Genomic DNA, 67971 nt, shown 5'->3' with positions numbered 1-67971 from the left:
TGCTTATATCCCCAGTCGTCTGTTCTGTATATTCTATTTGTTGTGTTCTGTACCTTTAAAACTAGTTCTAAAAACAAAACAAACAAAAAAATCCACACACAATTTGTTTTAAAAAAACAGCATTCACTCCTACACATTTTTTGTCCAAACTCTATGTATTAAGCAAAAACACAACAATCAAACAGCTTTTTTTTTGCTTTTAGATAGTTTAGCTAACTGAAGCAAACAAGCTCCCTAAACTTTTTTCTTTTTTATCCTTAAAATTGTTTAAACCTGTCCCAAACTAAAAAACACCCAAAAAAACCCACCAAAATCTTGCACCTACAACCCACCAAAACCTAAACTTCCAAAAAAAAAAATCCTAAAACTAATAAAAACCAAGTAAATATAACTCTAACACTTCATGCAGGCAGGGGTGCAGGAAAGCTTGGAGCAGTGCACAAGAAGCAGTGGGGTGAGGCAGCAGGGGCCGGGCTCCCAGCAGGGCAGGGAGAGGCAAATTCAGGGTCAGGACACTCGAGGAGATGGTGATAGGTCTATCTTTTAGTGAGTAACACCACTCACTTTAAAATTTCAAAGGTTTATTAAACCTTAACATAACAAAGGACTGAATAAGGAGAAAGGGACAGCACTGAGAGTGTGGCCGACTGCCAGAGGCTCATCCGCAAAATGGCAGCTCCACTTTTTATATCCCTGGTGTAGCATAAGCCAAACCTGGCCCCTCCCAAAGTCTGCCACTCAACTCTTTGCCATCCAAAAGTGGAGTCCTTCTTGCAGCTTGGTTGGAGGTGAGGTGTTGTCATGCCAGGCCTCCCCAGCAGCAGACTTTCCCCATTCCCAACTGCCCCATGCGAGGGTCTGGAGACCCCTGCACAGCCAGGCCAGCAGTGCTGGGTGTTACCGTGCCTGGCACTGCCCAGCCACGGCCAGCAGCCTCTCCACACCTCTCTTTCACTTTGTGTCTTGCCTCCAATCTAATATATTCCAAATCCACCCAAGTGTCCAATGTCCTCAACCTCCAATGGACTCGGGTAAGGATCCTGTGCAGTGCTGACCAGAGCAGAGATTCCTGCACTCAGATTGCAAGCAGTCTGGCCATTCCAGTTACGAGGATGGTGCCTTTTCAAACCAATTATGAGAATAGTGCCTTTTCAAACCAATTATGAGAATAGTGCCTTTTCAAACCAGTTCTCCCAAGTCTGACTCACACAATAACCATACTCCCAGGCTGCGTCCCACTCACACCCCAAGCACACTCCCAGACTCCATCTGCTCCTTGCACAATACTCACAATCCTCCAGATCTTTCCGTCTGCAGTTTTTCAGAGGGCCTTTTCCCTTCTTCCCCCTCCTCTTTTTCTCATTTGCTCCTTTGTCATCCCTGGGGTGTTGACCTGCAAATCCTCCTTCCTGAGGAGAAGCCGATCCAGCCACCAACATCAGCGGGGTGCAACTCTCATCCAGAATCTCCTAGGGCCACAGAGATGAGGTTTTAATCCCAGATGAGTGCCGCTTCTGCAGCAGATGTGCCTGAGGCCTGCTGATGGCTGGCAGGCTCGGGTGCTGTGTGTGTGCAGGTAGAAGTAGTGAGGGAAGGAGGGAGGGAGTAGCTGTGCTGGGGGTGAAGTGTTTCTATTCTTGAGGGGTTTTATTTCTGGTTTTGGATTTAATTCCCACCCCCTGTCAGCTCTGGCTGGAGCTGTGTAAGTGTATGTGACACTTGCCTGTGGCCCGGTGGGTGTTGCCCAAGGGGATCTTCCTGGAGCTGTGTACAGAGGAAGGCCCGGCAGGCCGGGCCAGGGCTGCTCAATGGCCGCTCACTAGTGTTGAATAGAGGCAGTGCCGACGCTTGCTTCCCTTGCAGCGTCTCCAGGCAGGGCATGTGGGGGCTTCCAGCACCTGTGGTGTCACAGAGAGAGGAACCTTGGGGCTGCCCTGCTGCTGCTCCACCCGGCAGAGCTCTGTCAGCCCCTGGAGTGGACACACAGGCAGAGGCAGAGGTGAGAATGGCACAAGGGGCTGAGCTGACAGGGAGGCAGGGGGATGATGGGTTAGGGTTAGGAGTAGGGGTAGGGTTAGTGTAAGCGTTAGGGTTAGGGCAGTGGCAGCCTGGACATCCTTGGGCGGGATGTCCAAAGGCTCCTGGAGCTGCAGCAGCCTCGGGGCTGTGAGCATTCTCTGGGGAGCCTGGTCCATGGCCCAACCTTTCCTCTAGGAGAAGAAGCTTTTGCTGCTCTGCGGCCCGGAGCTGGCCTGGCCAAGCCCTGGCTATTGCCTGCGCTGCTTCCAAGAAAGAAAGAAGGAGAGAAAGAGAGAAAGAGGTTAAGAGATAAAGAGAGAAAGAGGGCAAAAAGGAAAGAAAAAGGAAGGAAGAAGGAAAGAAAGGAAGGAAGGTAAGCCCAAATTTCTTCTCCCAGGCAGCTTTAGAACACAGACTATAGAGAAGGCCAAGCTGACTTGTCAGCTTTGTGCAGTCCTCCGGAAGAATGCTGTGTGTGAAGCAGCCTAGGAACAGGCTTGACCTGCCCAGGGTGGGCCAGTGGAGAGGCCTTTTCTCCCCTGTGGCCTGAGGCCCTGGCCCTTGTCCTTTGCAAGGGCCCTGGAGCTGCCTGCCAAGGAGCCTGTTTCACTGGGATGAGAAAAGCGCTGCTGCAGGGCTGTCCTCAAGCCGCTTCTGCAGCAGATGTGCCTGAGGCCTGCTGATGGCTTGCAGGCTCGGGTGCTGTGTGTGTGCAGGTAGAAGTAGTGAGGGAAGGCGGGAGGGAGGCAGTAGCTGTGCTGGGGGTGAAGTGTTTCTATTCTTGGGGGGGTTTGTTTCTGGTTTTGAATTCAATTCCCACCCCCTGTCAGCTCTGGCTGGAGCTGTGTAAGTGAATGTGACACTTGCCTGTGGCCTGGTGGATGTTTTCACAGGGGATCCTCCTGCAGCTGTGTGCAGAGGAAGGCCCGGCAGGCCCGGCCAGGGCTGCTCAGTTGTGAGCAACGACTGCTCGCTTTAAATTTTCAAAGGTTTATTAAACCTCAACAAACACGACAAAGGAATGAATAAGGAGTAAGGACAACCCAGGCTGTCCAGTGGTAGCAATACAGAGGGGGGCTGTGGTGAGAACTGGGGGTGTCCAAACAATAAACTACAATAACACAACCATACATCAACAAAACTTTTCTTAGTGTACACACAATATTCATCCTGTAATTGTGAGAGCAAATCATCACACTACCCATCTATAACTGAGGTAGGTGATGATGAGGTCCCGGTTCAGTAGCTGCTCTCACTAGCAGAGGATCACCCCATGGCAGAAGCAGCAGCTCTGGGCTGGGCTCTGACAGCAGCTGTGAATTCCTGCCCCAAGCAGCAGCTCCGACCTTCCTCCTCTTGGGAAGAATGACAGACTTGTCCTAACAAACAAGCAGTGGATGTGCTGGTAGAGAAAACCAGCACTGAGAGATGAAAGAAACAATGGGAAGGATTCCACTGACTGATGAACGGAAAAGAAGATATTTGCCTTTACAAACAAACTGTAGCTTTGCTGATAAATGGAATTGGATATTGAAAGATGAAAGAAACAATGGGAAAACCCATAAATTCTGTAAGAATGAAGAATTAAAAATTAAAAGTGGGTGTCCTGGGTTGTAGGTTAGAATGTATTCTATCACCATCTTCAGTCAATGGCCCATCAATGCCTTGTGCATGACTCAGAGATAACTCCCTCCGGGAGTTATCTCTCTTTAATGGGCCATCAAGGACCTCCTGGATGACTCATCATCCCATTGGGAGATGCTCCACCCATGGGGAGGAGCCAAGCATTCTCGCCTGGATATAAGCTGGGATTTGGGACAGTAGAGGCCGCCCTCACCCACTGGATTCCCAAAGGACCAGAGCTACCAGACCTTTTCCACGAGATCACTGCTTCAGGAAGACCACCTCATCTGGACTGCTCCCATCACCCTGATCAGGTTGTATTCTGACTCTGTCAGTGGATTTTTTTCTTTTTGTATTGTTGCCTTTTTTTTTTTTTTTTTTTTTTTTTCTTATCATTAAATTGTATCTCTGACTTAGAGCCTCTCACTTGGTTTGTTTTCAAACCACAACAGTGGGTTATACATTAAAGGGGAATTTTAGGTACTCTGGGAAGTCTGTAACTCTCAAGTACCTCAGCCAGTGGGGAAAGAGAGAGGGAAATGTGGCCGGGGAATTGGGATAAAATAGGAGGCTGTGTCCTCCAAAATTTGAGAGATCCCAGAGGAAATGTCCCATGGCCTCTCCATTATACAAATAAAGAAAAGGACAATTCTGTCTCCTTTTTGGACATAAACCTCTGATGTTTGTGGATTAATTTTTCTAACACTCTGAAGCCAAGAGAGAGGCAGCAGCTTCCCCAGCCCCATCTTTTACCTGCCTGATTCTCTGTATCTCTGCCCCTCGGAAAGAAACTTCTGGGTAAAAGAAGTGCAACCAGATGCTCTCTTCCTCTGAGCTTGATAATTTCTTTTAGTGAACCAATTGTTAGTGTTTCCTAGCAACAAATGGGAAAAAAAAACCCATTAAGTAAAAAGGAACAAAAAGAAGAAAAACCAAACCTTTACACCCTAAAAAATCTGCTCTGTCCGATTGTTTCTTCTGGTGACATCAAGCAAAGCTAGATGATCCTTGGATGTCTTTTCCACCCTAAATAATTTCCATTTTTATCCCATCAAAACACCCAGAATTGGGGTAAAAATAAAGAAACAAAGAGATCTAAAGCTGCACCATTTTACTTGGATTTGGAGGTGAATTTGGGGTTCAGAGGAATCTTCAGGGGGATTTGGGTGTTGTAGGGCTACAAACCCAGGCAGATGGGGCCAGTCTCCTATTTGTGCTGGCAGAAGATGTTCACTTGAGCCTGTCTGTTCTCCAGGAATTCCAGCTGTCTGTCCCAGTCCCTGGCCTGAGTCTCGCCAACCAGGATGTCCGTCCCCCCCCCCCAAGTGTCCAAATCGCTGCTGAAGTGCCTGAGCTGCTCCTGGCTGTGGATGTTCCTGTTCACCAGCCTCTCCTCATCAGTGCCTTGAGGGGCTGGGAGGGGTATTAAGGACTCCTGAGAGCATTGGGAGGGGCTTTTGTGGTGCTGAGAGGAGGTTTGGGGGGCTTTTTGGGCAGTTTGTGTTAAGGTTTTGGTGGTCTTGACCAGGCTGTGTGGCTTGGAGAGAATTTGGGGGAGATGGAAAGGGGTTTTGGTGGCTCTTAGGACTACTTATATTGCAGGGAGTGGTTGGCAGGGGGGGTCCTGGCCAGTAGCTGTGGGGTGGTTTGAGGGGTTTGGGAGTGTCTGTGGGGCTGGGAGGGGGTTTTAGGGTAGATGGGACCCCCCCCAGCCCCTCAAAGCTGCCACCAGACCGAGGTGGCCTCTGTGGCCAGCAGCACTGCAGACTCAGAGCCCACAGCCACAGGCACATCCAGCTGCCCCTCGAGGTGCCAAGTGGGGCACACAGACACAGCCTGGCACAAGAAGAACCACATTCAGCTGCTCCTGAGCCACCACAGTGAGGCCACACCTGTGTTGCAGGCCTGCACAGCTCTTTCCTCTTTCCTGGCACAAAATCCCCTCAGGCAGGTTCCCTGGAGTGCCACTGTAGGGCACGAAAGAAAGATGAGAGACTCCAAATATCTCAGAAGGCAAAGAACATAGAAAAAAGGTTTTATAGTCTCATTCTTACTACCTTTTATAAGGTGTTCTGATACAGACTTAACATGATTGCTGAATAGGAACGACACAGAAACTCTAATGCCATTGGTTAAACGGGAGAAACAGCAGAACACCGCCTGGAAAAAGATTGTTTTGAGAAAGGAGAGTTGTTTGCCAAGATTGTTTTGAGAAGAAGCTTTCTTGAGAAATTTCTCCTTGGAAAAAAGTCCGCAGCTGCCAGCAGGCTAAGATCTCTCAGAGCCAGGAATATCAGGCCCACACCTGGAGCTCTCTGGGGCTGCTACCTGGCGTCTCAGCTCCTTAAAGCTCTGTGTGTCAAAGACTCCAAGAGATGCCTGGGATGAGTCTTAGGAAGGTCCTGGAAGATGCAGGTTCACTGCAAAAGCAGAATTAGATCAAGATCAGCTTCCCTGGAGCAATCTGGGGCTGCCAGACAGGATTTGCTGTCCTGAAACTGGAGGCCGAGACAGAGAGATGCCTGGGAACAAATGTCAGGTTGATTCACAGAAGATCCAGTTTCCAAAAATCATCTCAGGTACCTGCCTTGGAGCTGTTATAGATACATAAAATAAACTCGGCTTTCACAAATATTAAAATGAATGCTACATGTATAGCATGTGGGAAGGTTTTACTGTATTAATCTTGTTTCTTTCATTATTAACAGGGTTTAGAAATGGTGATGTGATGAATATGTATATTTTTGGGGGGGTTGTAGCATAGTGTTAAAAGTAAAAACTGTTTTTATAACATCTGAACTGGCTAAATCAGGAGGAAGAAGAGGGTCCTCCTGCATTCCTGAATTATCCAGATGAAGATAGTGATGAACCAAAGCTCCAAGAAGGAATTTATTAAGCCTGTTCTATCAGATGGAATGGAGCCACTCGCAGAAGGGTCTGCAAGCTAAAATGGTTGGGGGGGAGTTGAAACTGAACAGAGAAAATTCAAACTCAAGAGGAATGTTTGAATCATGCATTAGGGTCTGTTGAATGTGTAACATCCTGAGCCTTTCAAATCAGTGTTCTGAAGGGGTAGCAGTGCTCTTGGCTAAATGCCAAGTCACCCAGCTGTAATTGATCTTTCACTTTATTTCTATCTCCTAATTGTCTTTTTGTTAAACTTTTTAAATTTTACCAAGAAAATGAACCTCATTTTTCACACCCTCTTGTTGTGTTTCTGTTTTGCTTTCTCCTGTTGTGTTTCTTTTTCACTTTCTCCTGTTCCCCTCCTGTTGTGTCCCTGCCCTTGCAGCTCCCACAGCCTCCAGGGCCACATTTCCCCTTCAGGTGACTCAGGGAAAGCATATGGGAAATGGATTTGCAGAGAATTCTCAAAGCCTGACAGAAGGCTCACACAGTACCTATGTATCTGTTTGCAAACCTTGAGATAAGAAATGCTGGTTTAGAAATGCCATGGAATAGGGCAGACATTGAGAGAGAAATGGAACTAGAAACAAGTTTCAAAGGATGGCCTTGCAAATAAGGCTGGATACTTTGGAGAAATAAAACTATGAAAACTGCATTGTACTAGGACCCACAAGGGGTGGTTTTAGATGATTTGCTTTAAGGCATTAACGGCATGGTGTGGCAAAAGCTGATAGGACCAAAACCATTTACAATGTATTGTAATTAGGGAATAGTTTGGTTTCTGATTGTGATGGCATGAATTACAACATCTCTGCTGCCTTACCCTTCACGTGAGACTGAAAATGGAATAAAAGTTTTTGAAACACCTCTCAACTGCCCCATCTCTGGGTCAGAAAAGGGCATAATCCAACAAAATCCTCTGCCCAGCTTAGGATGGAAGGGTCCCAGTGTCCAGAGCTGCTCAGGCCAGCAGGAAATGACAGAGCTCAGACACAGGATTTGCCCAGAGCAGAAGGTTGGTGTTGCTGGCAATGTTAAATTAAATACAGCATAGTAAGATTTAACACAACAGAATAAAATTTAATTTGAAACTCGTGCAACTCACATTTTATACCATTAAGTATCATTTACTACAACTGACATTAAAACAAATGCAGCTTAAAAGTTTACAACATAAATTGCAATTTAAATTGAAATTCCTGCAACTTAAAATTAATACAAGTAAATCTAACTTAATGCAATGTAAGCCTTATTTCATATAACTTAAAGTTAATGCAAGTAAGTACTATTTAAATTTAAACTGATACAACTTAGTTTTATGCAATTAAACAAAATTTAATAGAATTTAAATTCATACAACCTAAAGTTAATGCAACTAAATACTGTTCAATACCATTTAAAGCAATACAACTTAAATTTACACAACTAAATAGTTTAATACAATATAAATTTAAATTCATACAATTTAAAATTACTACAATACAAATGAATGCAATCTGAATTTAAATTTATAACCTAAAGTTAATGCAACTAAATACTATGTAATACCACTTAAATGTAAAATACAGCTTATATTTATACAGTTAAATACAACTGACTACAATTTAAATCTGCATTAATACAACTTCAAGTTAATACAATGTAAAATAAGATTACTATCTATCAAATTGGTATCAATAGCAACCAAATACCTACAAAGTCAATGTTTTGCAAAAACTATGTGTCTTTTTTTTGGCCCTGTGGCCAAGCTTTGTGGGTTGGGAATGAACATGTTTGTATTTTCCAGTCTCAAATATTTCTGTCCCCTTGGAGTCCAGTTGATGTTTTCCATTCCAGGTATTTGCATGTGCAGGGTCCGTAAAAAATGCTCTTCTCCTTCCCTCAGGTACTCTTCGATTAGTGCCACCTGCAATTCCAAAGAAGTGGTGTCACAAGCAAGTCCATTGACTTCCATAAAAACTTTAAAAGCTGCTGCAATTACTTTATTTCAAAAGTGATAGCACTTAGAAACAAAAATACACAAAGGCTCCTCTTGGACAACAGGTTGCAGCAGTGATACAAGACTTTGTCATCATTTTTGTTTTCTCCATTTCTGTTTGGATTCAATTCCTCCATTGCTGTGGAACAGATTCCCTTCACACAGAGCTCTGCTCGAGATGCAGACCCTGCATCGTGGGACAACCTAAAGAATCAATCTGCCCATTGCATTTTAAGCTCAAATAATTAAAAATAAAAATAAAAGCCTCCTGCTCTGCCATGCTCTGGCCGTGCTTCGGGTCGGTCAGGGGGGTGTGTTTTTGACAGAGGCAAGCAGGAGAATTTACGCACTGTTCCCTCTGCTGCCCTGAGGCACCCAGGGCCTCAAAGAGTCTGGGAGAGAAGCTCTGCCACCTCCTCCTCCTCCTCCTGCTCATGGAACTGGCCAGGGGGACAGTTCAGGGGATGGGTTGCACATTGCACCATGCACGATGCCATGGGAAAGAGTTTCCTGCTGTGCTGAAACTCGAGGGGCACCTGTGCCTGGGCTTTGGCTCCTTTGCTGCCAAAAGATCCATTGCCACAGGAGAACGAGGAGCTTGGGGCTCTCCAAAGAGCCTTGTGGGTCGGCTCTGCTGTGATTTGCTCGGGACAGAAACGTGCAGAGGAGCAGAGAGAGGGTTTCTGATGCCAACCTTGTCTTGAAGAAGTTGAAATAAAAGCCTAGAAAGGCCTCAGCTGGCATATGGGGAGTCTGGGGAAGACTGATCCCATAGTGCAGGGGTCCAGGGCAGGGCTTGGCCCTATTAACCACAGCAACTGAGCCCGCAGGACTCTTCAGCCAGAGGCCAAATTAAAGTGTCTGCATGACTTTCCTCTTCTGTTAAAAGTGCCTGTTCTGTTTCGGGGGTAGCACCGGTCTCTGCGTGAGCACAAAGGACAGAAAGAGGAAGGAAAATGGGTCCCAGGTAATGGATGGGGTGTGGAGTGAGGGCAAAGGGGACACCAGAACAGCAGCAGGGTTTACAGCAGCTCCTTTAGGGCCACCCAGCAGTGTCTGTGCTGCCGGGTATGCCACCAGGAAGCAGCGGAGGAATGATGACCCTACCTGGAACTGCTCCTTTGGCACGGTCTGCCAGGGCATTTCATATCTATAGAACAGGTGTGGGCTCCAGCCCCCCAAATAAGAACTGATCTGGCACATCAGGTGCTGACATACTGCCCTGTTCCTGGTGCCACAGCAGCGATGGTGTTCGCACAGCAGAGATGCAGCAGGACCCTCGCTGGCTCCCAGGCAAATCAGACACGTCTCCCTGCGGCTGCTGCCTGAGCCCAGGCACGGGTCAGGCTTCACCTGATCTGGTTTCACCTGATCTGGTTTCACTCTGGCACCTCCTCTCTTTCCTGCCTTTTGAACAGGCCAGGCTTAGGGACATTCCCTGCCCTTTGCTGCAGGCTGTTACCTTCTGTATCTTAGCCCAGGCACGCTCTCCAGTTCCTCCTGCCAGGATGTCCATGGCGTCTGCCATCAGTGACTGCAGCTGTGGCACCAAGACACAAACAATCAGTGTGAAATTCACATTCACATGTGGAGTCATTTCTCTGAATACACAAATTAAACCCTCATTCAAATCCTTGGCACTCTGGTGATTTTGTGACTCATCTTTGACACGGTGAGCATGGCCAACTCATCTTTGCGTCAGCCCTTGCACTGCATTCTTGTAGATCTAAAATACCTTTATTGCCTCCCCACAGTCTCCTTCCAGGGTGGTCCTAGCATTGCCTCACCCTGCACCCTTCCCAACCCCTAGAATATGGTTCAAATACTCTTAATTCAGAGACAGAGAGACACAGGTTTGATCCAGGGTGTCCTGACCTTTAACATCAGTGTTTAGGAACAAGCAGGGGAAAACAGGTATTTGAGACCTGGGTTGTTGGTGCACTCTAAAAAATCATCTTCCACAATATTGGGTTAAGTTAAAGGGAATCCAAACAAAAGTTTCTGGAGTCTATTCACAACCATTTTACTTGTGACAAGGAATCAAGATCTACTAGCACTGTGTCTGTGGGTATCAGCATTCCTGGGTGTGCTCAAGGCAGAAGGCTTGAGGCATCCCTTCAGAGGAGGTGAAGAGACACCATCTGGCCAGTGATTCTCAGCAAGAGGGAGATGCTTCCCCCTCCTCTTTTGTCCCAACCTCCTTGGATACCATCTCCTTTGGCCTGGTTGGCTGCAGCACTCGTCCCACTGCTGGCCCTTGCTGGAGCTGGGTTGTGTCTCCCAAGGGCCCAGTCTGTGTTTCTCCACAGCCTCACCGATTCCTCACCTCTGCAGCACGTCTGACAAATTACCACGAGCTGGCAGACAGGTTTGCTCCCAGACAAGGTACGTGGTGGATGGACTCAGCACAGAAAATCAGTTTTCCCTCCTTTCCCCCCCTCTCCTTCTCAGCTGTACCCCAGTTCAGGCTGTTTTGCTGCAGGTGCCTTCTGAGGTCAGAGGTGTCAAGGCAGCATGAGCTGAATCATTGCAATCATTTTTTCCATACTGATCTGGGGAGGTTTTTGGGGGCAGAGAAGGGATTTTCAATAGATATTGACAGGTGAGTCCTGGTGGTTCGGTCAGTCACCCTTGCAGGTGATCAGCTCCGCCTCTGTCAAAGCACTGCAAGAGGATTTGAGAACCCTTTCAGATTCCCACATTGGAAAAAGAACTTCCAGAGCACATGGCAACAGCACAGAACTCTGCCCTGGCCCTTCCTGCTCTCTCTATCTCAGCCTTCAGAGGCCAAAACAAAAATCAAAAATTGATTGGTTGGAAATCAAAACCTACCAGCTTGCCATCCTCCTGAGAGACTCTCTGCAGGTAGGGAACAGTGGCCAGCTCAGCCATGGCCTGGGTCATCACCTGGGCCTGTTCCTCCCATCTCTGCAGGTGGCTGAGCAGACTGGCGTGGTGGAACTGCTCAATGGCCCGTGCACAGGGGCCACGCTCGTCCTGTGTGCCCAAGGAAAGAGAGGAGGTGAGAGGAGAGGCACAGGGAACACCCTGATCCTCGGTGACCTGTGCCTCAAGGCTTCTCATCTGTGTTTGTGCTGGTCCTGCTCTCAGCAGGGAGCCAGCCAGCACCTTTCAGACCATGCTGCTGGGACAGGCTTCAGAGAGGCAACAAAAGGGACTTTCTTTCCATGAGCTCTCTAGGAAGACTAGGAAAATAAAGATGTCATCATGACAGGGGGAAGGGGAGACAGCAGATAATAAAAACAAACACAGTTTTCTCCTTTGGAATGGGTTTTTCCATCAGCCCTTCCATTAAATGTCACCTGACTTTTCTGGATGGCCTTTGCAGTCTCAGGGGAGAGGCTGAGGAAAGCATGCAAGGTGTCAGCTCATGGTTTGGGTGCAGACCAATCCATGGTTTCAGAGTCAGACCCTGGAAGAACTGAAACCTGCTGAGGTAGTCTTTGGCCTCCAGGCAGCAGGACCATGGCAGGTTTGAAGCATGTTCCAGCTTTCCTTTCCTATCTCAGGCAGAACAGTGTGTGTATAAGTGGTGTTCTGAACTCCAGGCTGCATGGCCGCAAAACCAAGGGGGCAGAATTGACTTCTCTTAAGTGGTGCCATGGTTTAATGAGCTTGGGTTTAGCACTGAGTGGGTTTGGTCAAAACCAGCCTGAGCAGAACAAGAAGTTAGATTGCATGTTTGCATCTGCAAATGAGGAAGAGAGCAGCAGAAAGAAATGTTTTTTCTGTTAAACCCCAAATATATTATTTTTTCCTATCCGATTAAGTTGTAGGGCTTGAGTCTATAGCTGAACTTTGGCCATTTTTAATTTAGCTTATGTGCAATGGAAATAATATGGAATCGTGTTTGTAGCTTGAAGACAATTGTGGAATACTTTAAAAGAAATAAAAGTGGCTCAAAAATCTCTGTCAAGGCCATAAAGAGACATCAGTCCCCATCAGCAGAGCAGCTCTGGCTTTGTGCCTATCACTGTTCCCAGGTTGGACTGACACTGCCATCTGCTCATGGGTCAGAGGCTCAGTCTTGCTGGGATCACTGAAGGCTCTGAAAACTGAAGAGAAAGGGAGTATGTTTCCCCTGACAATGGTCATGGACCTGGCAGTTGTTCGTTCCAACTCAGCGACTCTCTCTTCTCCTCTGGGGTTTTTCTCCTCTCTGTGGCAGCTCCCACACCGATCCCTGGGGCTGGTTATAAACCCCTGGTTCAGCCCAGTTCCCTGTCCTGGCTGCTGTGGAGGTGGCACCAGGGCAGCCCTTGCCTGAACCACGGGGCTCCTGTGCCAACCTCCTTGGAAAAAAGGCCAATTGGTTGCTGCCTTCTGTGCTGTTGGGGTTCTCACCTGGCTTTTCTGGGAGGGCACTTGTGCTTCAGCGGGAGTGTTTAAATGTCAGAGGGGAGGTGCAAAGCCAGTGGAAAATACTCCTGTGTGGGAGCAGTGTAAATTCCTACAGTGGGGACTGGCTTGGGCAGTCCTAAGGCAACACTGCTCTCATCTCTGACAGGATGAGTTCCTTTTCCCAGTGCCCTGGAAACCAGACCTCTCTGCTTATCTCTGCTTGAACTGTGTGGTCCTGATCCTCTAAATCCATTTACAGAAGAGGGGAGTCATGGAGAATGCAAGACTTGCCTGATTAACAGGTTTTTTCTCCTCCTGTTACTCTTTTGAGACTGTGGTAGTAGCAATAGAGGAATCTCATCTCCAAAAGCAAAGAGAATTGGGAGGGGTCAAAAAATTTAAAAATCGCAGTTTTTCTGGGGCTTTCAGAAAGACCAGGATTTTCTTGTGTTTTCAGTATCCAACCCACACTCTGTTTGTAGCTGCAGCTTCTTGAAGTGCATCAAAGGGAATGCCCCCAGCAGGAACAGATCCTCTCCTTTCCTGAAGCTGCCTCTTGCATTACTCTGCACATCAGGAACTGGGGCTTTTGGTCATCCAAAGCCAAGAGCAAAGGGCTTCAGGAAAGCCCTGCCAAGAGGCAGCTGTGTTTCCTCAGGGGTGCCTGCCCTCCATCCACTCCACTTCCCTCACCTCAGGGTGGATGCTTTTGGCCAAGCCCCACACACCTTTCTCTCTACTGAGTGCTCGAGTTCTGGCTCTTGCTGCTGCTCCAGGAGCTGCCCTCTAGAAGGAAAGGAGTCTGAGCTTCCCCAGATCTCCAGCTCATGTTTTCTTGCTTGGGAGAATAAGTTAAGAATTGCATGGACAGAGTCTCATCTACGTGCAAATTTGATTGTTGATCTTTGTCCTAATTGTCAGCCCCAGTGCTGTGTCCATCGTGGCATAAAGGATGGAGCAGAAGTGGCCACCATCACCTACTCATGGTTTGGACAGAGGGGAAGGTTACTTCACACCTTCATTCCAGTGGGAGCAGGATCTCAATCACTAGAAATGCTTCAAATAGCTGTGATTAACTCTTGATGGAGCTCTGGGTGGGCGGTGCAGTCTGCTGTGGGTATGAAATAGTGAGTAACTGTGTTGGTGGTTATGTGGAGTAGGGATATAGTATCACAGCCCACAAAGACTGGAGAAAATTGGATGCAGAAGGACTTTCAAGACACTGTGGTCACTGTTAAGTGATTAGGACTCCTTTTTCGAAAGAGTCATAATCCACTGGAGCTCTGTTCCTAATGCAGTTCACAGAACATTTCCAGACACTGGAGGTCCATGAGCAGCAGGAATTACTCCCCAAAAGTCCCTGTCCCTCCCACACACCACATAACCAGAATAGGATACTCACCTTTATCTTGGTGCTTCCTATAAAAGCCATGGCTGCCATGATCCTTTCCCCAGTGTTCTGCCAAAATATGTCTGCTTCTTTCTCCATGCTGGTGCTGAAAGTTATTTTCTGGCCTAGGAAGTGAAATCACAGAGCCATAGGGGCTTTGTTTATTCATCTCCATTTTCTTTAGGGGATCTGGCAGGATGTTGGATGAACTGCAGGATGAGTGAAGGGGATGGGAAGAACTGCCTGGGCTGTCAGGGCTGCCAGCACTGATGGAAATGGGTCCTGAGACACCCCTCACCCTCTCATCTAGTAAGGATTGTGGGGGTCCCCCCTGAGCCAGGCAGTTCTTCAGCAAGTTGGCACACCTGGAAAAACTGGCAGTATTCGAGTTACAAACTTTTCCACGGTTTTCCCAATCTCTTTGTTTCTGAAGCCAAGAGTCAGTAAGTACTGCTGGCCAGGGTGAGATTCAGCCTTCTCTGGCAACAGGTGAATTCCATGAGGATCTGCATAGGGAAAGGAAAATAATTTCCACTCTCATATTTCTTTACAGCTGTAAGAGAAGTTACTTTTATAGAGGGGAAAAAAGGGAAGTCTAAGAAGGAGTGAAATGATCTCCAGAAACCTTGCCAAAACACAGATGACAAAACCAACACATCCAGCTCTCACTGGGCTTCAACTCTTTGGGCTCTGCAGCCTTTTGCATCAACAGCTTAAATTTTGCTGATGTATAACATATGAGATAAACATATTCAGCCCAATTCCCCGGAGCAGTGGAAGTATTTGAAGGCCAAGCAGCTCAAACTCTCCAGCTGTCTCCAACCCTTTTGAATTAAGCTCTACAAACAGAATCGGCAGTGCTTAAGGGCAGCTGAAACCTGCTGTTACCTGTAAATATGTGCTGCACATAATCAGGGTGCTTCTCAGCAAAGGTTTTGTTGGCCTCCTTTATCTTGTCAGTCTTGTCCTCTCTCTCAAAAGGTGTGTACAGAGCAGAAAAAGAGACTTCTCCACTGAGGGCTTCTTGAGTCATAGCCTAAAAAAGGGCAAAGAAATGATACATTTCATGTTGGATAAAGGCAAGTTAAAAAACCCAAACAAAACAACCAGGTAGTTTGATGGAGACTCCATGAGCCTCCATCTTCAAGGAGACAGGGACAAGAGAAACTGTCTTTCAAATAGAGAGAAAAAATTATTCTCTGCTCTCTGAAAGTCTCATCATGAAGCCTTATCAAAAAAGGACACAGTCTCAAGGGAGATATAGGTTGGGTATTAGGAAAAAGTTTTTCATGGAAAGAATAATAAAGTACTGGAGTCACCATCCTGGGTGTGTTTAAAAAAAGACTGGATGTGACACTCAGTGCCATGATCTAGCTGAGGTGTTAGGGCATGGGTTGGACTCAGTGATCTTGAAGGTCTCTTCCAACCCAGTCATTCTGTGATTCTGTGAATTCTGTGAAACTCTTCCAGCAGCTGCATCCAGAATTGTCGTGGCAGGGGAGGTTAGGTTGGATATTAGGAACAGGTTCTTCCCCCAGGGGCTGTCTGGGCACTGGAACAGGCTCCCTGAGGAAGTGGTCACAGCACCAAGCCTGACAGAGTTCCAGGAGCACCTGGACGATATTCCCAAGGACAGGGTGTGACTCCTGGGAACCAGGAGCTGATCTCAGTGACCCCTGTGGGTCCCTCCCAGCTTGGCCCATTCAGTGGCTCCCTCCTGGCTTTTAGGTGTTACCTGCCAGTACAGCTGCAGGAGGTCACTGGTCTGCAGCCCCGCACCCTCGGCCAGGACATACAGACACTGCGCCACCATGGCACTCCTGGGGACAAAGCAGAGAGAGGAGGGGACAGACTGAGGAGGGGCCCTGTGCCCAGGCTGAAAGGAGGTCCTGCTCAAAGAGCGTCAGCTGAGCTTAACACCAAAGCTGACACAGAACTCCCAGTCCTTGCCCAACTTTTAGACAAACATCAGCAAACGCATTTTTAGCTCACCAAACTTTGCCAGAAAATAGCCCCAGATGTCATTTAGGGCTGCAATTGGGATTATTCCCATTAACATGAACTGGGGGGCTGGAGTTCTGCTGCCCCTGAGATCACACACACAAAGCCAGTGCAAGGCTCCCACAGATTTGTGGGAAGCCTGGCTCCTGGAGGATGTGTCACTGCGGCAAGGAAAGGGATGCAGAGGAGCCCTGTGGAAGCCCGAGCAGCAGAAGTACCTGGCAGCCTCTGAGTATCTGTGCAGGCACCGGAAGCAAGCGGCCTGGCGCAGGTGATTGCAGAAGTGAGAGGGGTTCTGGATGATGCTCCTTGGGGAGAGAAGAGTGAGACTGGGATTTCTTAAAAGCTCCTGAGAATCAAGCAGTGACTGAGGCAGATGCTGTGTGCCTCAACTCAGTGCTGCATCTCAAGTGTCAGTTGAACTCTCTCTCTCTCCCCCTCTCTCTCCAGCTGTGCTCGATGAAGAAAACATTACTAAAAATATCACTTAAAAGTTCATTTCACTGTGGTTTTATCCTAAATGCAATTTCATTAGGGGGTTGTGTATTGCTCTAGAAAAAAATGTTCCAGGGGTAATACTATCTCTTGCCTTTGGCATGTAAGTAACATAAAACTGCTGCAGCATAAGCGCTTGTTAACCCCCAGCCCCCCAAACAGGAATAGCAGGTGTCTGGCCCATCTCCCCGGAAGCACTGTGCATCTGGAATGTATCAGAAGGGGCACCTGAGGTGTTTTGAAATACTCTCTGTACAAGGCAGAGGTGCAACGTGGGCAAAACTTGATCTGTTGTGTGACCCTTCAACAGATATGATTAGTCCGATCCAAACACCAGCGTCACGTGTGTGTTTGCTTGATTCCTCTTTTCTCACCATTACACTGGTTCTTCCTGCACAGCATTTATTCCTAGTCTTTGTTTCATTTTGGATTTCAGTCTCAGCAGTGGATCTAACCTGTATTTCCTCTCACCTGTGTGAATGATGCAGAGCAAGGCCAGGCTGCCCCAGTTTTAGGTAGCAGATGACAAGCATTGACTCGATCCAACTGGAAAGCCTGGAAATATCATCTGGAGAGGACTTCAAGGGATCCTCTGTAGCAAAGCCTTTACTGCAAAGCTGCACATGAAACAAAACTGTGAATTCAAATATTAAAATACATCCTTTGCTGGGTGAAAATGCTTTTTGTGACTGATCAGTGGAGAAAACTGAAGTGCAATAGACTCTGGCTTTAACTAAAGTCAGCATGACGAAAATCAGTACAGGGGACAGAAGCATCAGGGACGTTCTGGGGTTTTTGTTTTTGAAGAGAGAGATTTAGATTTTTGATTTAGAGACTGCTAAGGTGTTGGAGTCCTAGAAACTTAGAATTTAGGGGGTTTGTGTACAGTAATACATATGAGTCAAGATAGAGGATCTTGGCTGTTGTCTTTGTCCTTCTTCTTCACTTTCTTCCTTCTTCTTCATGGGTTAAGGTGGTTCTCTGTAATTGGGTGAAAAAGGTCCGCATTGCAGGCCTTGGGTGGTCATTATTGGGTCAAAAACATAAATAATACAGGTGTCACCTTGGTATTGGGTAATTACCATTTAAAAGGCCTTGGAAAGAGTTAGAAGCACTCCATTGCACCTCGTTTTCCTACCGTGCTAGTTGTACCTCACAGTTTGTGAGCCTGTAAATACTGTAAATTGATAAGATATAATGAACATTCCAAGTCCAAACTCAATCCTTTGTTTCCTGTGTATTCATCCTGATCCTGGCAAGAGAAAAAAAGAAGCCTAAACCATTACACTGAGGAGCACCAGCCCTACAGTTCTGTGATGTCCCAGTCCCTCTGTCTGCAATCCCAGGGATTAATTCCTTCTTCTGTTTTCCTGCTATGTTCATTTACCAGCCTTTCCTCTTAGGAGGAGAAAAGTCCTCCTCTCTTCTTAAGTGACCTGTGGTACTGCCCCTACCACAGCTCATCTCAGAATATAGGGGGCAAAAAAGCACTTAAGAAAGATGACACTTTATCATTTTACTCACTGACTGCTAAAATATTTACTGATTAAAAAATTACTTCAGTATTGTAAAAAAAAAAAAAATAGGACTAGAATATTTTCTTGTGAACTGGAAAGCCCAAATATTTGACAAATGCTTTTGAATGAAGTTTGACAGAAAAGTGCTAAAAAAAGTGCAGTGCCCTTCTCAGAGTTTCAAGTGCCTGGCTGAAGGGATTGGAGTCGGAGTGGAGAGAAAACATTAACTGGGGCAGAGTGAAAACTCCCCAGTTATTGAGAGGGCATTTGTTGCTGATAGAGCAAAGATTAAAGAGAGGAGCATTTTTTTCACTCTATGGGACTGCAGTTTCCTGCACACATTAATACAGTTAAGAACTGGAGAAAAGTACGAAATCACCTGACATTCTTTGGTTCAGTCCAACACTTCCCCCCTTCTGTGGTTCATTTATAACTCCCAGTTTTCAGATTTCAGGATTGCTCTCCAAGCCCAGGCACTCCAGGTCGGTGCTCTTGGTTCCCTTTGCTATTCCTGACCCAGGGAGAGCAGGGACAGGCTGTGCCCTGCAGGTCACACCTGCGGTGGCTTTGCCCTGCGGGTCACACCTGCCGTGGCTGTGCCCTGCGGGTCACAGCCCTTTGGCCCCGCAGGGAACTGTCAGTGGTCACAACGCGGATTCTCAGGCTCCAGGCAGTGCCTTGAAGCCTGCGGGAAAGCCAGGGACAAAACTCTCTCTGTCTGGTCTGGGAACTCCTGAGGAGGAACTCAAAACAATCCCGATAAATAATCCCTGTAGATCTCCTCCTCCTGACACCTGGTGCTTGCCCAACGTGTTTACTGGCCGAGCTGTTTACAGAAAGGTGGTCCCCTAAAGGACCAACCCTGTTCATTGGACCCAAACACTGTATGAACGAATCCGTCTCTCAGTAAACTTTGCTGTAATGCCCTCTGAAGAAATCGGAGCTCTACGTAGCGGTACATGAGCCGTCCTGAACCGCACCGCCCCCGTACCTCCAGCGCCGCGGAGAACTTGGCCGCGGCTGCTGCGAACTGCCGCTGCCGGCACCGGGCGCTGCCTTCCCGCAGGGCCGCCTGGAGCCGGGCGCCAGCGCGGAGCCAGCGGCTGTCCCCCGGGCCTTGGCCAGGAGCCTGAGCCGCTGGGACCGCCGCTGGCACCACCGCTGGCATTGCTGGCACCGCCGCTGGCATTGCTGGCATTGCCGGCATTGCTGGCATTTCTGGCATTGCTGGCACCGCCGCTGGCATTGCTGGCACCGCCGCTGGCATTGCTGGCACCGCCGCTGGCATTGCTGGCATTGCTGGCATTGCTGGCATTGCTGGCATTGCTGGCATTGCTGGCATTGCTGGCATTTCTGGCATTGCTGGCACCGCCGCTGGCATTGCTGGCACCGCTGCTGGCACTGCTGGCATTGCTGGCACCGCCGGCTCTCCGGACCCGAACTCAGTGTCCGTCTCATCAGCGCAGATCAACTCCGCTTCTATTTCCCGGAGCCTGGAAGGAGGGATGGGACGCGGCGCGCCCGGGAACGTCCCGGTGCCGCTCTCTGCTGGGGCTTCTGCCTTTGTCCCGGACACCTTCCCGCGGCTTCCCGCTTTCTGTTTACGCCTCGCTCTGTCTGCGCCGCTCCGGACTCGTTCTTTGTGTCCTTTTGCCTCTTGGCACGCCTGCAAGAGAGGGAGAGGGAGGTGAGGGGAGAATCGTGGGTTAAATTCATTTCAGAGAATCCCGGAATGGTCTGGGTTGGAAGAGACGTCGAGGATCATCTCATTCCATCTCCCTTCTGCTACCCCCGGCTGCTCCAAGCCCGGTCCAGCCCGGCCTTGGGCACTTGCAGGGGTCTGGGGCAGCCGCAGCTTCTCCGGCCTCAGCACCCTCGCAGCCAAGAGTTTCTCCCTAATATCCAATCTAAATCTCTTTCAGGTTGTCCCCCTTGTCCCTGTCACAGCTTGCCTTTGCAAAATGTCACGGGAGAGGTTTGTTTTGTTTCCAGAAGTGATTTCTGAAAATTCTTTACCAGGGATTTTAGCACCAAACAAGCTGACATGAAGGGGCAATATGTTAAATGAAGGCAAGAAAAAGAATGAAATAAAATGCAAGTATCTGGGAAAAAAAAGTCTTTTCATAGTCTGGAGTGGAGATGTAATGTTCCTTCTCTGTTTTATCCTGCTAAGAGGAGGGCAGGTATTCTGTCCTATTCCAAAGTGTCATCTAGATGCCTCTTCTGATCCCAACAAGAATGGGTGTTCATTCATGGAGAACAAATTTAAAAATTTGCTGAAACATTTGAAATCTATTTCTACTCTGAGCTTGTGCTTAGGACACGTATTAGTGCGACTACAATGAAATTAAACAGCACCATCAGAGATCAGATTCCTGTTCTATTTGTTCATGTTCACCATCAAAGCTGTTGTTAAACCAACCAGACAAAGAAAAGAAGTCTTCTTTTACCTTCTTTGGGGTAAAATGGGGACCCAGAAATGGCACACAGAGAAATAACCCCCACTCAGGGCTGGACAGGAGAGCCACGGCCAAGCAGCTTCCCCCTTGCAGGATTCTTGCAGTTTCCTTGCCTAACTCCCATTTCAAAAGGGTCCTGAGCCAGCTCAGCACAGCTGTACTCACCTCAGGGGCTCTTGAGGAAGGTTCCTGTGGAGGGAACATGTGGGAAGGCAACTGCTGGCTCAGACCAAGCTCCTGGGCCACCTGGAAGAACACAAGGATGAGCACCCTCAGGTTTGCATGGCTGTCCCTGAGGACATTGGTCCTAAATGTTTTCCCAGCCTACCCCAGCGCAGGAATTCTCAGGTCTTTCTCCCCTCCCTGGGAATCCTTTCAACCCTGGAGCCTGAAAATGGAACAAGCAACCTGCAGGCAAGCATCCTCCTTGATGAGAACACCAGGAGGGAAGTTGTTCAGAGCCCCATTCAGCCTGGCCTTGAACACTTCCAAGTCAACCTCTGTTTGCTCTGGGCAACCTGTGCCAGGGCCCCTCCTCACCGTTCCTCCTCCAGGTAGGAATTTCTTCCTAAGTTCCAACTGAACCCTTCCAGTTTTTCAATTGGAAGCCATTCCTCCTTGTGCTGTCCCTGCAGGTTCTTGTCCCAAGTCCCTCCCCAGCTCTCCCTGAGTCCCTTCGGGGGCTGGAAGGAGCTCTAAGGTCTCTCCTGAGCCTTCTTCAGTGGTCCCAGCTCTCGCAGCCTTTCCCATAGCAGAAGTGCTCCAGCCCCCTGAGGATCCTTCCTGTGGTCTCCTCTGGGCCACGAGCGATCATCTGGGAGGGGACTGGGAGAAACCCAGTGAGGTCTCTGTGCAGTGCTGAGGCTGTGCTGTAAACTGAGGTGCTGGGAATGCAATGAAGAGCTGCTCTCTCGTTATTGCCAGCGGTGATGGAGGTGATGTGGGTGTGCCTTAGCACGGCCAGGAGCCCCCACTCCCTGCCTTGTCCCCAGGGCCAGCACCAAAGCTGCCACCAGCTCCAGAGCAGCCCCCGAGGATGCCCCATTGTTCCCAAAGGGAACCATTCCCAAGGGGACAGCCCAGGCCTGGCACAGGGAGAGCTGCCCTTTCCCCACCCACCTGCTGGGGCTCCATGGCCGTTCTGGCAGTTGCCGGGGTCCAGTTGCACATCCAGGGCGGTTGGAGAGCCCTGCCCCAGCCCAACTGCCCCTGGCCCCGGCTCCAGATCCTTCACAGGCCCTTCCCCAGACCCTTCCCCAAACCCTTCCCAGACCCTTCCCAGACCCTTCCCAGACCCTTCCCCAAACCCTTCCCAGACCCTTCCCAAACCCTTCCCAGACCCTTCCCAAACCCTTCCCCAGACCCTTCCCCAAACCCTTCCCAGACCCTTCCCAGACCCTTCCCAGACCCTTCCCAGACCCTTCCCAGACCCTTCCCAAACCCTTCCCAGACCCTTCCCAAACCCTTCCCCAGACCCTTCCCAAACCCTTCCCCAGACCCTTCCCCAAACCCTTCCCAGACCCTTCCCAAACCCTTCCCAGACCCTTCCCAAACCCTTCCCAAACCCTTCCTAGACCCTTCCCCAAACCCTTCCCCAAAACCTTCCCCAGACCCTTCCCCAAACCCTTCCCAGACCCTTCCCAAACCCTTCCCAGACCCTTCCCAAACCCTTCCCAAACCCTTCCTAGACCCTTCCCCAAACCCTTCCCCAAAACCTTCCCCAAACGCTTCCCAGGCCCTTCCCAAACCCTTCCCAGGCCCTTCCCAGACCCTTCCCCAAACCCTTCCCCAAACCCTTCCCCAGACCCTTCCCCAAACCCTTCCCCAAACCCTTCCCCAAACCCTTCCCCAAACGCTTCCCAGGCCCTTCCCAAACCCTTCCCAGGCCCTTCCCAGGCCCTTCCCAAACCCTTCCCAAACCCTTCCCAGACCCTTCCCCAAACCCTTCCCCAAACCCTTCCCCAAACCCTTCCCCAGGCCCTTCCCAAGCCCTTCCCCAGGCCCTTCCCCAGGCCCTTCCCAAACTCTTCCCAAACCCTTCCCAGACCCTTCCCAAGGCCCTTCCTCAAACCCTTCCCCTAACCCTTCCCAAACCCTTCCCAAACTCTTCCCAGACCCTTCCCCAAATCCTTCCCCAGGCCCTTCCCAGACCTTTCCCAAACCCTTCCCAGACCCTTCCCCAGGCTCTGGCCCAGGCCCAGCCACTCCGACACTGTTAGGAAAATTAATCCACAAACATCAGAGGTTTATGTCCAAAAAGGAGACAGAAGAGTCCTTTTTCTTTATTCGCATAATGGAGAGGCCATGGGACATTTCCCCTGGGATCTCTCAAATTTTGGAGGATGCAGCCTCCTATTTTATCCCAATTCCCCGGCCACATTTCCCTCTCTCTTTCCCCACTGGCTGAGGTACTTGAGAGTAACAGACTTCCCAGACTGACTAGTACCTAAAATCCCCCTTTAATGTATAACCCCTCTTTTAATTTTTAATTCTTAATTCTTATGGAATTTATGGGTTTCCCCATTGTTTCTTTCATCTTTCAATATCTAATTTCATTTACCAGCAAAGCTACAGTTTGTTTGTAAAGGCAAATATCTTCTTTTCCATTCATCAATCAGTGGAATCCTTCCCATTGTTATAAATGCATATTATAAAGTTGGCTACTCGCAAATATCAAAATGAATACTATATGTACAGTTGTACTGTATTATGTTTTATTAACAGAGTTTAGAAAGGTGATGAATGTATTTTCTAATTGTAACATAGTGTTAACAGTAAAAAGATGAGGGTTTTTTTCTCTTTGTAATATCTAAACTGACCAAACCAGAAGATACAGAGAGAGAGAATCCTTCTACATTCCTGAAATTGATAAGATTGAGACAGCAGTGGAACAAAAGCTATAAAAAGGAATTTATTGATCTGGTATCAGAAAGGCTACCAGACCTAACAAAAACTTTATCTAATAAAATGCTCATTTGGAACAATAGGGCAAGTTTTGAAGGAAGGGGGGCCAAAAATCAAAAAGAACATCTGGACTCAAAGGAATGTTTGAAAAAAAATATGCATATGTAAAAGGTTAATCCTTAAAAACAAGGATTTTGAAGGAGTGTGCTGTTCTAGTGAGGCACTCTCGGCCGAGAGACCTTTGTTTTTCTGTCTCTTAAATTGTTCATTTTTATTTTTTTATTAAACTTACAAATTTTTCCAAGAGAGGCAAAGCTCGTTTTCCACACCATTGTTTCTTTCGTCTCTCAGGGTGTTGTGGTTTGAAAACAAACCAAGTGAGAGGCTCTAACTCAGAAATACAATTTAATGAGAAGAAAAGAAAAATAAAATAAAAATAAAATAAAATAAAATAAAATAAAATAAAAGCAACAATACAAAAAGAAAAAAATCCACTGACAGAGTCAGAATACAACCTGATCAAGGTGATGGAAGCAGTCCAGATGAGGTGGTCTTCCTGAAGCAGTGATCTCGTGGAAAAGGTCTGGTAGCTCTGGTCCTCTAGGAATCCAGTGGATGAGAACTGCTTCTACTGTCCCAAATCCCAGCTTATATCCAGGCGAGAATGCTTGGCTCCTCCCCGTAGGCGGAGCATCTCCCAATGGGATGATGAGTCATCCAGGAGGTCCTTGATGGCCCATTAAAGAGAGATAACTCCCTCTGGGAGTTATCTCTGAGTCATGCACAAGGCATTGATGGGCCATTGACTGAAGATGGTGATAGAATACATCCTAACCTATAACCCAGGACAGTGTTAGTTTTATCTACCAGCAGATCCGCTGGCTGTTTGCAAAGACAAGTCTGGCACTGCCCCCGCGCACCGTGGGGCACCTGGGGCAGGGCTCCTGCTGCTCCTGCTCCGCACCAGCCCTTGGCAGGGCGGGGATGCTCTGGCCTCAGCTGCACCAGGGACACTCGGGAGCTCCCAAACCGACCCCTCCTTCTCCTCCCGGGCTTCCTGCAGCTGGGAATTCGTGCTTCCAGTGACCCCAAAGAGCATTTTCCTGCGGGAGCACCGGCTGTCACTGTGCAGTTGGTGGCTGGAAGGGACATCAGCCAGGTCACTTCTGTCACTGTGGGGCCGGTTTTCAGAGCTGCTGGGCACAACTCGGCCAAAGTTAAATGCGTGCTTTGGGGTCAATCACTTCGGGAACCAAACTGAGAATTGGGAACAGCTGTCATCTTGTCTCCAGCTGGTGTTGTCCAGAATTAGATTTAAGAGTTTTTTAGATTTTCACGTGAAAGGGCATTTCAGTGTTCTTTCTGCAAATATTGCAGGCAAGGGACTAATTTTATTGAAGTCTTACCTTCAAGCCTGGGAGTATCTCACTTTAGTGAAAGTCATTTTTAAATGCACCTCAAAGCTTAAATAACTCAAAGCATCTTTCTTCCCAGTCAGAATATAATCTGTCTTTGGTGCAATCTGCCTTAAAAAAATGGAGGATGACCATAGAAAATATCTTAGAAAATATGGATTCGTTTGTTTGCTCCTATTCTGAATGGCCAGTTGGATAAACCCTGCTGTGATTTGGTGCAGAAACTCAAGTCAGATTTCTTTTGTACCTCTGAACTTGCATGATGATTTGATTGTTTTTTCAGGAGCTGCATGACAGTAAATAAAAATGAGGTTTGTCTCTGGTATAGTGGGGGTCATTTTCATTTATTTATTTTTATTTTTCAAGGCTCTTAAATCTTGCACTTTATTAATGATGGCTACAGAAAAATTAAAATAAATCCTTCATTGCAATGAAGAAGTTTTAATTTTGGCAGCTGCTTGCCCTGCCCTGTTCAGTGTCATTGCTGTGCTTGAAGCCTCTGCTGCTGGGGGCCCCTCTTTCACTGATTTTGGAAATCTGACAGCGTTGCTCACGTTAGAAGGGTTCATTCCAATTAATTTTATTGCCTGAGTTCTTCTAGTCCAAGTACTTGAAGCTTGTTTTCTAACATTGTTGACTTTCTCAGCTTTTGTTAATACTTGTGATTTTATAGCAAAATGTTCTTGCCTGGGATTTTGCAAGATTCTGGAATCACCTTTCTGGTTTAGTCTTGGATTTCTTCATGCTGGCTCAGAACTGAATTCGGCCTTTTGGGAGAGAACCTGTCCAGCTCAGCGTGGCCGGGACCCGTGGGGCTGTGGGGGGTCCCTGGGCAGGGCACAAGGCAGCCCTGGCCCTCTGCAGCACCCCCCTGCCCGAGGGGCACTGCCTGCAGAGGTCGTGGAGGATGTGGGAATCATTTGTTGTGTTTGACTGTTTATCATGTTCCACCTCTGCAGCTGGCTGGGGTTCTGTATTTCTGATTGTTAGTTTGTTTATTTTGCTGCTGGTGGGTTCAGTTTGAGGGTTTTATGGGAGGTCTTTTTGTTGTTATTATTTTTAATTTATAATTTTTCTGTTTCATAATTAGCAGAAACCCTTCCATGCCTGTTGGCAGCCAGATCTAGGATAAAAGGGGGTGGAAGTTGATGCAAAGGAGCTGTAAAATCACTACAGAATGGACAAGTCTCATGTCACAGAAAGTGAGGCAGATCCTGGGTGGGCACTGAGACAAGGGCCGGGGGGGTGGTGGAGAGGATGGGCAGAATTGTCCATCCCGTGTTGGGCCATGAGGAGCTGTTTTTCCATTGGTCCTGCTCTCCTTAGGATACCCTGGATCGGTGTCAGCTGCACAATGCTGTTATCACCTCTTCAGAGTGGGCACTGGAATCTTTATCTCCAGTCCTCAAAGCTTTCTAATTAGCTGTACAAGTCTTGAAGACTTGACAAAGGGGCTGGGAAGGTAACGACTCATTAGGCCTTTCTTCCTTTTAATGAGCCCTGGGGTGTATTTGGTGTTCTGAGTCCAGGATCCTCAGATCCTGACAGGAGAGAGCAGCAGTCCCTCAAGAAATCCAAGTCAGAAGAAAACCCCAAAGTGACTTGGAGCATTAAGAGTTGCCACTGAAAGCCCTTTCTGATGAAGCCTCCCCAGGGCCTCATAAGAGATGAGAACTGGAGGCTGTGATTGCAGGCAGGCAGAGGCACTGGGAAAGTGGCTCTGGTGCTGAGCATACCCTCTGTTTGATGGAGCAGAAGGGCCAAGGCCTGAATCCCGGTCCCTGGGACAGGAGATCCTGTCCCTCCCAGAGCCCAGAGATCTCCCTGGAGGCAGCCTGGGCTGTGATGGGCACTGCCCAGGGAAGGACAGCAGTGTCACAGTGCCCAGTGTCCCCAGGGCTGCAAGGACACAGCCCCAGTGCCACAAGGACGGCCTGTGTCCTCACAGACCTCACTGGGGCAAACGACTGCCATGGCCAAGGGCACCAAGAGCTCAGGCACTTTCAGGCAGCTTCAAAGCTCTTGGGGAAGTTCCCTCTGGGCAGGCAAGGATGGGGAGTCCTCTTTCCTCATCCTCCTCATCCTTTCTCAAGCACTCAGCCCAGCCCTGTTTGCTCTTTCACCACTGGCCAGGGTTTGGCTTCCCTTGCCCTACCTGTGGCCTTTCTGAGCACTGGTAATTCTGCCCAGGCCAGCAGTGCCATGAAATGAGTCTCTTCCCTCCTTGAGCTCTGCTGGCCGCCTGCTCCTCACACTCTCATCCAAGGGATCCCACCACGAGGCAGAGACTTTTTTCCATGGAGGGTGGTGAAAGCAAGGAACAGGGTGCCCAGGGAGGGGCTGGATGCCTCATCCTTGCAAACATCCAGAGCCATGTTGGACGGGGCTTGGAGCAGCTCGCTCTGGTTGAAGATGTTCCTGCCCGTGGCAGCTGGTTGGGCTTGGTGGCCTTTAAAGGTTCTTTCCCACCCAACCCACTCTATGATTCCATCATTCCATGATCCCATTAGCAGCTGCACTTCAGGATGAGCCATCCTCACCCATCCCTCAGCAGCTGGCATGAGGGACCTTGAGTGCACAGGGACCTTGGCATGCTCAGAGATTTTGCCAATGTAAACATCCTGATGATTTCCCCTAATCCCTGAACTATTAGGCTGAGACTTCAGGAGTGTAGTCAAAATGAAGAGGTTTCAACCTAAAGAGACAAATTCAAACCAAATAGATTTTGGAGACACAATTCTGCATTAATGCAGACATATTTAGCTCATCAGCCTGGCTTCAAGTAGATTCTGCAGAGTCTAGAGCCGTGCCATGGACAAGCACAACCCCTCCCAAGGAAGGGTGTATGCCCATGCCCTGGGCTGACATGCCCACAGGAGGCCATCAGCCCCAGTGCCCACTTGTGCCAGACCTCCAGGATGGCTGTGACTCATTCAGCAGGGCCCTCTATTCCTGGACAGCTCCTGGTGCTTTCTCTTCCCTTCCCAGCATCTCTCAAACTCCTGGGAGCTTTGCTTTTGGCTTCATTTGTACATCCTGAGGTGAGATGTGCTAAATCCCTGCTTTGCAGCTTGCTCTGTTTCCATCTTGCTGCCTCTTTGTTCTGGAGTTCTGTCTGTTCAGCCAAGCAGCCTCAGAAGAGGGATCATGGGAATTTGGAGAGATCCTTCTTGTCCTGGCAGGTTTGCCTGCAAGGCCTGTAAGATTTCCTGAGCTCCTTCAGACCTGCCTTTGCCATGGCACCTCTTGCCTCCCAGAACATCGAATTCTTCTCCTCTGCTGCTGGCCTTGCTCACTGCCTTTTGGCACCTTGTTGGGAAAGGTGGGACAGGAAAAGCCTACAGATATGATTGCCTGGCAAGAAATACTGAAAATATAAAACCTGTGAATGAAATAGAAATAAAAGCTAGCTTTGAGATGTAGACACGGAAGGCCAGAAGACAGTGATTAGCTAGTGATGGGTTGGGTGATAGCAAACAAAGGGGCTCGAGGGAGTAGCCCCCCAAGGTATCAGGGAAAAGTTGATAAGAAAAAGTAGTCTTTAGAGTTTAGAATACAGAATGATATGGTAATAGAGCAGTTCTCATAGGCTATATGCAAAGTCTGTAGGTTTTGTATCTCGCCCTGGTTGGTCACTGTAAAGTAGAATATTCAACACAAAAGGAGATATAATGTATTGTAACAAGGATCTCGCTCTCAGACCTGACTCTCTTACCCTGATCGCACTTGTTAGCTTTTTCCTCTCTCTCTCCCTCTCTCTCCTTGGGGCTTCCCTTCAGCCGAGGCTGGTGGCTGTAGGCAGGCCCTGTTACCCACAGCCCTTGTGATAAAACAGTGTTCTGTAAGTGTCTCAGGTTTGCAGAGTTCCCTCTCCCTGACATCTACGGATGCTCTTACAGCATCTGAGACCCCAGTTGTGACAGCCAAGGTGGACACTGCTGAGCCCATTCCTGACCAGCTCCTCCCTGTTGGTCAGCTCCAAGTCCCAGTGAGTGTCACCTTTCTTAGCCCACCCAGAAGCCCCTCCAAGAAATAGTCCAAAACTCCTTCTGGCTGTTGGCACCCCATTGCTTTGCTAGGCCAGGGAATGCCAGGACAATTACAGTCCTCCATAGGAACCTGCTCCTTTTCCTGGAGATGTGGGACCACCTCTGGCATTTGTGCCTGGGTATTTACCTGTAACCAGCTCACTCCTGCCTTCTGTGCTCATTAATTCCCATGGCAGTTGAGAGAACACACTCACACAGAGGTGTCTGTCCAGGGCACACATGTACACCTACTGTGACTTAGTGGAAGGTTTGGGATGGGAACTGGGTGTCCCTCAAATGCTGAGAACACAAAACCAGGATGAGATGCCTCCTCTGGCCCATCTGGTGGGAGGCAGAGAGAGGTGAAAGGCAGTCTGGGCTGGGAGTACACAGGAGAGCTCCCTTTGAGCCAAGGCTTGGCAGCCCCTGCCATGGTCAGTGTCTGCCTGCAGGGCAGTGCAGTTGCCTCGAATGATGTCCCAGAGCTGGCACAGCCCCCAGCCTTCAGCTTCCCTGCTGCCCTGCCAGAGGCACGAGGCATGTGGGCTCCGTGGCCCTGGGCATGGCTGCAGGCTGTGAACCTTCGTGTGCCACCAGCAGTGCCCAGGCAGGAGAGGGGGCTTCTGGTTTCAGGAGGGTGTCCATGGGTCAGGCCTTCTCCCAGCTCTATATCACCTCCAGGACATTGCTGAGGGCACTTTGCAAGGGAAAGATCAAGGGAGGGATCACTATAAAGATAAGGAGCTTCCCTGAGTCTGTGATTTCAATTTCATATTCTTGGGGAATTGGAAAAATGCAAAAGGGGCTCTCCTTGAACAAGTCACTGAGAACCCTGAGCTGTGGCTTGGAGTGACCAGCAGGTCTGATTGAAGACTCTGAAAGTGCCTTCAGCAACTTCTCTGCTGATAGAAGCACAAGCATCACCTCGGCTGGACCCACCAGACTGTTGTGCCCTGCCCTTTCCCACCTGCAAACAGGGAGATGTGTCCAGCCAACCCCCTGCCAACAGGCAGGCTTCTGGAGGGCCATGGTGAGTGCAAGGATGTTGTGCTGGATTCTCTGAGTGCTGACAGTGGGGGGAAAAGCTTCCCCAGAGTAAAAACCCCAGGCAGCAGAGGTCATGGAATGAGGGGAAACTAGAACCAGAAATGCTGTGGGGAGGTAACTTCAAATAACTCAGTGTGACCCCCTCCAATGCAGCCCCCTTTGCCTCCTCCTCTTGCACCCAGCCAAGCCTCTGCCCTCAGTGCTGTGGTGGCGAGGCCTGACCTCCCTCCTGTGCAGGCAGAGCTGCAGCAGAGCCGTGGGCCCAGTTCCCTCTGCAGAGCACAGGGCTGGGAGCAGCTGCCCGGCCCTGGGGGCTCTGGGAGGGGCACAGCTGGGTGAGGGTGACGCTGCCCTCGGTGCCCGGCTGCCCCTGCCCTGCCTCTCCCAGCCACACTCTCTCCTTGTTTCCTTGCTCCTCCACTTGTTTGTGGTTTTGCTGTTGTTACTGAGTTCTTGTACTCATTCTCCTTGGAGTCGGCATTTTCAGCTGCACAGTCAGCTACTGATTTTTGTCAGTCCTTTTCTGCAGCCATGTCCATGGGAACAAAATTCCCACGTTTCCTCTACCCTGTGAGGCTGCCGGCAATAATTTTGTTTGTTGATTGGGAATGAACAATTCTCCCTCACTGAGATGCAATCCACTGTACATCCTTCTTGGGTGTCCTTCCAGACTGTGAACTGCCCTGCAAGGTGCAAACCTGCTCCGGGTATCTTTGTGTTCCCTGAAAGGCTCGGGAAGAAGCACAGAGATGCTGTGATGGAGGAGGCGGTGCTGGGCTGGCCGATGGAACCATGTGTGCCCTTGGCTGGAAGTGAGGTGCTGAGACCTTGAGGAAGGGTGAGACATTTCCTGGTCTGCAGTGGATCTCTGCTCCCAACAGTGTCTGGTGGCTTTTCAGGGTAAGGTGGGAGTGCAATCACTCTCCATCTAAGAGTGCAGCCATGAGGCATCTGGGGATAGGACAGAGGAGACAGAGCAGTTCTCATTGTGTGCTGAGCCTCTTGTCATGCAGGACTCACTTTGTTCTTTGCAGTAGAAATGCTGAGTGTTTCTGACATGCAAGAACACTCACTTAGGTAGATGGGGAAGAAGTGTTGGAAAATCTAAATTTCCCATCCATTGCCTTTGCTTAGCATTGGGATTGCAGGTACTGACTGGCCTTTCTCTGCTAGGAGCAGTTTCAAGTGAAAATGTGAAGCCAGAGCACTGTCTAGTACTCCCAAAATTCCCCTGAAGTCACTGCTGCAGAGCTGGGCTGATTCCTCAGCACCTGTGGGCAAAGGACCTCACAGGACACTTACCCAGCACCAAGCAGAGCTCCAGGCACAGAGATGCAGGCAACAGTCCTACAAAAGGAAAGTGATTCTGAGCAGCAGGGGATGGTCTGTGGGAAATGCTTTGCATTTTCCTCAGAGAAATCTCTGGAACTTGTCACTGTTTTTTCTCCTGAGATAGTGCCTTCATACCAAGAGGCTCAAAATGTCCAACAGCAGCTCCATCAGCCACTTCCTCCTGCTGCCATTGGCAGACACAAGGCAGCTGCAGCTGCTGCACTTCTGCCTCTTCCTGGCTGCCCTCCTGGGCCATGGACTCATCATCAGTTCTCTAGACTGTGGTCACCACCTGCACAGCCCCATGTTCTTCTTCCTGCTCAACGTGGCCCTCAGCGACCTGGGCTCCATCCTCACCACTGTCCCCAAAGCCATGCACAATTCCCTCTGGGACACCAGGGACATCTCCTATGCAGGATGTGCTGCACAGGTTTTTCTTTTGCTTTTCTTCCCATCAGAAGTTTCCCTCCTGACCATCATGTGCTACGACCGCTACGTGTCCATCTGCAAACCCCTGCACTACGGGACCCTCCTGGGCAGCAGAGCTTGTGCCCACATGGCAGCAGCTGCCTGGGCCAGTGCCTTTCTCAATGCTCTGCTGCACATGGCCAATACATTTTCCCTGCCCCTGTGCCATGGCAATGCCCTGGGCCAGTTCTGTGAAATCCCACATATCCTCAAGCTCTCCTGCTCACACTCACATTACCTGTGGGATGTTTGTCTTATTGTGGTTGATGCCTGTTTAGGATTTGGATGTTTTGTGTTCATTGTTTTCTCATAATTGCAAGCAGTGGGCGAGAGACTTTTTACTATCATCAGCATTGTCTGGTGGTGCCAAAGCTTGCAGCCACCTCTCTACATGGGGGATAATTATGGCAGCAATTAAAAGAAACCACGTGAATATCGACCACTGCGTGGCTTTGGAAGCTGACTGCCCTGAACCTTCAGCACCACCAGAGCTCTTATATGGCCCTGAAATCAACCCACATTTCAAGGAATTCCCCGTGAAGTTGCCTAACCCTGACATTAACCCAAGCCCCTTCCTTACCCAGATAAGAATCCTTGCATGGCTGCCCCACTTGGCACGGAGTTCCCATACTGTGAACAGGCAGTGGCCCCTCTCCCTGCCCAAAATGACAGTGCAGTAGTCCAGTGCTGGCAGAAATGCAGGGAGGCCACCATGGAGGAGGGAGACCTGGCAGTCATTACAGCCTGCCCAGTAATAAATGTGCCAAACCAACTGAGAGCTGGACTAGAAAGTTATTAAAGAACTGAGGGCACCAGTAAAGGAAGCAGCATATCCTCCCATCACGCCCTAACTTCCCTAGAATCCATCAGCAACTGCGTATGTGCTCGCACCCCAGGACTGGAAAAGTGCAATGAGAATTATTCTAACAGCGACACAGTTTGCATTCTGGCTAACCAACGGCAGAGGACTGTATACAGCTCAGGCAGAAGTACTGCAGGACAGAATTCCTCTAATCCCAGCTGACTGGAGAGGGTGTTTCCACAGTCCCCACAACCCAGGCAGGCCACCCGAGTGATGTGTGTGACACTATGGCTCACTGACCTCTGCAGGCCCTGGGGCAGCTCCTGGGAACAAGTACTGACTCTGACATGTCTTTTGGTAAGATTTTGCAGGGTCCAGTGGAGTCATTCATACAATTAATTCCTCGACAGGAATTGAATGAACAACTGCAAGCTATGCTCTCTTGACACGTCGATATTGATGAGGCCAGAGTTATCCTGCTGCGGCAGCCTCTTTCCACAAACTCAAATGAAGATTGCAAAAGGATCACTGTTCGTAACCCACATTCTTGTGATACAGTTAATGAGATGTTCCCACATTTAGTTAGGAAAGGCAGAGAGTGACTACAAACACTCAGTTGCCAGGATCCACATACCATCTACATACCTGCAAGTAAAGACAATCTGGCATGGTTGTTGTCAGAGGACACCAACTTTCAACTTTCAACTTTTTTAAGGTTACAAAACTCCACTGGAAAAAAATCCTGGAGATGATAATTGCACTCACAATTACTCTGGACAGTTATCTATCCATTATCCCTCACATCGTTTATGGACAGAAATGGGTAACCTCCTTCTCTATACAAAGCATCACTGCAACATGACCCCTGTCAATGGACCAACAGTGTTTTACAGACACATCCAGCAAAACCAACAAAGCTGCAGTAACTTGGCATGGAGGTGACTGTCCAGTGGCATAAAAGGGTATTAATGCTAAAGGATGCCTCTGTACAAAATTTAGAGTTGGCTGCTATCCGTTATGCTTTTCAGTTGTTTTCACAGGAACCATTTCACATCATAACTGATTCCACATATGCAGCCAAGGTTGTATTTTGTTTGGAATCCTCCTATTTATAGCATTTTAATAACTATCTTTTATTTACAGAGTTAAGAACATTGTGGACTTTGATAAACGACCAGCAACATGATTTCTATGTATTCTATGTATTTCTATGTATTTCTGTGTATTTCCATGCATGTTTGTTCCCACTCAGATCTACCTGGACCTATCACAGAGAGTAACAACTATGCAGACATCACTGTAATGGCAGGTGTGGTACCGAATACAGGCTAAATTGTCTCACAATTTTTTCCATCAAAATGCTCATTCCCTTCATAAACAATTTCAATTAACTTCCTCACAGGCTCCTGATATTCTGCTATCTTGTCCCTCCTACTCCTTTAGCAGGGGGAACTAACCCCCGAGGTTTAACACCAAATTCAATTTGGCAAACTGATGTTACCCACTTCCCAGACTTCGGTTGTTTAAAATATATTCATGTTTCCATTGACACTTACTCCTGTTTCCTCATGGCAACTGCTCACACTGGACAGAAGGCCCATGATGCCATCTGGCACTGACTCCCCTGTTTTGCCACTCCAGGCCTTCCACATACCATCAAAACAATGGACCTGCCTACAGCTCGGAGCAAACCCATCACTTCTTACAGCAGTGGGGTGTGTCTCACCAGCCAGCCATTCCACACTCATCCACAGGCCAAGCTACTGTAGAGTGTGCCCATAAAGCTTTAAAAACCATGCTTGAAAAACTAAAAAAGGGGGAATTGGAGTGCCCTCATAATAGACTAGCCAAGACCTTATACGTTCCCAATTGTTTAAATTGTGATTATTCAGGACAAACGGCATGTGAGAGGCAATATTCCTTTGTCACAAAGACTCATCCCAAACCTCTTGTGGTGATAAAGGACTTCCTGATTGGGGAATGGACTTATTGACATGGGATGGAGGTTATGCCTGTGTCTCTCTCTACAGGCCACCAATTTAAATGGGTTCCCTCAGGGTGTGTGCGACTTTTTATCGCACCATTCTGATTCTATATGTATATAGTTACAAAGTTATATGCCTAATTTACAGTTTTTGAAAGGCTGCTATAGTTATTACTGTTACCACTGTTTATTAATGTCTTAGAAATTGGGTTTTTCCTAGCAAGTTTCTTTTCATAGTTATTACTGTTACCACTGTTATTAATGTCTTAGAAATTGTTTGGGCTTTTCCTAGCAGATTTTTCTTGCTTAATTAAAAAAGATGGGGGAGATGTAGGGTTTGGTTTGTAACTGTAAAAGTGTTTAAGGTTTGTTCTCACCAGAAGGCCCTATGGGAAAGGCACAGCTTCAGGCTGGATGGTTGGAAGTGGATTGAAGGATGAGGCAGTTAGGAGTGAGGAGAGGGGCAGTTGGGAGTGGACAGAGTATGAGCAGGACAGTGACTGGGGGGCAGAACGTGTGGACAGCAGCACTGCAGCTAGGCCAGCCAACAGCTGCCTTCCCTCTGCTGAGTTCTCTTAGGTCTCAGTCAAGTTTGCTATGTCAGGTACAGAAGAAAGGTATATAAAGGGTGAGATTTCTACAAGAAAGTGATCTCCTTCAGATGCATAAGGGGGTCTGTGTTACTTTGCCTTGTTACACAGACTAGTAAAGAACTGTTATTCCTTTTCCCATATCTTTGCCTGAAAGCTCCTGAATTTCAAAGTTATAATAATTCAGAGGGAAGGGGGTCACATTCTCCATTCCAAAGGAGGTTCCTGCCTCCTGTGGCAGACTCTTGTCTTTCAAACCTGGACAAGTGCCATGTCCATTCTTTTCTTAACACGTCCAGGGACAGGGACTCCACTCCCTCCCTGGGCAGATGATTCCAGTGCCCCATCACTCTTTCAGTGAAGAATCTTTTCCTGATGTCCAATCTCAACTTTCTCTGGCACAGCCTTGGGCTGTGTCCTCTTCCTTCTGCCAGCGGCTGCCTGGGAGAAGAGCCGGAGCCCCACCTGGCTACAGCCACCTGTCAGGGAGCTGTAGAGTGTGGTGAGGGCTCCCCTGAGCCTCCTCTTCTCTGGGACAAACACCCCCAGCTCCCTCGGCTGTTCCTCACAGGCCGCTCGTCGCCTCCTCTGGACACACTTGGAGCATCTCAATGTCCACTCTAAACTGAGGGGCAAGAACTGGACACAGCACTCAGTGTCCATCCTCAACTAGACACAGCACTCAATGCCCTTCTTAAACTGAGACACCCAGAACTGGACACAGCACTCGAGGTGCAGCCTCACCAGTGCCAAGCACAGGGGAAAATGGTCCCTTGCTTGCAGGAGGTTCTGTCAGGTCACAGGGGAACCTTGGTGCCATGTTGGTCCAGAGCATCACAGTGCTCTCCTGAGCTCCACGAGGCCCCTCTGCGTCACGCTCTGCCGCCTTGGTGCCATGAGGTTTCATGAGGTGCCATAACCTCACTCTGGTCTCCTGGGCTCCCTCTGGCCCTTGTGCGTCACAAGGGACATCTGGTTCCATCAGTCTCCACTGTGTCACAAAGCACTCCTGGCTCCCACAAGGCCCAGCTGTGTCACACTGGGCCCTGGCTTCCACCCTGAGCTCTGGCCGCTCCCCGTGGCACCCGGGTTCAGTGAGGCCTAGCTCTGTCGGGGCTGACACCTGGTTCACACAGGTTCCACCCTTCCCTTGGCTCTCCCGGGCCCCCTGAGGCCCCGCAGTGTCCCCAGGGTCCCTTGGTGCCCATCAGGGGGTGGCTCAGAGCCTCTGTCCCCTCAGCAGCCAGGAGAGAGGCCGCAGGGACAGCATGCAGACAGTGCCACCAGCCCTGTCCCCATGCCTGTGCCTGTCCCTGCCACGAGTGCTCAGGTGACAGCAGGTGACAGCAGCGCCATCGGGGCTGTGGCAAGGACACGCCCCCTTCGGCTCTGACCCTGCCCCTTATGCTCTGGCCACACCCCCTCTAACTCTGCTGCCTCTGGATTGGCTGCTGACCTGTTGCCCCCCCCCTTCAGTGTTCCCTTGGCAATGGCAACACTTCCTCATTAGCATAAACCTCTTCCTCATTAGCATAAACCCCTTCCTCATTAGCATAAGCCCCGCTCGTCGCCTCGGCCCCACCCCCTTCGGGGGTCCAGGGGCTCCCCCCTCCCCCACAGTGGGGATTGTGCCCCAAAAGTGCCAGGGGTCCTGACCCCCCAAGTGTTTGAGTTCTGCCCCATAAGTGCCATAAGGCGGGGTCTGCCCAATAAGTGCCTGGGGGCAATTAGAAGGTGATGGTGGTAATTAATTAGCCAAAGGTGGGTTTAATTGGTCCTGGTTAATGGCAAGTTAATTGATTAATTGATTTGCGTTAAGCATTAATTGCTCCCAAGGCGGGGAGAGGGGTAATTATGCTTTGGGGACTTGATTGGAGGGTGGGGGAGCTTTGGTCCCAGCTGCGGCGTTGGGGGGCCCAGGGGGGGCTATGGGGCAAGGCTGGGGGGCTCTGTGGGGCGAGGGGGATTATGGGGGTCATCCCCAGCCCAGGAGTGTTTTTGGGGGGCTGGAGTGTGTTGGGGGCATAGGGAGGGGTACAATGGGGCAGGACTGAGGAGTCTATGGGGTAGGACTGGGGGGATTATGGGGCAGGGGGGGTCCCATGGGGCACCAACCCCCAGCCCAGAGCCCTGGAGTGTATTTGGAGGGACCCCTGCGAAGGTCCCCCCCTGGGTCCGGGGGTCCAGCCGTGGGTCAGGGGTGGGAGTCAGGCCCGGGGGGTGGCACCCACCGATAGGTGCCCTCGTACAGGAACCCCACCCGCCGCAGCAGCTCATCCGCCTCAGGGGGGCCCCGGCTGGGAAAGGGGGGAACACGGGGTCAGGGGGGAGCCCCGGGACCCCCAAATCCCCAGTGAGACCCCTGGGATCCCCCCAAATCCCCGAGACCCCCCAAATCCCCAGTGAGGCCCCTGAGATGCCCCCAAATCCTCAGTGGAACCTCTGGGACCTCCCAAATCCCCAGGACAACCCAAATCCCCACTGAGACCCCTGGGATCCCCCCAAATCCCCAGGACAACCCAAATCCTCAGTGGAACCTCTGGGACCTCCCAAATCCCCAGGACAACCCAAATCCCCACTGAGACCCCTGGGATCCCCCCAAATCCCCAGGACAACCCAAATCCTCAGTGGAACCTCTGGGACCTCCCAAATCTGCAACAGGACCCCCGGGACTGGCCCCTCCCCCGCAGGTGTGTCCCCCAGACCCCTAAATTCCTGCACCAGGTACCCCCCCCCCACTGCCCCCTCAGGTTCCCTCCCAGGCACTCCTCAGCCCCCCGAGGTGCCCCCAGGCTGCCCAGTCCAGCCCATATCACCCGCCAGCCCCCCGAGGTGCCCCCCAGGTGCCCCCCTCCCTCACCTGCCGTAGGGGTAGGGGATGGGGGGCTCACGGCGCTGCTCGATCTGGTGCAGGAGGGGGGTGAAGATGCGCCAGGCCTCGCGCAGCTCGTCACTGGAGGGGGGGAAGACACCCCAAAACTGAGCTGGGGGACCCCAAAACTTCCCCAAACCTCACCTGGGACCTCCCCAGGTTCACCTGGGCCCCCAAACTGGTCCCACCTCTCCCCCCAAAGTCACAAGACCCCCTCAAACCAATCCCATCTGCCCCTCCAAACTGGTCCCATCTTCCCCCCCCAAAATCCTGCCTGCCCCCCTTAACCTGGTCTCACCTATCCCTCCCAAATCCCACCTGCCCCCCCAAGACTGGTCCCACCTGTTCCCTTAAACTGGTCCCACTGACCCCCCCCAAACAGGACTCACCTATCCCCCTCTGTCCCACCTGGCACCATGTCTTATCTGTGCCTCCACCCTACATCCCACCTGTTCCTCGGTCCTACCTGTACCCACCTGTCCCCCAGGTGTGACCTATCCCAATGTCCCACCTATCCCCATGTCTTACCTGTGCCCTTCCCTCTATGTCTCGCCTGATCTCAAGTCACACCTGCCCCCACCCCGTCACACCCGTCACTGTGTCCCACCTGCCCCCATCATGTCCACCCCAGGTGTCACCTGTCCCCTCTCACCTGCGCACAAAGTGCATTTGGTTCCCGCAGATGACGTCCAGAAGCAGCCTCTCATAGGCATCTGGCAGCTTCACATCCTGGGGGGCACCAAGGTGGTCTGGGGGGGTCTGGGGGCACCCCCAGGTGTGCGGGACACCCCCAGAGATGGGGGGACACGTGGGCTTTGAGGGGACCCTGCCAAGTGTGGGGTTTGGTGATTTTGGGGGCTCCTCTGGGTTTGAGGTGGTCCCAGGTGTGTGGGGAACAACTGGGATTTGGGGGGACCCAGGTGGGTTTTGGGAACCCCTCCAGGTGTGAGGAGGCCCTTGAGATATGAGGTGTCCACCCCCAATTTTGGGGTCTCAATGTTCCAATTTCGGTCTCAACACTACAATTTTGAGTCTCAGTGTTGTGATTTTGGGTTCTAGCCCCGTTTCTGAGTTTCAAACCCCCACTGGGTCTCAATGCTGCATTTTCATGTCCCCAACTCCCATTTTTGGGTCCTAATGTTAGATTTTTGGGTCCCCAAACCCCATTTGTCTGTCCCCAAACCCCATTTCGGGTCTTGATGCTCCATTTTCATGTCTCAAAACTCCATTTTTGGATCCCTAAACCCCATTTTTGGGTTTCAGTGCTCCATTTTTGTGTCCCCAAATCCTATTTCCATGTCCCCACCCCAATTTCCATGTCCCTACCCCCATTTCTGCACCCCTAGCCCCATTTCTCTATTCCCAAACCCCATTTTTGTGTCCCCAAACCCATTTCCGTGTCCCCATTCCCGTGTCTCTGTTCCCATGTCCCCAGCCCCATTCCCATGTCCCCGTTCCTGTGTCTCCATTCCCGTGTCTCCTGCCGCATTCCCATGTCCCCATTCCCGTGTCCCTGTTCCTGTGCCCCCATTCCTGTGTCTCCTGCAGCATTCCCATGTCCCCATTCCCATGTCCCCATTCCCGTGTCTCCTGCCGCATTCCCATGTCCCTGCTCCTGTGTCCCCATTCCTGTGTCCCCAGCCCCATGTCCCTGTTCCTGTGTCCCCATTCCTGTATCCCCGGCCCCATTCCTGTGTCCCTGTTCCCATGTCCCCATTCCCGTGTCCCCAGCTCCATTCCCATGTCCCCGTTCCCATGTCCCCATTCCCACTCCCGTGTCCCCGTTCCCGTGTCCCCAGCTCCATTCCCATGTCCTCGTTCCCATGTCCCCATTCCCACTCCCGTGTCCCCGTTCCCGTGTCCCCAGCTCCATTCCCATGTCCCCGTTCCCATGTCCCCATTCCCGTGTCCCTGTTCCCATGTCCCCTGCCCCATTCCCGTCTCCCTGTTCCTGTGTCCCCACCCCCGCGTCCCCAGCCCGTCTGGGGTACCTTGTAGCGGCTGCCGTAGGTGAGGTCAAGCTCGGACTCCTCGGGCCGCAGGAACATTCCGGGTTTCTTGGTGTTGAGTTTGGCGTAGACGGCCTCGCGCGGCTGCACGCGCACCACCAGCTCGTTGCGCTTGCACTGCTGCGCGAAGATGTCCCCGGGCACCTCCCGGAACTGCAGCCGCACCTCGGCCTTGCGCTCGTTCAGCGCCTTCCCGCAGCGCAGCACGAATGGCACGCCTGGGGACAGTGACACCGTTGGCATCATCATCATCAATATCATCATTGTTATCATTGTCAATGTCATCATTGACATCATCATCACTATCCATCAACATCCCAGCAGTGCAGCACAAACAGGACACCTGGGGACAGTGACGTCACTGGCATTGTCATTATCATCAGTGTCATCACTGGCGTCACTGTCATCAACATCCATCACCATCCCAACACCTTCCCACAGCGCAACCCAAATGGGATGCCGGGGGACAGTGGCATTGTCATCATTGTCATCGTCAATATCATCATTGGCATCATTGATATCATTGTCATCAACACCCAGCAACATCCCAGCACCTTCCCGAATGGGATGCCTGGGGACAATGGCATTGTCATTGTCATCATTGTCATTGTCATCATCAACACCATCATTGTTGTCATTGTCAATGTTATCATTGACGTCATCATCAACATCATCACCATCCCAGCAGCACAGCACGAACAAGACACCTGGGGACAGTGGCACCGTCGTTGTCATCATGATCACTGTCATCATTGTTGTCATCGTTGACATTATCATCATCATCATCAACATCCATCAACATCACCATCCATCACCATCCCAACACCTTCCTGCAGCACAGCATGAATGGGAGGCTGGGAACAGTGGCACTGTCATTACCGTCATTGTCATTACCATCAGCAATATCACCATCGTCATCATTGTCAACATCATTATCAACATCATTGTTGTCATCATTGTCAATGTCATCATTAGCTTCACCCTCAACATCCATCAACATCGTCACCATCCATCAACATCCCAGCAGTGCAGCACGAATGGGACACCTGGGGACAGTGGCATCATTGGCATTGTCATTGTCAGTATCATTGTTGTCATCGTTGACATCACTGTCATTGTCATTCCAGCGCCTTCCCGCAGCACAGCAGAAACGGGATGCTTGGGGACAGCAGCACTGTCATTGTCATCATTGTCATTGTCATCAGCAACATTGTCATCATTGTCAATGTCATTATCAACATCATTGTTGTCATCATGGTCAATGTCATCACTGGCCTCTTCATCAACATCCATCAACATCATCACCATCCATCAATATCCCACCAATGCAGCACAAATGGGACACCTGGGGACAGTGGCATTGTCATTGTCATCATTGTCACTGTCATCATCAACATCATTGATATCACTGTCAATGTCATCATTGACATCATCAACATCATCATCATTATTATCCCAGCACCTTCCTGCAGTACAGCATGGATGGGATGCCTGGGAAGAGTGGCATGTCATTGTCACCATTGTCATCAACATCATCACTGCCATCACTGTCATCATTGACATCGTCATCATCAACATCCATCAACATCATCAACATCATCACAATCCATCACTATCCCAACAGTGCAGCATAAATGGGACACCTAAGGACAGTGGCATTGTCATTGTCATCATTGCCATTGTCATCATCAACATCCATCACCATCCCAGTGCCTTCCTACAGTGCAGCAGGAAGAGGACACCTGAGGGGTCATCATCATGGTCATTGTTGTCATTGCCAATATTGTCATCATCGTTGATGTTATCAACACTGGCATCCTCAACATTGACATCATTATTGTCAACATCATCACTGTCATCAGTCACATCATATACACTGTCAGCAGCAGCAGCAGGATCACCAACATCATCAGTCATTGACATCCATCAACATTGTCATCATCATCATCATTGTGATTATCATCATCAACATCCATCACCATTACCATTGCCACCAACATCGTCATTGTTTTCATCATCAAAATTGCCACCGTCATCATCATCACCAACATCCATCATCATCATCAACAGTGCCACCAACACTGTCATCATCCACATTGTCAACATCCATCAACATCATCACAATCATCAACACCCACCATCATATCAATGTCATCAACATCCAACACTGTCGTCATCAACATCCATCCACCAATGTTGTCATCACTGTCATCATTCACATCATCAACATCCATCACCATCGTCAACAACATCAACAACGTCACCATCCACATTGTCAACATCATCAACATCCATCAACATTATCACCAGTCACCATCATCATTCATAAATGTCATCACAATCCTCACCACCCATTGGCATCCCAGCGCGTTGCCCCAGTGCAGCACTTAAGGCACACCTGGGGCACCACTGGCATTGTCACCACCACCACCGTCATCATCAGAGATACTACCAGTGCTCATCATCTCCATTATCATTCCAACCATCATCATGGTCAACGCCTCTGTCATTCCCTGGTCATCAATTTCACCATTGTGGCCATCACCACCATTAGCACCATCTCCATCACCAGCATGATCATTGTCACTATCAACAGCACTGTTTCCACAACCATCACCATGAGCAGGAGCAGCAGCATCTCCACGGCCACCAACCTCATTACCATCATCAGCACAATCTCCATGACCACCACCATCATCACCATCAGCAGTGCCATCTCCATGGCCACCAGCATCATCACCATCATCAGCACCATCACCATGGCCACAACCATCATCACTATCACCAGCACCATTTCTCCAGCCACCACCATCACCAGCACCATCTCCACGACCACCACATCATCACCGTCACAGCCATGAATGTCACCACCACGGCAGCCTCTATCATCATGGTCATTGCTATCATCATCACCACCATCATAATCACAAACACAAGTATCATCACCATGGCAACCACCACCATCACAGCCATCACCACCATCACGCCCTCTCACCGTCCCAGCGCTCGTTGGCCACGCGCAGCACAGCGGTGGCAAAGGTGGGTGTGGTGGAGCCGGCGGGTACTGTGGGATCGTCCAGGTAGCCCTTCTGTGCCTCAGGGGGTCCCTCGGGGTTGCCCACGTACTGGCCCAGCACCACGTCTTCCAGCTCCACTGGGCTGATGCACTTGAGCACCTTCACCTGAGGGACAAGTGAGGGACACCTGGTTATGGGTGGGACTGGTTGGGGACGTGGTTACGGGGGACCACCAGTAAGAGCAGGCAATGGGATGGGGTATGGGGGATGTGGCCATTAGGAGATGTGGTTTTGAGGGGGTCATAAACAAGGAGGTGGTGATAAGATGTGGTTTGGGACATGGCCACGAGTCATGGCACTGGGGTTCACCATCAAGAACAGGATGATAAGACGTGATCGGGGCCATGGTCAGTGAGAACATGGCCATGGGGAATGTGGTTTTGGGGGGCCACCATCGTTAATGGGTGATGGAATATTGTTGGAGATGTGGCCACAGGGGATGTGGCTTTGGCAGGCACCATCAAGAACATGGTGAGACGTGACTGGGGTGGGGAGATGTGGCCATAGGGGGACACAACCCTGGGGCCACCTGGGGATGGTCCCTGTGGCCGTGACCGTGATGTGACCATCAGGGACATAAAGCTCAGTGACCAATGCGGTGTCAGGGGGTGGTGGTGACACCTTGGTGACACCCTGGTGTCTCTGCTGTCCCCACCTTCTCATCGCGGACGTCGTCGGGATCGGTGGACGCTGGCTTCTCCATGGCCACGAGGCAGAGCAGCTGCAGAAGGTGGTTCTGCATCACGTCCCTGTGGGGAGCCGGCGCTGCCACGGGGTCGGGGGACATGGGGGACGGAGAGGGGACTTGGGGACACCGGAGAACGTCCATCCTCACCGGATGATGCCGAAATCATCGAAGTATCCACCGCGGCCCTCGGTGCCGAAGGGCTCCTTGAAGGTGAGCACCACGCAGGCGACGTTGTCGCGGTTCCAGATGGGCCCAAAGATGCGGTTGCCGAACCTGGGGTGGGTGAGGGTTAGGGTGTGTCCCCATGTCCCTCCCCGTGTCCCCTGTCCCCTCCTGTGTCCCCAGCGCACCGCAGCACCATGAGGCTCTGCACCATCTCCTTGCCCAGGTAGTGGTCCATGCGGTAAATCTGCTCCTCGCGAAACAGCGCGCTCAGGTGCGCCGACAGCTCCTCCGATGAGCCCAGGTCCCGCCCGAACGGCTTCTCCACGATCACACGGTTCCACCTGGGGACACGGACACGGGCACGTGAGGGCAGGTGCGGGGGGACATGGGGGGACATGAGGGGACACGGGGGAATATGGGGACACGAGGGACAGGGACATGGGGGAGCATGCAGAGACACAGGGCACATAGGACGTAGGGGCACACAAGGAACATGGAGGGACATGCGGACACATGGGACATAAGGGATGTAGGGACAAGAGGACACGTGGGGACATGAGGACACAGGTACACATGGGGGGACAGGAAAGACATAGGGACATGGGGACACAAAGGGATATGGGGGTAGAGGAAATATGGGAGACATGGGGGGACACAGGGACATGAGGACATGAGGACAGAGGGACACATGAGCACACAGGGACACATGAGGACACAGGACACGGTGGCACACAAGGATACAGGAGGTGTGGAGGTACATGAGGGCACAAGGATACACAAGGGACATGGGGACACAGGGGACACGGGATATGAGGGACATGGGAATGTAGACAGGCAGGAAGACATGGGGATGTGGATATGGGGGGACACAGTAGGGACATGAGAGGTGACAACCCAACCTGTGTCCCTTACAGTTAGTCACCCACCCTATGTGTCCCATCCCTGGGTGTCCCCCATGTCCCCACTCACCCCTGTCCCATGCACAGAGCCCTCAGGTGCTGTGTCACCGCTGTGTCCCCCACGTCCCCACTCACCCCTGTCCCATGCACAGGGCTCTCAGGTGCTGTGTCACTGCTGTGTCCCCATGTCCCCACTCACCCCTGTCCCATGCACAGGGCTCTCAGGTGCTGTGTCACAGCTGTGTCCCCATGTCCCCACTCACCCCTGTCCCATACAGAGCCCTCAGGTGCTGTGTCACAGCTGTGACCCCATGTCCCCACTCACCCCTGTCCCATGCACAGGGCCCTCAGGTGCTGTGTCACAGGTGTGTACACGCTGGGAGGCAGGGCCAGGTAGAAGAGGCGGTGGGCGTGGTCCCCCCCGGGCAGCCCCCGCAGGTGAGCGTCCAGCGCCCGGAACGAGGCCTCGTCCCCGTACTGACCCCGCACAAAGCTCTGCAGGGACAGGAACGTGGCCAGGCGGGGCCCGTCCTCGGGGGTCACCTGTGGGGACACACAGCCACAGGTGAGACAAGGGACAGGGGATAGGTGAGACAGGAATGCAGCCAGGTGGGACCTGTCCTCAGGGGTGAGTGACTTGTGGAGACACATAGGCACAGGGGACAGGTGAGAGAGGGGATACAGGAACCCTTCTCTGGGGTCACCTGTGGAGATAGACAAGGACAGGTGAGACAGGAATGTAGCCAGGCGGGGCCTGTCCTCAGAGGTCACCTGTGGGGACACACAGCCACAGGTGATACAGGGGACACACAGGGTCCGTCCTCAGGGGTCACCTGTGGGGCCAGGGAGGAACAGGAACATGGCCAGGCAGGGGCCATCCTCAGGGGTCACCCATGGGGACAGACCAGGACAGGGGATAAGTGACACAGGGAACACAAGGAGCGTCCTGGTGGGTCACCTGTGACAGGTAGGGACAAGTGAGGGGACACAGGGGCACAAGGCCAGGCAGAGCTTGTCCTTGGGGGTCACCTGGGGACATGTGGGGTTGGGAGAGTTCAGGTGACATCAGGAGGGAGAGAAGACAGATGAGGACAGAATGAACAAAGAGGGACAGGAGGGAACAGGTGAGACCAGGAGGCATTAGGAGGGGACAAAGGGGACAGGTGGGGACAGCACTGTCACCTTGAGGTAGGGCAGGGTCTGCTCCCGGATGAGCTCCACGGTGAGGGGTGAGCGGGCAAAGCCGACCACGCGCGTGGCATCGGGGAGGAGCCCGTCCCGGAACAGCCACCTGGGACAGGGACAGCGCTGTCACCTGTGTCCCCAAACCCACCCAGGGACACCGACATCGGGGGGGTGCCCGTCCTGGAACAACCACCAGGGACAGGGACAGCACTGTCACCTGTGTCCCCAAACCCACTCGGGGACACCGACATCGGGGGCTGCCCAATCTGTAACAGCCACCTGGGACAGGGACAGCGCTGTGACCTGTGTCACCTGTGTCCCCAAACCCACCCAGGAACACCGACATCTGGGGGTGCCTGTCCCAGAACAGCCACCTGGGACAGGGACAGCGCTGTCACCTGTGTCACCTGTGTCCCCAAACCCACCAAGGGACACCGACATCGAGGGGTGCCTGTCCCAGAACAGCCACACACTGTCACCTGTGTCACCAACCCCCTGGGGACACCCCCAGCACTGTTACCATGCCACCCCCAGGGACAGCAGCCACCGGGGGGCAGGACAGCCACCTGTGAGGACACTGTCACCAAACTCCCCAGGGACACCCACAGCACTGGCACTACCCCCTCTGGGGACATCAGACCTCAGGTGACATCAGTGTCACCAACCCCCTCTCAGAGTGGTGACACTGGTAATGGTGGTTCCTGTCCTCACATCACCCTGGGAGAGGTAACACAGGGACAGGTGACATAGAAACAAGTGACACTGAGGGGACAGAAGCAGCAAAGGGAGGAACTGGGGACACCATAGTCATACAGGGGACATTGGTAGCCCTGGGGACACTGGTGCCAGCTGGTGACACAAGTGGCCCTGGGGACAACGGGGACACACAGCTGTGGTGACACTGGGGACAGCAGACAATGGGAGCACTGCTGACTGGTGGCACAGGGGACAGCAGTGACTGACATTGGTGGCCCCAGGGGCCCTGGGGACAGCAGTGACCCCAGAGTGGTCCCAGGGGCCCTGGTGATATTGGTGACCCTGGGGACAGGTGGGGACATTGGTGGCCTTGGGGACATGATGGCCCTGATGACAAGAGTGTCCCTGGTGACCGTAGGGACGGGTCTGGTGACCGTGATTGAGAGCTCTGGTGACCCTCATGGCCTCAGAGTCAGAGGCACCTTGGTGGCCTTGGTGACCCTGGGGACATCGATGGCCTCAGTGATGCTGGGGACAGGGAGTGGACCTTGGTGGCTCTGGGACCATTGGTGACCCTGGTGACAGGTGTAACACAGGTGGCCTTGGTGACACCATTGTTCCTATTGTCCCCAGGTGTCCCCTGCTGTCCCCAGGTGATCCTGCTGTCCTCAGGTGTCCCCTACTGTCCCCAGGTGTCCTCTGCTGTCCCCAGGTGATCCTGATGTCCTCAGGTGTCCACTACTGTCCCCAGGTGTCCCCTGCTGTCCCCAGGTGCTCCTGCTGTCCCCAGGTGCTCCCGCTGTCCCCGTACCAGATCGTGGGGTAAATCTTCTTCCTGGCCAGGTCGCCCTGTGGGGGGAGGGGCCGTCAGGGCTGGGGCCACACCCATCGATGGCCCCGCCCCACCCCTCCCCCACTCCTGGAATGTGCTGAGTCAGCGCCACCGCCCTCCCCCCCCCCCCGGGGTGTTTAATTAAGGTGCGTTGGGTAATGGGGTGGGGGATGGGCAGAGGAGGAAGTTGGGGTTCGGGTGGGGGAGGGGCGGCCTTGCCCTGGCCTCAAAGGGTGACCTGGGAGGGGTGGGCGGGGCACCTCGGGCGGGGCACCCCAACTTCTTCCCCTTCCCCTCCCCCACCCCCAGAGGCATCGGGGTGGCCGCCCCTTCCGAATCCCCCAGTGACCCCAAATAACCCCTCCCCGCCCCAAATTCCTTCATTCCCCCTTCCAGCCCCCCCCAATTCCTTCATTCCCCCTCCCTGCCCCCCCAATTCCCCCCCAATCCCTTCATTCCCCCTTCCAGCTCCCCAATTCCTTCATTCCCCCTCTCTGCCCCCCCAATTCCCCCCCAATTCCTTTATTCCCCTTTCCAGCTCTCCAATTCTCTCCTCCAGCTCCCCAACATCCCCCTAAACCCCTTTATTCTGCCCCATATGCCCTAAATTTCTTCTCCTAAGCCTTTCTTTCCCCCCTCCAGCCCCCCAGTTCTCTTTTCCAGGCCCCCCAATATCCCCCAAACTCTTTTACTTCCCCATGCCCCAAGTTTCTCCCCCTAACCCCTTCCTTCTCCCTCTAGCCCCCCAATTCCCCCCTAAACCCCTTCATCCCGCTTCCAGCCCCTCAGTTCCCCCCCCAATTCCTCACCAAACCCCTTTATCCCTCCTCTCAAGCCCCAAATTTCTGCCCTTTACCCCCTCCATTCCCCCTCCAACACTCCCAATCCCCCCCAAATCCCTTCATCCCCCCCCCCAGATTCCCGTCCCCACTCACGGAGGCGCCGAGGATGACGAGAACATGGGGGTGGCCCTGGAGGAAGGCTCCATCCCGGCTCAGTTCCTGCCGGAGCATCCCGCACACCTGCGAGCGGCTCAGCTCCCCGCCGGCGCCCGGCGCCTCCTCACCGGGGCCCGGCATCGCTCCTGGGGGCCGGATCGGGCACTCGTGGGGCCGGATCGGGCACTCGTGGGGCCGGATCGGGCACTCGGGGGGCAGGTTCGGGCACCCCGGGCAGGATTTGGGGAGCAGAGGAGCAGGTTTGGGCACCCCAGGGCAGGATTTGAGGGGTTGTGGGGCAGGAACGGGCACCTAGAGGGAGGGGTGGGCACTTGGGGGTTGGGATTCGGAGGTTTTGGGGCGGGTTTGGGCACCTGGGGGGCAGGGCTGGGCTGTGTTTGGGGCAGGGATGGGCACCTGGGGTGGGGTTTGGGACTTGTGGGGCGGGATCGGGGCTTTGGGGCCGGGATTTGGCACCTGAGAGGGGAGGATTTGGGGGATAGGGACGGGCCCGGGGGGGCAGGACACGCCCTCCCCCATTGTCCCCTGCAAACCGGCCCCAGCCCGCCCCAATATTCCCCCCAGGACCCCCAAATCCCTCTAACCCCCCACACCCAAGTTGCCCCCCCAAACCCCAAATCCCCCCCGATGCTCCAAATCCCCCAAATCTTCCCATTTCCACCTTCAGCCCCCCAACCCCTCGTAATTCCTCATCGCCCCCAGTTTCCTCCCGCTCCCCCCATAATCCCCCTGGAACTGGGACCCCCCAGTGCCCCTTAATTCTCCCCAAATCTCCCGATTTTCCCAATTTCCGCCTTCACCGCCCATCAATTCCCCCTCAACCCCCTCCCCAGAACCTCCCCAGACCCTCACGGACCCCTCGACACCCCCAGACCCCAAATTTCCACCCTCTCCGCCCCCAACCCCCCTCAATCTCCCCAAACCCCCCGCAGACCCCAAATTTCCCCCCATTTCCGCCCTAAAGCCCCCGACATCTCCCCTCAGCCCCCTCCAGTTTTCCCCTGACGCTCCCTCCCAGGCCCCCATGGACCCCCGGACCCTCCCAGAGCCCAAATCTCCTCACGAATTCCCCCGAATTCCCCCCAAATTTCGGGTTTCCCCATTTCCCGGTTTTCCCCGCACCTTCCCGCCCCGGCCGCTCTCGCGCCGCCTCCCCCACGCTCGCGCGGGTCCCCATGCCCCTCACTGAGGCCACGCCCCTGAACACGCCCTTCGCCCCTCATCTACCAGTCACCGCCGAGTCTTTTCTCTAACAGACCAATGAGCGTAGAGAGAGGGCGGGGCCATACCTGGAGGCGTAACCAATCAGCGCTCTCCGCCCTCGGCGTTGCTATGGCGCCGCCATGACACTCACCCAGCCGGACGGTGACGCGGTGACGTCACTCGTTTCCGGCGGAAGCAGGAAGTGGCGGCCCCGCCGCCGGAGCCGCCGGGATCCCAAAAATCCCCGAATTCGGCCCAAAAATCCCCGAATTCAGCCCCAAACCGTTCCCGACTCGCCCGGGCTCCCCCGGGAGCCGCCGATGAGCGGCGGGCGCTGGCGGCGGCCCGCAGAGATGGTGCAGCCGGGGCCCGAGGCGGAACCGGCTCTGGCGGAGGCGCTGCAGCGGCTGCGGGCGGAGAACCGCGAGCTGAGGGGTGAGAGCCGGGGTCTGGGGCGGCCGGACCGGGCCGGGGGGACACTGGGGGTGTCCCTGGGGATGGCCCCGTGTCTCCTTTGATGTCCCCATGTCCCTAATCCGCTCATTGCCCTCGCTGATGTCCCCGTGTCCCCCGTGCCCTCAGCACCTCCAATGCTCCCAGCGTCCCCATTGTCCCCCCATGTCCTCGATGTCCCCGCTGTCCCCCGAAGTCCCCGATGCGCCCCCTAACATCCCCACACCCCGATGTCCCCCACGTTCTCAAAGTCCCTGATGTGCTCCATGTCCCCAAGGTCCCCGCCGTGTCCCTCATTTCGCCGATGTCCCCGGTGCTCCCCATGTCCCCGATGTCCCCTCAATATTCCCGCAGCGTCCCTGTGTTCTCAATGTCACAATGGCTCCCTAATGTCCCTAACGTCCCCAGTCCCCCAAAACCCCCTGATGTCCCCAACGGCCCCGTGTCACCCACCCGCCCAATGTCCCCACCCCCCTCAACGTCCCCTGAATGCACCCAGTGTCCCAATGCTCTTGGTGTCCCTACTGTCCCCTGTCCCTGTGGATGTCCCCAGTGCCCCTGTCCCTGCAGGTGTCCCCAGTGTCCCTGATGCGCCTTCCAACATCCTCATATCCCCAATGTCCTCAAGGTCACTGATGTGCCCCGATGTCCTTAACATCCCCATATCCCCAATGTCCCCTCCATGTCCCTCATCTCGCCAGAATTCCCGATGTCCCCTCAATATCCCCACTGTGTCCCAGTGTTCTCAATGTCCCAGTGGCCCCTCAATGTCCCCAGTCCCCCCAATGTCCCCAACGGCCCCGTGTCCCTAACCTGCCCAATGTCCCCTGAGTGCACCCAGTGTCCCAAAGCCCTTGGTGTCCCCCGATGTCACCTGTCCCTGCCAATGTCCCCGATGTCTCTGATGCACCTGTCCCTGTTGATGTCCCCAGTGCCCCATGTCCCTGCCCGTGTCCCCGGTGCCCCCTGTCCCTGTGGATGTCCCCAGTGCCCCTGTCCCTGCGGGTGTCCCCAGTGTCCCCTGTCCTTGCCAATGTCCCTGATGCCCCTGACCCTGTGTGTGTTCCCAAGGTTTCCTGTCCCTCCGATATCCCCTGACCTCGCAGGTGTCCCCAGTGTCCCCGATGTCCCTGCTGTCCCCTGACCCCGTGGGTGTCCCCTGTCCCCAGGGGCGCTGTGTCACTGCACCGAGTCGCTGCGGCAGCGCCTGGAGGAGCTGCGGAAGCTGCAGCTGCAGCGCCGGGGGGAGCGGGAGCTGCTGCGGGGACGCTGGGGACAGGCCCGGGACCTGGTGCTGCACCTGCGGGGACAGCGTGGGGACAGCACCAGGGAAAGCGCCGAGGACACCACGGACACCCCCGGGGACCTCAGAGACAGTCCTGGGGACACCAAGGACACACCCGGGGACATCCGGGACAGCCTCAGGAACAGCAAGGACACCACTGGGGACATCAGGGACACCGCCGAGGACACCAAGGACGCCCAGGGGAACATCAGGGAAACTCTCAGGGACAGCCTCAGGGACAGTGGGGACATCTCCAGGGACACCTCTGACACCAGCACCAAGGTATTTGTGGCCCCCGTGCTGTGGCCCCCCTTCTCTGAGTTCTCTCTGTCCACTCCCAGTGTCCCCTCATCACCCCCCCCGTGTCCCACTGCACCCACCATGTCCCCTTTGTGTCCTCCAATGTCCTCCCCCCTTTGTCACCTCCCTGCCCCACAGTGTCCCCCTGATGTCCCCCACTGTCCCCCGATGTCTCTGCAGCCCACCAAGGGCCCACCCTGCTCGGTGTCCCCCCACCTCGAGGACGTCCCCACTGTCACGGAGCCCCCCGGGGCCCTCCCAGAGCCCAGGTGAGCCCCTGTCCTCTGTCCCCTGTCCCTTGGGGGCCCCCCGATGTCCTCAACCCCCCCTGACCCCCCTCGTGTCCCCCCAGCTCCGAGGAGCAGCTGAGGCAGCGCCTGGCGGAGGCTGAAGCTGAGTGAGTCAGGGACACTGCATACACTTGGGGACACTTGGGGACAGTCTGGGGGCACCTGGGGACACTTTGGGACACCGTGGAGCACATTGGGGTCACTTTGGAGTCACTTCAGGAACACTTTGGGGGCACTTGGGGCATTTTGAGGGCACTTGGTCACACTTTGGGGTCACCTTGGTGACACTTGGGGACATTTGGGGACACACTGGGGACACCTGAGGATTCTTGGGGAAACCTTGGGTTACCTTGGGGATGTTTTGGGGACACTTTGGGGTCCCCCAGGCTGGTGATGGCCACGACTGAGGGAGGCTGGGAGAGTTGGGGACACTCTGGGGACACTGTCCCCAGGCTGGTGACACTGCAGGCACTCATGGGCAGGTTTTGGTGACACCAGTGACCCTTGGGGACATTTGGGGACAGGCTGGTGGCACTGCGGGCACACGTGGGCAGGGTTTGGTGACACCAGTGACCCTTGGGGACATTTGGGGACAGGCTGGTGGCACTGCGGGCGCGCGTGGCCGTGGCAGAGCTCCGGGCTCAGGATGTTTCCCGTGCGGCTGAGCTGCAGCTGCAGGGTCTGCGCCGCCAGCTGGAGGTACTGGGGACACCCTGGGGACATGGGGACACCTCTGGGGATGTGGGGACAGCCCTGGGGACACCCTGGGGACAGCCCTGGTGACACCCTCGGGATACCCTGGGGACACTGGGGACAGCCCTGGGGACATGGGGACAGCCCTGGGGATGTGGGGACACCCTGGGGACACCCTGGTGGCATGGGGACACCCTGGGGACACTGGGGACATGCCTGGGGACGTGGGGACAGCCCTGATGACAGCTCTGAGGACCCTGTGGACACGCCTGGGGATAGCTGGGGACACTCAGAGGGTGACAGTGTCCCTGTGCCCATCCCCAGCAGGACAAGGCCCAGGTGCAGGCCCAGGTGACATCGCTGCTGGGGGAGCTCCGGGAGAGCCAGAACCGCCTGGAGCGGAGCCGGGCAGAGCGGGAACACCTGGAGCGCAGGTGGGGACACCTGGGGGGACATGGGCGTGACACGGGGGCTGCTGGGGTCAGGGCCTGTCCCCAAGGGGAGGGGACACTGCAGCAGAGCTGGGCGGAGCAGGAGCACCTGGAGCACAGGTGGGGGGGTGGCCCCTGTGCAGGTGACATCAGGTGACACCTGTGGAGGTGGCACTGGGTGACACACAGAGCCCCAGGGGATGCTGGGTGGTGACACCAGTGTGAGGAGGTGACAATGTTTGGCACAGGGTGACAGTGGGTGGCACAGTGTGACAGTGGGGTGTCCCTGGGGTGTCAAAGGGCCCATGGGGATGCCGAGTGGTGCCAGCACCTGGAGGAGGTGACAGGGGGTGGCACAGGGTGACAGTGGGGTGTCCCTGGTGTCCCAGGGCCCGCAGTGATGCCGAGAGGTGCCAGCAGCTGGAGGAGATGACCCAGGGCCACCAGGTGCAGCTGGACCAGCTCCGGCTCCAGGTGACCAACCTGGAAACAGCCCTGAGGGTGGAGCGGCGCGGGGCCACCGAGGAGAAGTGAGTGGCAGTGGGGACACGGGGACACTGGGGAGGAGTGAGTGACAACGGGGACACGGGGACACTGGGGAGGAGTGAGTGACAACAGCGACACTGGGGACACGGGAACACTGGGGAGGAGTGAGTGACAATGGGGACATGGGGACTCACTCCACTGGGGAGGAGTGAGTGACAATGGGGACATGGGGGGACATGGGTAGGGGTGGCACCTGGGGACACCCACTGATGTCCCAGTGTCCCAGGTGGAAGTTGGTGGAGCTCGAGGCCACCTGTCCCAGTGAGGGGACACCGGGACATGGGGGAGGCGGTGGCACTCCCAGTGTCCCCAGGCTGGAAGCTGGTGCAGGTGCAGGTCACCTGTCCCTGATGATGTCCCCAGTGTCCCCTTGCTGTCCCCAGTGATGTTCTTAATGTCCCCAATGTCCCCTCAGTGACCCTGTGTCCTCAGGCAGAATCTGGTGCAGCTGCAGGCCACCTGTCCCCATCAAAGTCCCCCATGTCCCCAGGAGGAAGCTGGTGCAGCTGCAGGCTGCCTGTCCCCAGTGTCCCCTCGATGTCCCCAATGTCCCCATGTCCCCAGGAGGAAGCTGGTGCAGCTGCAGGCCGCCTACCATCACCTGTTCCAGGAGTATGACGCCCACATCAAGGCCAGCCTGGAGGGGGACAAACGAAGCCAGGTGAGGGACAGAGGACACTGGGGGACACTGGGGACACTGGGGTGTCATATCCCATTCCTTGGGGACCCCAGGGGGGCCCCTTGTCCCTGTCCCAGCCCCTTGGGAACACCTGGAATGTCCCTGTGGAGCTATTCAGGTGCAATTAGGTGACTTCCCAAGTGACAGTGCCACTCCCCGGGTCACATAGGTGACCCCCAGGTGACACAGGAGCAGTGGGCAAGGGCGTGCCGTGCAGGGTGACACAGGTGACCCCCAGGTGATGCCCCCCAAGGTGTCACTGTCCCCCCCCAGGTGACCCAGGAGCAGCTCCGGGCAGTTTGGGTTGCACTGAGGGGCCTGAGGGTGACAAAGGTGTCCCCCAGGTGACCCCAGGTGTCATTGTCTCCCCCAGGTGACCCAGGAGCAGCTCTGGGCGGCCGAGGCTGTGCTGGGGGAGCAGTGGGGGGGGACTGGGGGTGACACAGGTGATCTCTCAGGTGTCACAGGTGACCCCTCAGGTGACACAGGTGCCATTGTCCCCCCCCAGGTGACGCAGGAGCAGCTGCGGGCGGCCGAGGCCGCTCTGGCCCTCAAGCAGGAGCTCATCGATCACCTCAAGGCCGAGGCCGAGCAGCAACGGGCAGCGCTGGAGACCATCCCCGTGCTGCAGGCCCAGGTGGGGACACTGAGGGGAACATTGGGGACACTGGGGGGCCCTGGAGACCATCCCCGTGCTGCAGGCCCAGGTGGGGACACTGAGGGGACATTGGGGACACTGGGGGGCCCTGGAGACCATCCCCGTGCTGCAGGCCCAGGTGGGGACACTGAGGGGACATTGGGGGGACACTGGGGACATTATGGGGACACTGAGGGGGGCCCTGGAGACCATCCCCGTGCTGCAGGCCCAGGTGGGAACACTGAGGGGACATTGGGGACACTGGGGGGCCCTGGAGACCATCCCCGTGCTGCAGGCCCAGGTGGGGACTCAGGGGACACTAAGGGGACACTGGGGGGTCCTGGGAGGGTCCCGAGGCCCCCAACCCCCCCCAAACCCAGGTCTATGACCTCAAGGTGGGTCTGGGGCGCTCTCGGAGGGATTTGGGGGTTCCCAGAGGGGTTTGAGGGGTCCCGAGGCAGCTCAGGGAGGTCGTGGGGAGGTCCTGACCCCCCCCGAGAGCCCCTCTGACCCCCCCAGAGCCACTCTGACCCCCCCCAGAGCCACCCTGACCCCCCAAAGAGTTGATTTTGGGGCAGAGCAGGGAGAGGTTTGCGGGGGGAGGTTTGTGGGGAGCGTGGTGGGATTTGGGGATTTTGAGGGATCCTCGAGGGGACCTGACCCCACCCTCAATCCCCCCTAAAATCCAGGCTGAGATCTCTGAAGCCAGGAGGGATTTGGGGGGTTCCCTGGCTGGGGGGATTTGGGTGCTCCTTGGTTGGATTTGGGGGGTTCCCTGGCTGGGTTTTGGGGTGTCCCTGGCAGAGTTTCGGGGTCCCCAGGCCGACATCTACCGGGCGGATTTCGAGGCGGAGCGCGCGGCGCGGGAGGAGCTGCACGGGCAGCGTGAGGCGCTGCAGGAGGAGCTGAACCAGCTGCGCCTGCGCCTCGGCCCGGATGGGGCCCGGTACCGAGCCCCCTAAACCCCTCAAAACACCCCCAAACCACCCCAAAACACCCTGAAATACCCCAGAAACAGCCTGAAACACCCAAAACCACCCCAAAACCACCCTGAAATACCCCAGAAACATCCCAGAACACCCCAGAAACACCCCAAAACCACTCCAAAATGCCTCAAAACCACACCCAAATCACCCCAGAACCACTCCAAAACACTCCCAAACCACCCAAAGCACTTTAAAAATAGAAATTTAAATTTGTGCCCCAAAACAATTTAAAAATGTGCTCCAAAATGCTCCCCAGATCATCCCCAAGCACACCAAAATGCACCAAAGGGCCTCAGCTTCCCCCCAGACACCCTGAACTGCAAACCAACCAAAAACCCCAAAATCTCTCCCAAACACCCTCGGGGACCACAGCAAAAGCCCCCACTCTAAACCTACCCCAAAACCAACCCCCCAAAAACACCCCCAGGACCCCCTGTTCCCCCTCTCCCTGACATTCCCCAGATCCCCTAAACTCCTCCCAGCCCCCCCCCCAAATCCCTGAATTCCCCCAAACGCCCTCCCAAAACCTCCCTGAACTCACAACCCCTCCCAGAGCCCCTATAAACCCCCTGAGCCCCCCAAAACCTCCCTGACCCCCAACCCCTCCCAGGCCCCTCCCAGACCCCCTGAGCCCCCGCAAAACCTCCCTGAACCCCCAACCCCTCCCAGAGCCCCCAAAAACCCCCTGAGCCCCCCAAAACCTCCCTGACCCCCAACCCCTCCCAGGCCCCTCCCAGACCCCCTGAGCCCCCGCAAAACCTCCCTGAACCCCCAACCACCCCCAAGCCCCTCCCCAAAGCCTCCAAACCCCTGAGAGCCCCTGACCCCCCCCCAAACCCTCCCTGAACCCACAACCACCCCCAGACCCCCCAAAACCTCTCCCAGACCCCCCAAAACCCCCAACTGCCCCGTTTCCCCCCAGGGCCCGTCTGGAGGAGATGCGGAACCGACACTCGGAGCCGGCCCCGGCCCCGGGGGGTGAGTGCAGAAGGGGGCCCCGGGACCCCCAAGCCCCCCCTGGGGGAGAGGCAAGGCCTGACTCTGTCCCTGCCCTTCCCCTCCACGCAGGTTTTGGGGGGCTCCCCCCACCCCCGGAGGAGGGGCCCGACCTGTGCTGCCCCAAGTGCCAGTACAAGGCTCCGGACATGGACACGCTGCAGATCCATGTCATGGACTGCATCAAGTGAGGGGGGCCCCAAGAGCCTCCCCAGCAGCCCAAAAACACCCCCGGGGCGCCCCAAAACCCCCCGGGGGCACCCCAAAAGCCCCCGGGAGCCTCAGCCCAGGGGAAACCCCAAAACCCCTGAAAAACCCTTCTGGGAATCTCCTCACTGGATCCACATCATGGACTGCATCAGGTGGGAGGGGGGAACACCCTAAAATCACCCCCAGGGGCACCCCAAAACCTCCCAGGAGCCTCAGCCTGGGGTTTTGGGGTTTGGGAACCCCAAAAATTCCCCTAACCCCCAAATATTCTTCTGGGAATTTCCTCACTGCAGCCACATCAGGGATTGGATCAGGTGGGCGAAAACACCAATCCCCCCCCCCAATGGAACCCCCAAACCCCCCCCAGACACCCCACAAAACCCCATTAGGGAGGAACTCCCCCCCCCCGGGGTTTTGGGGTCACCCCTCAATAAATGCCCCCCCAAATTAGTCTGAAATCACTTTTATTGCCCCATTTCTGGGGGGTTCCCACCGCACCCCCCAAAACCTGGAGCCCCCCAACTCCCTCCTCACTGAGGGGGGGTCTCGGCCCCTCCCCCACCCCCACGGGGGGTTTTGGGGGGGAGGCGTCACGCGGGGGGGGATTTTGGGGGTGCGGGGGGAGTTTGGGGGGGCTCCGCCCGCTGCTCATCGGGCAGAGCCTGAGGGGAGGGAGGGCAGAGACAATTTGGGGAGGAGCCCCCAAAAACGGGGGTCCAGGGGGGGATTTTGGGGATCCCCCATTGTGCAGTGCTGGATTGGGATTTGAGGGTTCCTCCCCCTCCCGGGGAATTTGGGGGGTTTCACCTGCAGTGCTGGGGGAGGGGGGGTTTGGGCAGAGATTTGGGGTCCCTTGGAAGGGGGGGGTGGGGAAATCGGGGCAGGGGGGAGCTGACCTGCTTTTGGGGGGTGACTCTGAATTTTTGAGGGGCTTTGCCCAGATTTTCGGGGCCCCACCTTCGATGGGAGCTTTTGGGATTTTTGGGACAGCCGAGCCCTGGCGTTTTTTTGGTGGGGGGATTTCTGTGGGGTCCCGCAGAAGGGAGAGCTCAGTCGTGGGGGGATCTGACCCAACTCCGGGGTTTTCTTTGGGGTCCCCTGGGCGGGAGCCGTGTCAGGGCCCAGCCCCGGGGGGTTTTGGTGCCCTAGAAGGGCGCTCGGGGCGGCTCCGGCGGGGGGCTCCCGGGGCTGTCGGGGCCCGGCGCGGCCCCGCGGGGCGGCACCTCGATCAGCCGCGGTTTGTCGATGACCCGGGCGCCGCGGGGGCCCTTCTCCACCACCCCCACGATCCAGGCCTGCAGCCCCTCGGCCCGGCCCGGCGCCTTCAGCTCCGCGCAGAACCGCGCCGCCTGAGCCCGCGGCAGCACCACCAGCAGCCCCCCTGCGGGAACAGGAGAAATGGGAAAAAACAGGGATAAACAGAGATAAAACAGGGGAAAAAATGGGATAAACGGGGGGAAAATGGGATAAAATGGGGAGAAAACGGAAGAAACGGGAGAAATGGGAGAAACGGGGGGAAAATGGGAAAAAAACAAGGATAAACGGAAATAAAACGGGGAGAAATGGGGATAAAATGGGAAAAAAAAAGGAAAAACAGATAAAACGGGGGAAAGGGGAGAAATGGGGGAAAAATGGGATAAAATGGGAAAAAACAAGGATAAACGGAGATAAAACGGGAAACGGGGAAAGTGGGATAAAATGGGGGAAAAAAAGGAGAAACGGGGGGAATGGGGGAAAATGGGCATAAAATGGGAAAAAACGAGGATAAATGGACATAAAACGGGGGAAACAGGGAAAATGGGATAAAATGTGGGGAAACGGGGGGAAACAGTGAAATAGGAAAAATGAGGGGAAAAGGGGGGAACAGCAGAAAGTGGAGTAAAAACGGGGAGGAAAATGGAGGAAAAATGGGGGAAATGGGGGAAGCGGGGTAAAAATGGGGGAAATTGAGAAAATGGGGGGAAAACGGGGAAGCAGGGGAAAAGGAAACGGGAGAAATGGGGGAAAAGGGGTGTAAAATGGGGGAAACGGAAAAACGGGGAAATGGGGGAAGACGAGGGAAAAAATGGCAGAAAACGGGGAAAATGGAGGGAAACAGGTAAATGGGGAAAAATGGGGGGAAGAGGAAAAAATGGGAAAAAAACAACGGGGGAAAAACAGGAAAAATGTGGAAAAACAGGTAAAAATGGGGGAAAACGGGAAAAAGCGGGGATTCAGGAAAAGTTCCGCCCTAAATGTTGAGCTTTCTTGGGGATCCCTCTGGTTTTGAAGTCTTTCCCCTCCCAGTTTCCCATCCCCTTTCCCATTTTTTGGGGAGAAAACCGCAGTTTTAAGGTCCCTGCTGCCAGGGCTGACCCAATGTGCCCCCATTACCCCTCCCTCCCTTATTGGAGTCCTCTCCAGTTTTGGGGTCTGTTACCACATTTTTAGTGTCCCTTATCTCATTTTTGTGGTCCCTTGTCCCATTTTTGGGGTCCCCATCCCATTTTTAGTGCCATTTCTCCCGGTGTTGGGGTTTCTTATCCAGTTTTTAGTACCCCTAATCTCGTTCTTGGGATTCACATCCCATTTTTAGCACCCCTAGTCCCACTTTTGGAGCCCCCTTATTCCATTTTTGCAGTATCTTACACTATTTTTGGGGACCCTTATCCCATTTTTTACATCCCTTATCGAATTTTCGTGGTCCCCATCCCATTTTTAGTGTCTCGTACCCCGTTTTTGGAGTCCCTTACCCCGTTTTTGAGATCCCTTATCCCATTTTTAGCGTCCCTTATGTCATTTTTGGGGTCTTTCATCCAGTTTCCGGGTTCCTGCCACGCGCACAGCGCCCCCTGCTGGCTGGGCTGACCAATTTCCTCTCCGTTGACACACCCCCCTCATTTTTGGGGTCTCCTCCCCATTTCTGGGTTCTCCGAGTCTGTTTTTGCAGACCCCATCACACTTCCACAATCTGTCCCCTCATTTTTGAGCCTCCCTTCCCCATTTCTGAGGCCACTCCCGTTTTTGTGCTTTTTCTTCCCATTCTCAGAGTCCTGGCACTATGCACAGTGCCCCCTGCCGGCCGGGAGGACCCATTGCTCTCTTTGTACCCACCCCTCAATTTTGGGGTCTCTTCTCCTATTTTCAGGATCCCTCACTCCGTTTTTGGCGCCCCTCCTCCCATTTCTAGGGTCCCCCGTCCCGTTTTCTGTGCCCCTCTCCCCATTTTTGGCATTTCCTCAGCCCATTTCTGGGGCCCTGTCATGATGCACAGCGCCCCCTGCTGGCTGGGATGACCCAATACCCCCTCACATCAACCCCCGCCATTTTCCAGTTCCCCAATCCCATTGCCAGGGGCCCAAATCCCATTTCCATTGCTTCTTATCTCCTTCTCAGGCTCCCAAATCCCATTTTCGGAGTGCCCAATCCCATTCCTGGGCTCCCCAATCCCATTTCCAGAGCCCCTTATCCCATCTTTGGGTTCCCCAATCCCATTTTCAGGCCCCCCAATCCTATTCTCAGGCTCCCCAGTCCAGTTTCTGGGCTCCCCAATCCCGTTTTCAGGCTCCCCAATCCCATTCTCAGGCTCCCCAATCCCGTTCCCAGGCCCCCCAATCCCATTCTTGGGCTCCCCAATCCCATTCCCAGACCCTCCAATCCCTTTTCCAGGCCCCCCAATCCCATTTTCAGGCTCCCCAATCCCATTATTGGGCTCTCCAATCCCATTCCCAGACCCTCCAATCCCTTTTCCAGGCCCCCCAATCCCATTTTCAGACCCCCCAATCCCGTTCCCGAGCCCCCCGATCCCGTTCCCAGCCCCGTTCGGGGTCCCCCCGGCCGTACCCGACGTCTCGGGCGCGGTGCCCTGCAGCAGCCCCCCGCGGCCCCCGCAGGCCTTGCTGACGGCGGCCATCTTGGCGATGACGGGCAGGTTGTGGATGACGAAGGCCACGTCCAGCCGCTGCTGCGCCGCCAGTGCACGGGCGTGTCCCAGCACCCCGAAGCCCGTCACGTCCGTGGCCGCGTGCGCCCCGAAGGCCCGCATCAGCCCCGCCGCTGGGGACACGGCTGTCACCTCACACGGCCCCCCACAGCACAGGGACACCAGGGGGGGTGGTTCGGGGACACCCGAGGGGGGGCTTTGGGGACACCTGAGTGGGGGGTTCTGGGGTCACCAAGGGGGGTCTGGGGACACCCGTCGGGGAATTTGGGGACACACGGAGGGGGCTCTGGGGACACCCTGGAATGGTTCTGGCGACATCTCGGGTGGCTTTAGGGACATCTTGGGTGCCATTAGGGACTTGCCTGGTGGCTTTGGGGACACCCAGCCTGGCGTAGGGACACCCTGGAGTGGCTTTAGGGACTCCCCCGGTGGCTTTGGGGCACTCAGCATTGCCTAGGGATGCCCTGAAATGGCTCTAGAGACATCTGGAGTGGCTTTAGGGACTCCCCTGGTGCCTCTGACCCAGTATGGCCCAGGGACACCCAGCCTCATCTAGGGACACCCTGGAATGGCTCTGGGGACATCTCAGGTGGCCTTAGGGACACCCAGCCTGGCCTAGGGACACCCTGCAGTGGCTTTAGTGATTCCCCTGGTGGCTTTGTGCTCCCCTGGAGATATCTGGAGTGGCTTTGGGGACGTGGGGGGTGGGCTGGGGACACTTTGAGGACATCTCCAGTGGCTTCAAGGATCCTTCTGGGAGTTCTGTATTCCCTTGGGAACATCTGGGGTGGCCTTGGGCATCCCTGGGGTGACTCTGGGGACATCTGTAGTGGCTTTGGGGATCCCCCTGATTGCTTCAGCATCTATGGAAACCATAAGATGACTCCGGGGACGCCCACAGTGGCTTTGGGATCCCCTGGGGACATCTGGGTTGGCTTTGGGGACCCACAGGTTGGCTTTTGTCCCCAGTGTCACCCACCGGTGCGGTTGAGCGTGGCCATGCTGCACACAGCCTCCTGATAGGCCAGCTCCACCTCCTCCCGTGTCACCACCAGCTTGATCTTGTTCCAGCGCTCAGGCTGTGGGGACAGCGGGGACAGCGTCAGGGACACCCGCAGTGGCCTTGGGGACACTCCCATGGCACCCTCTGGGGACATCGGGGGTGGCTTTGAGGTCCCACTGGGGACACCTCAGGTGGGTTTTAGTCCCATTCTGGCTCCTCCTGAGGACACCTGGGTGTCTCCAGAGCCATCTGAGGCACCCCTGGGGACACAGGGCTGCTTCTGCCCCCGTGGTGTCTGCCCCCTGCTTCTGTCCCCTCCCAGGTCCCCTCAGTGTCACTCACTATGTCCAGCCACTGGTGTGCGGTGACAGCCATGTGTGTCCCCAAGGGCTTGGTCAGCACCAGGACGTCCCCGGGCACGGCACTGTCCGGCCTGGGCAAGGCTGGGGTCAGCATGGGACACGCCCTGGCCCCAAATCCCGCCCCCGTGTCCCAAAACCCGCCCCCATGTCCCCAAACCCTGCCCCCATGTCCCCAAGCCCCACCCCCATGTCCCCAAACCCGCCCCCATGTCCCCAAGCCCCACCCCCATGTCCCCAAACCCTGCCCCCATGTCCCCAAGCCCCACCCCCATGTCCCCAAACCCGCCCCCATGTCCCCAAGCCCCACCCATCACACAAGAATGACTTGACTGACAGGTGATGGCCACACGCCCTCACAAGCCCCACCCCCACTCCAATGATGGCTTTGATTGACAGTAGTGACCCCGCCCCAGGCCCCACCCCTGCCATGCACAAATGATTGACAGGTGGACTTGACCCCTCCCCATCACTCAAATGATTGACAGGTGGCAGTGACCCCTCCCCATCACTCAAATGATTGACAGGTGGCAGTGGCCCTGCCCCATCACTCAAATGATTGACAGGTGGCAGTGGCCCCGCCCATCACTCACATGATGAACTCGCTGGATTGACAGACAGCGGTGGCCACGCCCCCCACGATGACCCAGGGGTTGAGCACCGTCTGTCCCCCTGTCACCGACGTCCCCCCGTCCTCGGCCGCATCCCGGAACCCCTGGATGATCAGCGGCATCACCTTGTCCCTCTCCTGGGGGGACAGTACAGTCTGTCACCCCCCACTGTCCCCTGTCACCTCTGCAGTGTCCCTGTCACCCCCAGTGCCCCTGTCACCCTCCCAGTGTCCTTGTCACCCCCAGTGTCCCTGTCACCCTCCCAGTGTCCTCTGTCATCCCCAGTGTCCCTGTCACCCCTGCAGTGTCCCTGTGACCCTCTCAGTGTTCCTGTCACCCTCAGTGTCCCCTGTCACCCCCAGTGTCCCCTGTTAGTCCTCAGTGTCCCTGTCACCCTCTCAGTTCCCTGAGTCCCTGATGTCACTGCCACCCCCGTGTCCTCCATCCCCAACATGTCACTGTGAATGTCCCACTCCGTCACCCCCTCCCCTGTCACTGTCACCCCCGTGTCCCCCCATCATGCCCATGTCCCCATGGTGCCTGATGTCACTGTCACCCCCTGGCACAGTGACCCTGCCATGTCACTGTCCCGCTGTGTCCCTGGGCCCCCTCAAATCTGTCCCCCTGATGTCCCTGTCACTATCCCGCCCTCACCACGTACCTGTCCTGTGGCCCTGTGTCCCTTCCCCATTCCTGTCACCCCCGCGTGTCCTTGTCACCACACTGCTGCCCCCTCATCCCTGTCCCCCGTGTCCCCCGTCCCCGTCACCTCCTCGGTCATGCGCTGGCTGACGCTCAGCAGCATCAGGACGTTGTCACACTCGGTCACCCCCATGGCGTACAGGTCACTCAGGACGTTGGCGCAGGCGATGCGGCCCTGCAGTGGGGGAGGGGCTTTGGGGGGGTCCCAGCCAGGATTGGGGGACCCTGGTGGGGTCTGGGGGGCCCAAAATGGAACCTGGGGGGGTCCACGGTGGAGTTTGGGTGCCTTGGGATTGAATCTGGGGGGCTCCCCAGAAGCATTTGCAGTGCCCAGGGTGGGATTTGGCAGGGCCAGGATGGGACTGGGGGGTCCCCAGGTGGGATTTGGGGTTCCCGGGTGGGATTTGAAGACCCCCAGGTGGGATTTGGGGTGCCCAGGTGAGATTTAGGGTCCCCAGGTGGGATTTAGGGAAGCCCAAGTTGGAGATTAGGGGGCCTGGGATAGAACTGGGGGGTCACAAGGGGGTTTTGGGGGGCCTGGGGGGGATTTGTGGGACCCAGGAAAGGGCAAAGGGATCAAGAGGGAGGGCTTTGGGGGGCCAAGGATGGCTTGGGGTGATGCTTTAAGCTTTGGCTTTCATATTTTCAGATTCTGAAAATTCTGAGTATCTGAAAATCGGAATATTCTCAGATTCAGATTCCGATTCTGCCCAGGGAGCAGTTCTGAGCCTCTTGTTAAATGCCATTTATCTCCCTGCACAGAGCAGGGAGACAAAACAAATCCTCTCCTGCTGAGGGCCAAGGACAACTTTCAGCCCAACAGCACAAACGACACTGGGCTGAAAAAACAAGAGATAAAACCTCAAACCTAAGGCTCTAATTGGGCAATTCAGCCCCAACACACAAATGGACCCAAACTCATAAAAATGTAAGATTTTGTGACTGTTTGTCCATTTCTGTGACCATTTATAGTCTACCTTGGCTGTAGCCCCAGTCAGGCCCTGTACTGCCCAAGGTGGATCCTAAAGGCCTTTCAATAAATTCCAAATTTATTCTCCAGCTCTGTCCAGTCTCTATTCCAGGTCAGCCTTCCCAAGGCATCAGCGGGACCCAGGAATAGGACTGGGGAGGCTACAAGGGGATTTGGGGTCGCAAGGTGGGATTTGGGAAGGTTTGGAGGGGGATATTGGGGTCTGCAGATGAAACCTGTGGGGCCTGGCATAGGACGGGGGGGGCCTGAAAGGATTTGGGATGCTCAAGGTGGGATTTGTGGGGTCCAGGGTAGAACTGGGGGACCCCAAATGGGTTTGGGGAGGGGCCCAGGGAGGTTTGGGGGTCCCAAGAGGGAGGAAAAGAATCAGGGGGGGAACTGGGGGGACCCTGGAAGGATTTGGGGTTTCCCAAGAGGGATCTGAGGAGTCCCCGGGGGTGATTTTGGGGTGCAAGGGGCATTTCTGGGGTCCCAGAAGGGTTCAAGGGGAAGTTTTTGGGGTACCATCATGTAAGGGTCATCGATGATGGGGTAGAAGAAGTCGGTGGTCTGCACCAGCGAGAGCCCCCCGTGCCTCAGCGGGATCACACACGAGTCCAGCCCGATGCCTGCGGGCACCGAGGGCTCAGGGGGGCACCGGGGGGGCACCGAGCCCGTCCCGGGGGACACAGAGCCCGCACGGGGACACAGAGCCCATCCCGGGGACACAGAGCCCGTCCCGAGGACACAGAGCCCGTCCCGGGGACACAGAGCCCGCCGCGCGTGGGGACCCAGGCACGGGGCAGAACCGGATGGGGAGGGGATCGTGGATCCTGCTCGTGGGGGGGTGAACCCGGATCTAGGGGGCCCCTCCCGTCCCCGCCCCCACCCGCAGCTCCTCCCCCCCAAATGCCCTTTGCCCTTCCCCCTCCTCTCGCCAGGCCACCTTTGCCCCCGTCACGTACCGCAGCCCCCCCCGGTCTGTCCCGCGTCCTCCAGGCTCCCCCAAGGCCCCTCAGCGGCTCCGCGGTGTCCCTGAGGCCCCACAGAGCCCCCCCAGAGCCCTCCCAGCCTCCCCCGGGCCCTCCCAAGCCCCTCCAGTCCCCTCCGAGGCCGCTCAGGTCCCCTGAACGCTCCCTCAGCCGCATCTCGGAGCCGCCACTGCCGCCCCCCGGAGCCTTCCCGGGAGCCCCAAGACCTCCCCACGCTCACCCAGTGCCGGGGCGCCGCCGCTCTCCGCTTCCGCCCCTTCCCCTCCGCCTCCTCCTCCCGGGCGCTGCCCCTCGAGTCCCGCCAGGAGCTTGAGCAGCGTCTCCTGCGGGACTTTGCAGCCTCAGCCCCGCAGTTCCCCGTAGGACGTGAGGCGCCACGACGGGTCCAGCCCCAGCGCCGCGGGGTCCCAACGCCGCGACCCGCCCGGCACAGCCGCCATCTTGGAATGCACGGGCCCGCCGAGCGCCGCCTCCTCTGATTGGCTGCGGCTCTGCCGCCGGCGGGTGCTGATTGGCAGACGCGTGAGGATTGCGGGCGGGGACTGGTCGAGTTTGCGAGGAAGGAGGCGGTGCTAGTGCTGGGCGGGGCCTAAGGGGGTATGACAGGTGAGGAGAGCGGCGATTGGTCAGCGGACGAAGGGGGCGCGGCTTCGGCGGAGAGAGGAGGGAACGGCGCGAGGAGGTGGCGGGAAGCGCGCAAGACGGGCGTTGATTGGTCAGACAGGCCGAGGGGGCGGGGCGCCCCGCGAAAATGCGCACAGGGACTGGCTGGTCCGAAAGGAGGCGGAGCGGTTCCCCCCTTGGTGGGCGGGGTCGCGGCGTGGCCGGAAGCGGAAGTACTGGGCAAGTGCCACCATGGCGGCCCCGGGGGCGGCGGACGGCGGCGGCGGCTCCGGCGATTCCGCGGGGCCCACGACGGGTGAGGGGGGGACGGGCAGGGGCGCCGGGGGTCGGCTGTGGGGCGGGCGCGCCCGGGCAGAGCCACGCAGGGGCTGCGGGGCGGGGGAGCCGGCCGGGGGTCTGAGGGGGGTCCTGGGGGGCTGGGGGTGAGGGGGGTTGGGCACAGCCGGGGCGCGAGGGGCGCCCGCGGGGGGCGGCTCGGGGGTGCGGAGGGGCGCGGGCAGAGGCGGCAGAGCGGCTTTGGGCGGGCGGAGCTTTGGGGCAGATCCGGGGGGAGTGAGGGGGGTGCCCCGCCGTGGGACCGCAAGTGACCACCGGTGTCCCGGCGGGTGAAGTTCCCCGTCCCGGAGCTCCCGCCGGGGGTCGCGGGGGGCTCAGCCTGGTGCCCCCCGCCCCCGGTGACAGCCCGGTGTCCCCGCAGTGTCGCGGCGGGTGAAATATGCCAGTCTGGGCGTGCTGGTGCTGCAGAACGCGTCCCTCGTGCTCAGCATCCGCTACGTGCGGACCCTGCCCGGGGAGCGCTTCCTGCCCACCACGGCCGTGGTGATGGCCGAGGCCATGAAGGGCAGCGCCTGCCTGCTGCTGCTGCTCATCCAGCACAGGGGTACGGGACACGGGGGACATTGGGACATTGGGGTCTGTGCCTGCTGCTGCTGCTCATCCAGCACAGGGGTACGGGACACGGGGGACATTGGGGTCTGTGCCTGCTGCTGCTGCTCATCCAGCACAGGGGTACGGGACACGGGGGACATTGGGACATTGGGGTCTGTGCCTGCTGCTGCTGCTCATCCAGCACGGGGGTACGGGACATGGGGGACACTGGGGACATTGGGGTCTGTGCCTGCTGCTGCTGCTCATCCAGCACGGGGGTACGGGACATGGGGGACACTGGGGACAATGGGGACATTGAGGGCAGGGTCACACCTGGTGTTTCTCCTACTCCAGCTCTGAGCTGAGCACAGGGTGGGGGATGGCGACTTGGGGGGTGTCACATGATGGGGACACAGGAGGGGACAAGAGGGGACATTGGAGGGATGAAGTGGCAGAGGCATGGGGCACACGAGGGGTGGGGGTCCTGGGGGGTGACAGCCATGGGGTGG

The 67971-nt window shown here is 54.6% G+C and overlaps 7 protein-coding genes across 12 annotated transcripts in view; 4 read left to right on the top strand and 3 right to left on the bottom strand.

The window, feature by feature from the left end:
* Positions 1–7415, top strand: part of LOC136374833 (zinc finger protein 3-like) — a 9471-nt gene extending 2056 nt beyond the window's left edge. Inside the window, exon 3 of the mRNA XM_066340219.1 lies at positions 7075–7415. The gene's annotated coding sequence lies outside the window, so the exon portion shown is untranslated. The remainder of the gene's footprint in view (positions 1–7074) is intronic.
* A 618-nt stretch (positions 7416–8033) lies between these two features.
* Positions 8034–20955, bottom strand: SPATA16 (spermatogenesis associated 16). Its single transcript, XM_066340230.1, has 12 exons — positions 20917–20955; positions 19699–19958; positions 19284–19458; positions 17247–17392; positions 16499–16588; positions 16015–16099; positions 15168–15315; positions 14645–14785; positions 14292–14404; positions 11360–11524; positions 9990–10067; positions 8034–8455 (listed from the first exon to the last, which is right to left on the bottom strand). Exons 1-12 carry the CDS (start codon positions 20953–20955, stop codon positions 8249–8251), a joined length of 1647 nt encoding a protein of 548 aa, XP_066196327.1. The 3' UTR covers positions 8034–8248.
* A 10670-nt stretch (positions 20956–31625) lies between these two features.
* Positions 31626–32258, top strand: LOC136374838 (olfactory receptor 14C36-like). Its single transcript, XM_066340229.1, has one exon. The coding sequence runs from the start codon at positions 31626–31628 to the stop codon at positions 32256–32258; it is 633 nt and encodes a 210-aa protein (XP_066196326.1).
* A 4814-nt stretch (positions 32259–37072) lies between these two features.
* Positions 37073–49896, bottom strand: G6PD (glucose-6-phosphate dehydrogenase). The gene is made up of 13 exons (XM_066340218.1): positions 49826–49896; positions 48680–48828; positions 47724–47761; positions 46214–46322; positions 45357–45574; positions 44318–44473; positions 44115–44240; positions 43935–44028; positions 43198–43384; positions 40185–40420; positions 38846–38922; positions 38182–38274; positions 37073–37618 (listed from the first exon to the last, which is right to left on the bottom strand). Exons 1-13 carry the CDS (start codon positions 49878–49880, stop codon positions 37516–37518), a joined length of 1641 nt encoding a protein of 546 aa, XP_066196315.1. The 5' UTR covers positions 49881–49896; the 3' UTR covers positions 37073–37515.
* A 135-nt stretch (positions 49897–50031) lies between these two features.
* Positions 50032–57660, top strand: LOC136374835 (NF-kappa-B essential modulator-like). Of its 6 annotated transcripts, none has more exons than XM_066340224.1 (12): positions 50032–50341; positions 51529–51926; positions 52125–52213; positions 52297–52341; positions 52831–52933; positions 53252–53361; positions 53748–53888; positions 54469–54565; positions 55092–55220; positions 56042–56166; positions 57129–57184; positions 57275–57660. In XM_066340224.1, the coding sequence occupies exons 1-12, from the start codon at positions 50047–50049 to the stop codon at positions 57391–57393; spliced, it is 1707 nt and encodes a 568-aa protein (XP_066196321.1). In that variant the 5' UTR covers positions 50032–50046; the 3' UTR covers positions 57394–57660. The 6 variants fall into 6 exon arrangements, with proteins under 6 accessions (XP_066196321.1, XP_066196320.1, XP_066196319.1 ...); XM_066340223.1 differs by having other exon boundaries at positions 52083–52213; positions 53255–53361; XM_066340222.1 differs by having other exon boundaries at positions 52083–52213.
* A 199-nt stretch (positions 57661–57859) lies between these two features.
* On the bottom strand, positions 57860–66449 carry LOC136374836 (selenide, water dikinase 1-like). Its single transcript, XM_066340228.1, has 8 exons — positions 66192–66449; positions 65505–65608; positions 64077–64184; positions 63290–63444; positions 62680–62770; positions 62314–62413; positions 61235–61447; positions 57860–58793 (listed from the first exon to the last, which is right to left on the bottom strand). The coding sequence occupies exons 1-8, from the start codon at positions 66409–66411 to the stop codon at positions 58558–58560; spliced, it is 1227 nt and encodes a 408-aa protein (XP_066196325.1). The 5' UTR covers positions 66412–66449; the 3' UTR covers positions 57860–58557.
* A 337-nt stretch (positions 66450–66786) lies between these two features.
* Positions 66787–67475, top strand: LOC136374834 (UDP-galactose translocator-like; the record flags this gene model as incomplete). Its single annotated transcript, XM_066340221.1, has 2 exons — positions 66787–66890; positions 67293–67475. Coding segments are annotated over exons 1-2 (247 nt in total), but the record flags the coding sequence as incomplete, so codon positions are not given.
* Positions 67476–67971: the final 496 nt, after the last annotated feature.

This window comes from Sylvia atricapilla, unplaced genomic scaffold (genome assembly GCF_009819655.1).
Source record: "Sylvia atricapilla isolate bSylAtr1 unplaced genomic scaffold, bSylAtr1.pri scaffold_14_arrow_ctg1, whole genome shotgun sequence".
In the NCBI taxonomy this organism is placed as follows: domain Eukaryota; kingdom Metazoa; phylum Chordata; class Aves; order Passeriformes; family Sylviidae; genus Sylvia; species Sylvia atricapilla.
The sequence above is the reverse complement of the archived record's forward strand: the minus strand, read 5'-3'. Positions and strand labels throughout refer to the sequence as shown.

Excerpts from the sequence above, each read along its gene's own strand:
- SPATA16 (XM_066340230.1), bottom strand. The coding sequence starts at position 20,955 with ATGTTCCCTCCACAGGAACCTTCCTCAAGAGCCCCTGAG. Across the intron at positions 15,316-16,014 it reads TCCTGCAGCTGTACTGGCAG|GCTATGACTCAAGAAGCCCT; the intron begins GTAACACCTAAA and ends GCCCTTTTTTAG. Across the intron at positions 14,786-15,167 it reads TGTGCAGCACATATTTACAG|ATCCTCATGGAATTCACCTG; the intron begins GTAACAGCAGGT and ends TTCCCTATGCAG.
- LOC136374838 (XM_066340229.1), top strand. The coding sequence starts at position 31,626 with ATGTCCAACAGCAGCTCCATCAGCCACTTCCTCCTGCTGCCATTGGCA.
- G6PD (XM_066340218.1), bottom strand. The coding sequence starts at position 49,880 with ATGGGGACCCGCGCGAGCGTGGGGGAGGCGGCGCGAGAGCGGCCGGGG. Across the intron at positions 48,829-49,825 it reads AGAGCGGCCGGGGCGGGAAG|GAGCGATGCCGGGCCCCGGT; the intron begins GTGCGGGGAAAA and ends TCCGGCCCCCAG. Across the intron at positions 43,385-43,934 it reads ACGACGTCCGCGATGAGAAG|GTGAAGGTGCTCAAGTGCAT; the intron begins GTGGGGACAGCA and ends CTTGTCCCTCAG.
- LOC136374835 (XM_066340222.1), top strand. The coding sequence starts at position 50,047 with ATGACACTCACCCAGCCGGACGGTGACGCGGTGACGTCACTCGTTTCC. Across the intron at positions 50,342-51,528 it reads GGAGAACCGCGAGCTGAGGG|GGGCGCTGTGTCACTGCACC; the intron begins GTGAGAGCCGGG and ends CCCTGTCCCCAG. Across the intron at positions 57,185-57,274 it reads GCCGGCCCCGGCCCCGGGGG|GTTTTGGGGGGCTCCCCCCA; the intron begins GTGAGTGCAGAA and ends CCCTCCACGCAG.